This window comes from Elephas maximus, chromosome 19 (assembly GCF_024166365.1).
Source record: "Elephas maximus indicus isolate mEleMax1 chromosome 19, mEleMax1 primary haplotype, whole genome shotgun sequence".
NCBI classification, from domain to species: Eukaryota; Metazoa; Chordata; class Mammalia; order Proboscidea; family Elephantidae; genus Elephas; species Elephas maximus.
Window position 1 is genome coordinate 2,749,298 of NC_064837.1, and position 71,722 is coordinate 2,821,019.

A 71,722-nucleotide genomic window follows, 5' to 3' on the forward strand; every position below is an offset into this window, starting at 1 on the left:
TATTGACTGGTATTTTCATTTTAAAAATCATGTCACACTACTTCTTGCTTTTCCTTGAGTAGTATTACTGTTTTTCTTCTCTTCTTTATCTCAGCAATGCCTATTCAATATTAAAAAATAAATTCAGGTGCCAGTTCCTCCAGGAAGGAGGATTTCTGCTCTTTGGGTGACCTGGGTATCCCCCTACCATATCATCAGCCCACATTTCCATCACAGCAAGTGGCACACAGAGCAAGTTGCACTGAGCTATGCTTACGGTGGACTGGGGCAAGGAAATGGTTTGATCTGTGGTTCTTAAAGTGTGGTCCCCAGGCCAGCGACACCAGCTTCACCCAGGAGCATGTTGGAAATACGAAATCTTGGGCCCCATCCCAGACCTGCTGAATCAGAAACTCTGGCATTGGGGCCCAGAAATCTGCATTTTAATAAGCTTACTAGGTGATTCTGTCACTTAAGGGCATAGATGTCTATCTAGTCTAACCCATCTCTGTGACTCTGGCAGGCCTGGTCCAGAATAACTGTTGAAATGAACTCATGTCATCTGCCACAGGAATTGTGTCATGGATTGAATTGATTGCCCCCAAAATATCTGTCCACTTGGCTAGGCCGTGATTCCCAGTATTGTGTGATTGTCCACCATTTTGTCATCTGATGTGATTTTCCTATGTCTTGTAAACTCTACCTCTATGATGTTAATGAGTTGGGATTAGCAGCTGTTATGTTAATGAGGCAGGACTCAATCTACAAGATTAGATTTTGTCTCAAACCAATCTGTTTTGAGACATAAAAGAGAGAAGGGAGCAGAGAGACAGGGGGACCTCACATCATCAAGAAAGAAGCACCAGGAATATAGTGCATCCTTTGGACCCAGGGTCCCTGTGCTGAGAAGCTCCTTGACCTGGGGCAGATTAATGACAAGGACCTTCACCCAGAGCCAACAGAGAAAACCTTCCCCTGAAGATGGCACCCTGAATTCAGACTTCTAGCCTCCTGCAGTGTGAAAAAATAAATTTTCTCTTTGTTAAAGCCATCCACTTGTGGTATGTCTGTTATAGCAGCACTAAGTAACTAAGACAGAGTACTCTTGACTTTCCTGCACTGGGTTAGAGATCTCTTCTCTATGTCCTTATGACACCCTGTGGCTGCTTTTGTCGTAGGACCCCTTACACCATAGCAGAACTGCAGACTGTGACATCTTTAAGGGCAGGGATTCTGCTGTGTTCACCTTTCTATCCCTGTGCGTGGTACAGACCAGGTGCTCAATGAGCTTTTACACAGTTGTTGTTGTTAGCTGCCATTCAGTTGACCCCGTGCACAAAGGAATGAAACAGTGCTTGGTGCTATGCCATCTCCATGATCAGGTGCATATAGAACCATTCTGATCTATAGGATTTTAATTGGCTGATTTTTGGAAGTAGATTACCAGGCCTTTATTCCTAGTCTGTCTTAGTCTGGAAGCTCCACTGAAGCCTGTTCAGCATCATAGCAACATGTAAGCCTCCACTGACAGACAGGTGCACTGGCTGGGAATTAAACCCAGGTCTCTCACATGGGTGGTGGGAATCTACCACCGAAACACCATTGCCTCACGTACACATTTCAGGCTCTGTGATACAGAGTGAGGAAAAGACAGACAGTACCCTGGCTTTCATGGAATTTAAGTTCTAAGAGGCCAGACAGAAGATAAATTGTAAATAAAAATAAGGTAGTGACAATTATAACATTTCTGACAAGCTCCCAGGTGAAGCTGGTGTTCCTGGCCTGGGAGTCACACTTTGAGAACCACCGCATGCAGCCATTTCCTTACCCCAGTCCATTGTGAGTGTAGCTCAGTGCAAAACTGTGTGCCACTTGCTCTGATAGGAATACGGGCTGATGATATGAGTGGGGGACACTCAGGCCACCTAAGGAGCAGAAATCCTCCTTCTTGAGGGGACTGTAATGACAAAGTGATAGAATAAAGACAGAGTGACTGGTTTAGAATGAGTAGTTAGGAAAAGCCTTTCTGAGAAGGTGGCATTGAGCTGAGATATAATGACCAAAAGCCAGCTATGCAGAAATCTGTGGGAAGACTGTTCCAGGCAGAAGGAATAGCTGGTGTAACAGCCTGGAGGCAGGAATAAGCTTGTGAGCTGGAAGACAGAGAGAAGGGCAGTGTGGCTGGAGAGGAGAGGAGAGGACAGGAGACCTGTGAGGTGCAGGGGCAGCCATGGTGGGAGTTCGGACTGGATTCCAAGAGCTATGGGGAAGCCACTGGGGAGGGATATTTAGGCTGGGGGAGGGCATTGGTGGTCTACTAGCAGAATTCTCAACTTCCATGTGGGAATCCGAGATTCAATTCCTGGCTGATACGTCTCATGCTCGGCCACCACCCATCAGTGGATGCTAGCATGTTGCTATGATCCTGAACAGGTTTCAGCGTGGCTTCCAGACTAAGACAGACTAGGAACAAAGGCCTGGAGATCTACTTCCAAAACTCAGCCAATGAATACACTATAGAGCACAATAGTCCCATCCACAATCCATCACGGGGATGGGTCGGGACTGGACAGTGTTTTGTTCTGTTGTGTATGGGGTCACCATGAGTCAGGGGCTGTCCTGACAGCAGCTAACAACGACATTTAGGTTAGGGAGCAATGTGAGAACTGATGTCTATTTTAAAATGGTCACTCTGGCTGCTGTGCAAGGAATAAATTGCATGGGAACAAGAGTGGAAGCAGGGAGGCCAGTTTAGAGGCTGTGGGAGTGTTGGGAGGGCCCTGGTGGATAGGGAGACAGCCCGGGGATTTAAGTCCATAAGCCCTGGCTCTTCCTCACACAAATGTGCAGGTTTGTGGAAGTTACTGAATCTTTCTGCAGCTCAGTGTTACCATCAGTGAGTTAATTCATGGGCACACATTTTGTGGGTTATTACTATTAGTTGTAGCAATAGTAGAACGGAGAGAAAATGATGGATTCAGGATAGTTCTAGAGGCTGAGTTGACATGACTTCCTGATAAATTGAATCTAGAGGATGAGGGAAAGGAAAAACAACGATGTGTGTGTATGTATATATATTGTCTTTGGAGCCCTGGTGGCTCCAGTGGTTAAGCGTTTGGTTGCTAACCAAAAGGTCGACAGTTCAAATCCCCCAGCTACTCCTTGGACACCCTATGGAGCGATTCTACTCTGTCCCACAGAGTTGCTATGAGTCAGAGTCAACTCAATGGCAACGGGTTTTTTTTTTTTTTTTTTTTTTAGTATTTTGTTTAATACTTACTAACCAGTTGCCATTGAGTCAATTCCAAATCATGGTGACCCCATGTGTTGCAGAGTAGAACTGTGCTCCATAGGGTTTTCAAGGCTGTGATCCTTGGCATTTCTTCCAAGGTGCCTCTGGGTGGGTTCGAACCACCAACCTTTTGGCTAGTACTCAAGAGCTTAACCCTTCGTGTCACCAAGAACTCTTTAATACTTACTAGAGTATATGGGAAACCCTGGTGGTGTAGTGGTTAAGTACTACTAGCTGCTAACCAAAAGGGTCGGCAGTTCAAATCCACCAGGCACTCCTTGGAAACTCTATGGGGCAGTTCTACTCTGTCCTATAGGGTCACTATGAGTAGGAATCGACTCGAAGGCAACGAGTTTTTTTTTTTTTTTTAGAGTATACTATTTACTTTTTTTTTTATTGTGGTCATTATGTATGTAACACATTTGTCATTTTAACATTTCTTATATGTACAGTTTAGTGTCGTTAAATACATTCATCATGTTGTTCAACCATCATCAGGGCTTCTAATTTTTGGCAACAGTTTTTAATGGTTCTGTTTAATAAAATAGGGAAGACTAGGGGAAGAGCAGGTTTTGGTGTGTGTGGGAGGTGGGTCAGGAGCTGAGTTTTGGACAGGGTACGTCTCAGGTGACTATAAACCCCCTGAGAAGCGCCATCAGGCAGGGAGCTAGATCTACGAGCTTGGAGCTGAGGGGGAGATAGCAGTGGAGACGCATACGTGGAATCCTGGCACAGCAACAGGCTCACCTGGGGAAGGGGCAGATGCAGAGGGGAGCACGCCCAGGACAGAGCCCCAGGCTCTCTCACTTTAAAGGTGGAATGGAGGGGCAGGAGCCAGGAAGGGAGGCCAGAACTGCAGCCAGTGAGGTGTGAAACCCCCAGGGAGAGTGGAATGAGGGAAGCAGGAGAAGAAGGTAACCCAGGAATGGTCAGCAGTGCCACGGCTGCCCAGGGATCAAACAATACAAGTGCTTGCATTTACAAAGTTGATGACTGAGTTTGGTAACATGGAAGTCCCTTGTTGAATGAATGAATAGCATTTTACTTCATAGGCTGGTATTTCTGGTTAAAAATGGTACCATTTGAAAAAGGCTGCTTGTGGATTCTCCTCGGGGCCCAGTGAAAATTAGATGATGGGGAGCCACAGTGGGTTGCTTCTCAGAGGTGCCTTCCAACAGAACTGCAACAGATGCAGTTAGGGTGGTGGCTACAAATTTTAAAAAATTGACCTGTTTTATCACTCATTAGTGGAGGGAAAGTTCCTGCCCCTTCTTCAAAATAAAGTTTTAGGAATTACCACTAAGGAAGACCAAACTGAGTTGGAAAAAGTGTTCCTGAAACTGGAATCAAAAGTTTCCAATGACACCACAGTCTGGCACAGCTGTTCTGAGCCTTGGAGCACATTAACACTCATACCACTTTCATGACCTCAGAGCAAGCCCTCTGCCACATTCCCAGTGCTGTCTCCATGTTCACTCGGATCCTCCCACAGCCCCTGAAGTGCCCTTGCTGCTCCCACCCTTGTCCCTATACAATTTATTCTTTGTACATTAAACTTTCTGCTTACTCTATTGTCAAGTGAGGCTGCAGCAGACTAGTTCGGTGGTTCTCAGACTTGAGTGTGCATCAGAATAACCTGGTGGGCACGTTCAAGCACGGAGTGCTGGGCCCCATCCCAGAGTTTCTGATTCAGTAGGTAATCTGCCAGGTAGTTTGCATTTTCAACAAGTTCCCAGGTGGTGCTGATGCTGCTGGTCCAGGGACCACACTTTGGCAACCCTTGGACTACGTAGAAGGAGCCCTGGGTGGCACGGTGATTAAAGCTAAATGAATGGTCAAAACTACCAGCAGCTCCTCAGAAGAAAGATGTGGCCGTCTGCTACCGTAGAGATTTACAGCCTTGGAAACCCTATCAGGTCTCTATGAGCTGGAATTGGCTTGAAGGCAGAGAGTTGGTTTTGGGTGGGCTACACTCCCTGAAGGTAGCTCTACACCCTCTTGTTCTCCTGGCTCGGTGGAGGCACTCAATGAATATTTACTGAGTGGATGGATGACTGGATGGGGGAACTTTATCACATCATATGTGACCTCATCCCAGCCTTCGTGGACCCTTGGGGCTGAGGAATGCGGAGAGCACGAGGGTCTGTTAAGTCAGGAGGTGAGCAGTGAGGGTCAGGAAGAGAAAGTCTGTCATGCTGAATGTTTAGTACTTTCTTTGGCCACTGCCTTGGGACTCAGTGTGCTACTCTCCCCCTAAACTTCCCCACGGCCCCTCCGTGATGACCAGCTGTGGTTTCTTATGGATAAACAGCCTTCTGGAATTTTTCTGCATTCTCCCCTTTGAACATTTCCTAACTCACAGGTTTCCTCCTAAACCAAAAATTAACCAGTTGCTGTCCGATCCCAAGAGTGCGCAGTAGAACTGCACTCCACAGCATTTTCATGGCTATTACATTTGGAAGTGGATCGCCAAGCCTGTCTTCTCAGGTGCCTCTGGGTGGGTTTCCACCGCCATCCTTTGGGTTAGTAGTCCAGCACTCAATGGTTTGTGCCACCATAAACTCTGTCAAAACCTCTTACGCCAGTTCTGCTCGGGCCTGCCCTTCCTCACCAGCTCTCTTGCTCCAAAAGACTCTCTGTAGACTTTCCTGCCTCCCGGTCGCTGGACAGACTGTCTGTTTTCATCTCCTGGCTGAGAGTGACGTCATCTTGCTAGTCAAGGTGTCAATATGGCTAATAACCTTGCATGGATCCTGGATCTTCATGCATGGGATTCTAGGCAGGGTGACAAAGTGACACCAGTGATTTAATAGTTTGGGGCAGGACATCTTTCTGGGACCCATAATCTAACCCCTGGGTAAAGTGGGCCCTTTCTCTCCACTCTCCAGAGCTGGTGGATAAGGGGTGGGACGCTGGCACATTGCTCTTAAAAGATGGAACTAGTGTGGTCTCAGGCAGAGAATAATGAGTTTTGGCCACCAGCTCCCATCCAGCACACACACCTATTGGTCTAATCATTGCACTCTCGCCAAGCACACACAGCTTGCTTCTTCAAGGAAAAGCGACCGTTTGACAGCCTGCTGGAGGCAGAGGAGCGGAAAGTATCACAGCAGCCTAAGCCCCACTCTGCTTCCCTCGGACAAGTTTGGGGCCAGCGTGGGCCTTTGCGCCAGGCCAGGTCCTGTGGGAAGACACCTAGGTTCTCCACCAGAGGCTACTGCCAGCACTGCCCACGTTTCTGAGGAGGAGGAGGCCCTGTGTGCTGACCTCCTGGCCATGTCCGTGTCTTAACCAGACACAGTGTGGGGAGCCCCTGCCCCCCACCCCATCTGCAGCCCTGAAACAGAAGGCTTAGCACGGGCTTTTCTGAGAAGCTGCTGAGCTCAGACCCTGCTGGCTTTGAATTCCTGGATGATGAGCTAGGGATTCCAGTGTTTACTTTGAACAATGTTTTCCTGTGTCTGAATAGGCTGGATGTTAAATTCTTCCAGATTTCTGGCTCCACGCTGTAACTCCAACAGGACAGAAACAGGTTTATGGCAGTTGGCAACTGAGTGGGAGCAGGGTGGGTCTGGGTACCTTCTGTGTCTCCAGTTTCCACTTGGCCAATGGAAGGACTGTCTGCGCAGGCTCCGCTCAGGACCCAGGAGGGGCTTGCTGCGGTCTAACTCACAGAGCTGTGTGCTGTGCCCTTCACACACCCTACTACGGAGAGCAAAAGTTAGCTTTTCTCTCTGGAAATGTGTCAGGAGATGAGAACAAGCTGCGTTTTGAAGGTCAGGGCTTGCAATGTTTTCTCTGTTAGGATAAACCCAGAAGTTGGGCTCATAAGGAATTTATTTGGTGGAATATTGGGAAACTTGAGTGCATTCCAGGCCTGGGAGCTTTTAGAGATGTGGGAGGTCAGAGTTGGAAGGGAGACCAGAGAGCGTCAGACCCAAACCCTTATTTTCACAGAGGAGGAAAACTGAGGTGCAGAGAACAGTGAGGTGAGGGCTAGACTGAACACAGCTGGGAGGAGCTGTCCCCAGCAGCTGGCTAGAGCTCTCAGAACTGTGTGGCTGGGTGATTGGGGTAAGCTGTGAAGAGATTATCTTCATCAAGATGACCTTACCAGGCCATGGAAGATCTTCTCTGTGAAGGTGGATAAGTCAATGGGCTTACAGAGATGGAGAACTTCAGAAAGTCAATCAGACCAATTCAGATATACTGAGCTCTTCACCTCTGTCAGGCACAATGAACTTTATTTATTCTTGGGTTCTGGGATGAGGAGCGATTCGCGAACTGTCTCAGGTGACACCACGATGACGTGCTCTCTGCAGAGTCTTTGGTGATGGACGGTCCAGCTTCCAGCAGGCGCCTGCTGTCAGCCCCTTGAATCAGAACAGCCCCGATCCAGGTAGGGCACGGGGCAGGCAGTGCCCTTCACTCACACCATGCTAGACCTGTGCTCTCGGCCCTGGAAGTCTGCTCCTGAGCCCTTGTATGATGTGTGTGTGTGTGTGCACGTGTGTGTGTGGGTGGGGGGCACATGTGGGTCAGTGCATGAGCAGGGGCGGGAGAGTGGTGAGTCCTCCTGGCTTCAGGGACGAGGTAGTATCCAAACAGTATTTATGTAGTAGGGTTGGATAAAATGGTTCCATGATAGGACCTGATGTTTTGGCCTGGCTGCTTTCATGAAGCCATTTTGACTCCAAAACCCCAAAATCAAAACCATTGCCATGGAGTCAATTCCGACTCGTAGTGACACTGTAGAACGGAGTAGAACTGCCCCATAGGATTTCCAAGGAGTGTCTGGTGGATTCTAACTGCTGGTCTTTTGGTTAGCAGCCATGCTCGTAACTACTGCACCACCAGGGCTCCATTTTGACTCCAAGGAGTCTTTAAAAAAAAAATTTTTTTTTTTTTTCTTCCTAAGACTTTAAAGGTTTGTCCTTAAAAAGAAAAGAAAAAAGGTTTGGTCTTAAAAAGAGACCACTAGAATTTTAGCTTTCTATCCCTCTCAAATAATGTACGAGACAAAAACTTCAATTCCATCTCTGAGACTCTCTGAGGCCTTGCCCCATCCCTCACTCCAACTCTGATCCCTCTGGCCACTTTAGTGTATCCCCTATGTCAAAACAACCTTGTCAAAATTGCCTTTGTTCGAAAGATTGCTTCATTTCTGTGGTTTATAGGCATAAGTTCCTTACTTACATCATTTCTCTTCTTTTGGCAGAAATTGTACTGCCCCCTAGAGATGGAAGTGGAGTGGGAGGAGGAATTATACAGGGAAATTGCTCCCATTGCTGACAGGGTAGGAAGCTCTTCCCTTAGTCTCATGGGTGAGATTTTCCCTTGAAAGGTCTGGTAAGGGCCTTGTATTGGTTATCTCTTGCTGTGTAACAAACTATCCCCAAATTTAGTGGCTTAAAACTGCAATCACATATTATCTCACAGTTTCTGTGGCTGGGAATTGGAGTGTGACTTAGCTCTGTGCCTCTGTCGCGAGGTCCCTCCGTGAGCTGCAGTCAGGGTGTCCTTATCAGTGCTGCTGTAACACAAATACCACAGTGGGGGGCTTTCAAGAATAGAAATTTATTTTCTCACAGTTCTGGAAGCTGAAAGTCCAAATCAGGGTCTTGGCCCTGTTGAATACGTTGGTGTTCCTAGGCATTCTTTGGCTTGTAGACAATCCCCACATGGTGTCTTTATCCCCTGTGTATGTGCCTCTGTGCCCATTCTGTTCTTCTTATAACTCAGAAGTGATTAGATTTAGAAACCACCCTACTCAGGTATGGCCTAATTAACATAACAAAGAAAAGCCTATTTCCAAACAGGATCATATTTACAAGTAACTGTAAAAAACTATGATTTCAATACATATTTTGGGGGTGGTGGTGGAGCAGAATTCAATCCATAGCACTGTTGGTCAGAGCTGTGGTATCATCTGAAGTCTCAGCTGGGGGGAGAATCCACTTTCAAGCTCACTCACGTGATTGTTGGCAAGACTAAATTCCTCACAGGCTCTTGAACTGAGGGCCTCAGTTCTTTGCTGGTTATTGGCTGGAAATCTCCCTCAGGTCCTGGCCCTATGCCCTTCTGCATAGGGAGGCTCATGGTATGACAGCTGTCTCCCTCAAAATGGAGAGAGCAAGATGAAAGTCAAAGCTTTTAGTAACCTAATCTCAGAAGTGATTTTTACCATTTTACTGTCACTTTCACTATCTCCTATTTGTTTGAAGCCACTCAAAAGGAGGGGATCCCACAGGGGTCTGAATACCAGGAGGAGGGATCATGGGAAGACATCTTGGAGACTGTCCGCCACAGGTCTTATAGGTCCGATTGCTCTTGAGTCTTTGTTCAGCCTGTGTGAGCTCAGGTAAGCCAGTGGCTGTCAGGGGCAGAGAGAAGTGAGTTCCATGTGCACCTTTACTCCTCCTGGGTGGCGAACACCTCTGTCAGAATGGCATTCCTAGGACCGCTCAGGGGCAAATATTCTGAGTTTCTAAACTACTAATTTCACCTCTGCTTCAAGGAAAGGCCACCCCCTTCCCTCTGCTCTTTGTCACTCTCTGAATAAAGCTTCATGCCACAGCTGCTCCTTTTAACTGCTGTATGTATATGTAAATCTCTAGATTATTCACAGTTGGAATCTGGCAAGACTTCTTGGCCCAGTTTTGCCCATTTAGTCATTCTGGACCAGGGCTGCAGTGGCCTGAAATGAGAAAGAGAACTCAGTTGAAATGAAAGATGTCAAAGCTAGAGGGGCACGACAGATGTGGCTGGTGACTTTGGAGAGATACACAGGTGTGTGTGTGTTTGTGTGTGTGTGCACACGTGCTAGCTTTGGAGAGTTACACAGGTGTGTATATGTGTGTGCTGGCTTTAGAGTTACACAGATTGTGTGTGTGTATATGTGTGTGTGCTGGCTTTGGAGAGTTACACAGGAGTGTGTGTGTGTGTGCTGGCTTTAGAGTTACACAGATTGTGTGTGTGTGTGTGTGTGTGTGCTGGCTTTGGAGGTATACAGATTGTGTGTGTGTTGTCTTTGGAGAGTTACACAGGGGTGTGTGCGTGTGTGTGCTGGCTTTGGGGAGTTACACAGGGGTGTGTGTGTGCTAGCTTTGGAGAAGTAGACAGGGGTGTATCTGTGCTGTCTTTGCAGAGTTACACGGGGGTGTGCCTGTGCTGTCTTTGGAGAGTTACACAGGGGTGTGTGCGTGTGTGTGTGTGCTGGCTTTGGGGAGTTACACGGGTGTGTATGTGTTGTCTTCGGAGAGTTACACGGGTGTGTGTGTGTGTGCTGGCTTTGGAGAGTTACACAGGAGTGTGTGTGTGTTGTCTTTGGAGAGTTACATGGGGTGTGTGTGTGCTGCCTTTGGAGAGTTACACAGGGGTGTGTGTGTGTGTTGTCTTTGGAGAGTTACACAGGGGTGTGTGTGTGTACTGGCTTTGGAGAGCTACACAGGGGTGTGTGTGTGTGCTGTCTTTGGAGAGTTACACAGGGGTGTGTGTGTGTTGTCTTTGAAGAGTTTACACAGGGGTGTGTGTGTGTGTTGTCTTTGGAGAGTTACACAGGGGTGTGTGCATGTGCTGGCTTTGGAGAGTTACACAGAGGTGTGTGTGTGTGTGTTGTCTTTGGAGAGTTACACAGGGGTATGTATGTGTGTGCTGGCTTTGGAGAGTTACACAGTGTGTGTTGTCTTTGGAGAGTTACACTGGGGTGTATGTATGTGTGTGTTGTCTTTGGAGAGTTACACAGAGGTGTGTGTGTGTTGTCTTTGGAGAGTTACACAGGGGTGTGTGTGTTGTCTTTGGAGAGTTACACAGGGGTGTGTGTGTTGTCTTTGGAGAGTTACACAGGGGTGTGTGTGTTGTCTTTGGAGAGTTACACAGGGGTGTGTATGTGTGTGCTGGCTTTGGAGAGTTACACAGAGGTGTATGTGTGTGTGTTGTCTTTGGAGAGTTACACAAAGGTGTGTGTGTGTGCATACACATGTGCACGCATTTGCGCATGCATGTGTGTGGGGTTCATATACTCTTTCTCATCCTAGGAACTATATAAATATTCCACTCAGGGCTGTGTGTGTATAGCATATATACACATATGTGGATGACTAATCCCTAACTGATAGTGAGGATGGTGTAGGACTGGGCAGCATTTCATTCCGCTGTGCATGGGGTTGCCATGAGTCATGGGTCAACTCGATGACAGCTAACAACAACACATAGGTGGATATACTTGGACGTAGATTCCTCAGACCTGCCTGGACTCAGGAATAGTCTCCAGAGGGTGTTAGTATGTCCTTTTGGTGAACAGAAGGCATAACCAGGGCTTAAGAGTGGGGAGTGGGACAGGTGTGGTGGACTTCAGATCTGGGCACAGCAGCATGGCCAGCGTATTGTCTGACCTCCTACTCTTCCAGCCTGTTCCCTGATCCTCAACTTGTTGATTTCACCTTTGGTGGGACTCATTTTGTTACTAATTTCTCCAGCCTGACACATGGACCACAGGTTTTGGCATTATGGAAGACATCAGAGCCTTGCATATTACAATGATGGTAACAGTCCAACAAAAGATCTCTGACCATGTGTCTAGGCCCTGTGCTCAGTGTGTTATATGAATCCTCTCATTAAGTCCTCATGGCAATCCAAGTATAACTCTAGTTATTGTCCCTATTTTACGGATAAGAACACTGAAGAAGCAGCTGGTCCACACTCTTACTGCAAATGATTATTGGTTATGCAGCATTATCTTATTAGGAACTTTTGCTGATTCTCACATCAGTTACTCTCTTGGTAGACTGAAGTACAAACGTAATTATTGCAGACACAATGGAACAGCAAGTGGGGAGCTGGTTTTTCTGCAATGCTGTGTGAGGGTGGATATGAAAGGCCAGGGCTTCTTTGGAAGAGGACCTTCATACCACACACTCCATGATGGGCCTGATCCCAGATTTTAAAAGTATTCGATGCATCGCTCCATCATGCCAGGGAAACATGTTAAAGTCCTCATTGTTTAACTGGAGTTCTGACTCAACAAAAACGCCTTTTGTCAGAACTTTGAAGTTTCCTGCCGTGTTACTCACATATTTTCTATGCAGATGGCAGTTGAGCTTCTTTGCGTACTATTTGTATATGTTTGTGCCTAGAAAGATTTATTTGAAAACTAATAACTAAAGATTTCTCCCCAATTTCAAAAGACCTTTTTCTTGACCTCTGCTATTTTCTCTTTTAACTTTAGCCAACAGTTTTCTATATAGTCAACTGTCCATTCTCCCCAAACCATCCATATTAGTCATATTATATTTTAGTGTGTACTTCTGCCTATTTACCTTCCTCTTTTTATGTTTCTTAGAAACCTAGTAAAATGAACCATACCAGGGACTTAAGGAAGTTTCCACGTGAAAGAAGTGAGGAAGACGGGAGAACAGAAAGAGGTAAGCATACCTGGCCGAGGGTTTGATCATAGCAAGCCTCAAAGTGGACAACATGTGGGCCCAGAGTTGACTGGAATTTAAAGATCTTACTTCGGAGCCTTTCAAAACTCACAGTTTAGGGAAAGAGACAGACATATACCACAAATTAACTTGCAGTGGGATGAGTGCTCTGATGGATGAGGTGTGCATAAGAGACTTGGAAGCACAGAGGTAGGATGTGTAATTCTACCTAGACAGCCAGCACAGGCCTCCCAGAAGAAGTATCCTTGGAGCAGTCCTGGAAGCAGACATAAGGAGAATTGCGATCAGGGCCACCTGTCTCAATTTATAGTTATGGTGAGAAAACAAAACACACGCTTGTGGAAAAGGCATTTCTCCCCACAAACAGCACTTGGCAGTGATGAGACTTGGCCATATTTGGTGGGAGGCAAAGGTGCAAGGTAGCAATGGAAATGGAGGCTCGGAGGAAAAGTGGAATAGGATCAAAGTTGGAATTCAGTGCCTTCGGGCCCCGTGGACCTTCCAAGTAAGACAAGGTTTCACTGCACCTTCCAATGAAGCCTGAGTCTGGCACTGCTATGGCTGTTCCTGGGCACCTGCAATGTGCTTGGCACTCCACATGCAGTGTGTCATTCAATCTTTGCAGTAATCCTACAAGAGAGGTATATCATCCCCATTTTACAGGTAGGGAAAACCTAGCATTCAGAAAGATAGGTTAAGGGATTTTCCCACTTAAAAGCAATAAGCGACAGTGTCCAAATTTGAACACAGGCCTTTCCATAAACCACGTTGTCATATTTGTTAGGGTAATGTCCCACTTCTTGTCATTTGGCCATGATTGTGAGGATGACACAGGACTGGGCAATGTTTTGTTCTGTTGCACATACAGTCTCCATGAGTTGGAGTTGACTTAATGACATCTATCTACCCGTCTGTCTGTCCGCCTATTTGTCTGTCCATCCATCTGTCTGTCTGTCTAATAGTAGCTGGTGCTGAGTTAGCTAGTGCATGGTTTCCACTGTGCCACATACAAGTGTGTAGCTATAGATGTTTGGATTTCCCATGATCCTTGAAAATGCTTGTGGCAATTGTACAAACATCTCGTCATCTACTGATTGTTGATCCAAGTGCATAGAGACAGAGGAGTGAACGGTATGGATGCCCTTATGGAGATTACTTTCTATACGGAAGAGAAAACCAAACAAATAAGTAAACGACAAAAGTATCAGTCAGGTCGAAGGCCAGCGTAGCAGAGGCAGGGGTCTGGGGACCGTGGTTTCAGGGGACATCTAAGTCAATTGGCATAATAAAATCTATTAAGAAAACATTCTGCATCCCACTTTGAAGAGTGGCATCTGGGGTCTTAAATGCTACCAAGCAGCCATCTAAGATGCATCAATTGGTCTCAAACTACCTGGATCAAAGGAGAATGAAGAACACCAAGGACATAAGGTAATTACGAGCCCAAGAGGCAGAAAGGGCCACATGAACCACAGACTACATCATCCTGAGACCAGAAGAACTAGATGGTGCCCGGCTACAACCGATGACTGCCCTGACAGGGAACACAACACAGAACCCCTGAGGGAGCAGGAGAGCAGTGGGATGCAGACCCCAAATTCTCATAAGACCAGACTTAATGGTCTGACTGAGACTAGAAAGACCCCGGTGGTCACGGCCCCCAGACCTTCTGTTGGCCCAGGACAGGAACCATTCCCGAAGCCAACTCTTCAGACATGAATTGGACTGGATGATGGGTTGGAGAGGGATGCTGGTGAGGAGTGAGCTTCTTGGATCAGGTGGACACTTGAGGCTACGTTGGCATCTCCTGCCTGGAGGGGAGATGAGAGGGTGGAGGGCATTAGAAGCTGGTGAAATGGACACAAAAAGAGAGAGTGGAGGGAGAGAGCAGGCTGTCTCATTAGGGGGAGAGTAATTGGGAGTGTGTAGCAAGGTGTATATGGGTTTTTGTATGAGAGAATGACTTGGTTTGTAAACTTTCACTTAAAGCACAATAAAAATTATTTTAAAAAAGTCAGGCAGGGATAGAGCTCTGTAGAAAATTAAAACAGGAGATGTGATAGTGAGTGGGTGACTAGATAGCCAGGGAAGGCCTCACTGAGGAGGTATCATTTAGTCTGGGTCCTGACTTATGAGAAGAAATAAAATACAAAGATCAGAGAACTTTCTCCCTTTCTCTGCCATCAAGACAAGTGTGGTTACCATTCATCCTTGCCATGTCTTCTCATAAGACTGTTAGGATCAAAAGATCCTGAAACAAAAGCAGAATTGCCCCATTCTCCAATGGATTTGAATGAAAACCAGTAATAAAATCAGGTACACCTCCAAGAGGAGACATTGGAGAAGAATCAAGCTGGGTCTATGAAGGAGTTGCGCATGTGATGGCACACAGATGTCCCTCTATCAGGTGCACTAGCTTTCTACCATATCAAGTTGAAAATTTCACCACAATCTGTACAATTGAACATGCATTGGGAAAACTCTGGTTTCTTCCTTTGTTTTTATGCTTCTGCCTTAAGAGATTGATTCCACTAATAAATATGTGAGACCTTTTGTTTGAAAATAAAAAAGATCAGGGAAAATTCATTCCAGGCAAAGGGAGCAGCTGGGGAAGGACCCTAATGTGGGAACAAGCTTCCTGTGTTTTAAGAACAAGAGGAATACCAGTATGGCTGGGAGGAAGTGAAGGCTGGGAAGAATGGTACCAGCGAAGGCTGGAGAAATAGGCAGGGGCTAGATCAAGGGGGAAATCCCTAGGTAGTGAAATGGTTAATGTGCTCAATCACTAACCCAAAAATTGGAGGTTCAAGTTCACCTAAAGGCACCTCAGAAGAACAGACTGGCTATCTACTTCTGAAATATCAGCCATTGAATACCCTATGCAGTGCAGTGCTACTCTGACATGCATGTAGTTGTCATGAGTTCGAATTGACTCGATGGCAACTGGTTAGATGAGGGAGAGCTCTGTAGGCCAACGTAAGGAGTTTGCGTTGCATCCTAAATGGAATGGGAAGCCACTGGAATGTTAGGTGGGGGAATAAATTAATAAGATTTATTTTTAAAAACATATTGCTCTGGGTCCTCTATGGAGAAGGAATTGTAGGGGAATAAGAGTGGAAGTAGAGAGATCATTTGGCAGATATTGAATAGTCCAATTTAGAGGTGATGGTGACTTGGACTAGGATGAAGAAGTAGAAAAGTAAAACAATGGCAGAGGGTAGAGAGGGCACTGGTAATGTACTGAATGTACTGTGTGAAGAAACAAGAGCAATCAAAGATAACCTCTAGATTTTTGCCTTGGGCAATTTGGTGAATAATGGCTGTAGTCCCTGAGATGGAAAAGATTGGAGAAAAGATGGAAAACATTTTAGGGAGTTAAGAGCTCTATTTGAGCCATGAAAAGTTTGAGATCCTGGTAGATATACAAATGAAGATGTAAAAAGGGCAATTGAATTAGTCTAGAGATCAATGTTCAACAAATAGATGATGTATAAAGCCACAGAACTGATTAATGTCCTCTTGGGAAAATGTGGAGATGAAAAAGAGAAGAGAGCCCAGAAGTCATCAAAGGAGACCAAGAAGGAGGGCCAGTGACTTGGGAGAAAAACAGAAGAGTGTAGTGTCATGGAAGCCAAATACGATAGTGTTTGAAGAAAGTGAGAGTGCTCAAGTATACCCATGGCCATTGCATTTTGGAAGGTAAGAGGGGAGAGGCCCAGAGTGCAAGTGGAGAGGAGTCCTTTGATAGCAATAAGGACATTTTACCCATTGTAACCAGAGCAAGGCAGAGTGCACAGATGGCAGTCAGTTAGCAGGGATGGTGGGGAGATGAGGGAGTTCCCGGTAGACTCCAGGATTTTTCTCAAATGAGGGTGAGGCAAGGATCTCAGCTGAGAGTGAGAGGGAGAAGCAGGTGGAGAGAAGGTTTGAAATAGTTGTTTGGGGAGTGGGAAAGTAAAAAGTTCAGGGAAGGGGAGATAAAAGGATGAGCTGGTTATGTTGAATAACTTTGAGATAGAAGTGCAAGAGCGTGGAATATTAATCAAAAGGATTCTGGAGTGAGACTGCCTGAGTACATATCCTGGTCTTGTCACTTGGACAAGTTACTTAACTTCCCTCTACTCTAGTTTCCTTCCCTGTAAAATTGGATGGTTTTTTTTATAGCACCTAATCCATAACATTGTTGTGAGGATTAATGTGCCCAGTACATAATAAATGGCATAGAGGTGATAGCTATTATTATTTTGTGTGAGACTAGTCAGCACAATTGTGTTTTTCTCTCAGCTTGTTTAGTTGCTGAGGTAAAGGCACCCAAAAGAGCCAAAGGCACCCAAAAGAGCCAAAAGCTTGGGTTAGTACTGGGGTTTTGTCATGCAGATACGGCAGAGGTGGAGAGAAGCAAGGGAGTTGAGGTTATTTGCCAGGGATTATAATGAGGGATCAAGGAATTTAAACAGGATAAAGTAAGAGGTGAGGACATGAGAAGGTGACTGAGAGACAGAGGTAGAATGAGTAGATTGAAAGAGAGGACTTGCTTGATTGGGAAGACCTGCTTGAGAGGATAAGCTGGAAGGATAGAGGAGGTCAAGTCAGAGAGTAAGACGCTTGCCGTTGAAATTTTGGATGTAGTGCAATTATTGGTGATGATGAGAACCATGGACTAACTAACCACAGGGGCAGGTAGCTGAGACTGAGAAGAGGAGGAGATCGTTGGAGTTAGGTGGTCAACAAAGGTTGGGGTCTTGCATCAAACATTTATGAGATGATGAAGAAACCACTGATGATAGGTACAACGGTGCAAGGGAAGCCAGTGTGCCAGGAGCTAACATTGTCAGTCCAGAGGCCAGGGGTTAGAAGCTAGTAACCACTACGTGGGTGAAGGGGTGGTATAGTCTGATGACTGGGTTCCAAAGGGGGAAGGAAGGAAAATGGTTTGAGAATAGCCTTGCGGGGGAAGGAGGTTAAGTACCCCCTTCCATGCCCAGAAACCTTTGGGCTATGAGGGAAAAATCAGTCCTTACTTGAGAGGACTGCAGGGAGTTGTGTTATGAGGGCAGGGAGATGATCTGAAAAAGTGCTCTTGGGAGAAAATCCCAGGGGTGAATCAGCTTCTCATCCTCAGGTTTGCAGGTATTGAACACAATTTTGTCAGTTTACTCAAGGCCCCAGATAAATCCCCCACCTTTTGAATTCTGACTATTTTCTGAACATATTGTGTAAGCACTATTTGTAATAGAGTCGTTTTTACCTTCCCTAAACCTGGAGGACATTGACGGTTCAGTGGTAGAATTCGCGCCTTCCATGCAGGAAACCCTGGTTTGATTCCCAGCCAATTCGCTTAATGCGCAGCCACCACTTATCTGTCAGTGAAGGCTGCCCATTGTTATGGTGCTGAACAGGTTTCAGTGGAGCTTCCAGACTAAGACATAATAGGAAGAAAGACCTGGTGATCTATTTCTGAAAATCAGCCAATGAAAATGTATAGATCACGTGGTCCGACCCACAGCCGATCATGGGGATGGCATAGGACCAGACAGCGTTTCATTCCGTTGTGCATGGGCTTGGCAGGAGTCGAGGGTCGCCATGAGTCAGGGTCTGACTCAACAACAACTAGTAACAACACCAACCCTAACCCTAAAACAAGTTTTCTTTCTGGGAGGGTTAGGAAAAGTTTCCCTGAGTGGCTGAGATATACTCTGGGTCTTGGAGGAGGAGGAGTTTCTTAGGAAGAATGGAGAGTGAGAGGAGAATTCAGGGTAAAGACAACATCAAAAGAGTAAAGGTACGAGAGCATGGCAAGGTGGGGAACAGATGATGAGGCATTTAAAGAGAACGGAGTGTAGCGTGTGCATGTGTGTGCATATATGCATGCATGTGTGTATGTGTGAATGCATGTGTGTATGTGTGAATGCATGCATGTATGTGTGCATGCATGTATGTGTGTATGCATGTGTTTTTTGCATGTGTGTATGTGTGAATGCATGTGTATATGTGCCAATACCTGTGTGTATGTGTGCATGCATGTGTGAATGCATGTGTGTATGTGTGAATGCATGTGCTTATGTGTTATTGCATGCATGTATGTGTGAACGCATGCATGTATTGTGAACACATGTGCATGTGTGCATGTATGCATGTATGTGTGTATGTGTGTGTATATGCATAAATGCATGTGTGTTTGTGTGAATTCATGTGTGTATGTGTGAATGTGTGTGTGTATGCGTGATTGCAGGTGTGTAGGGGGAGAGTTGTGTGATAGGAGACGAGCTGGAAAGGTCTGTTGGGGTGGATTGCGAAGAATGTTCTGTACCGAGAAGGAGTCCCTGAGTGGTACAAATGGTTATCGTGCATGAATGCTAACCAAAAGGCTGGATGTTCAAGTCCACCAAGAGGTGCTTTAGAAGAAGGGCCGTTGAAAACCTTATGGAGCACAGTTCTGTCCTGACACACGTGGGGTCGCCGTGAGTGGGCGTTGACTCTGCAGCAGCTGGTTTTGTACACTGTGCTAAGGGGTTTGCGTCGATCTTGTAGGCAATAGAGAGTAAATTCAGTTTTTGAACAGAAGTACGACATGATTAGATCCTGCTTATTTGGCTTTCTCTGTTTAGAATGTCATGCCTTTCCTTCAACTGGTGTAGTGCTTAGAATACAATAGGCATTGTATCAAGAAATATTTGCTGAATGAATAAATGAATATATTTATAAATGATAATTCTTGTAGTAGCCATATGGGGATGAGCCAGAGGGAAAGAAAATAGAGGTATGAAGAAATATCTGGGGAGAGAGTTGAATTTGAGGAACAAGATGAAAAGAGAAATTGGTTTCTACTCGAAGGTCAGAAAGTATGGCAATGCCATCAACAGAAATAGGGCATGAAGATAGGGGAGGTGTTTGTAGAAGAATGGGGCGATAACAAGTACTGACCTTGATTTTAAAGAGGTTCAAATTTGATGAAAAGGCGAAACACCTAAAGGATATTGTCTAATAAATAGTTGGAAATAAGAATTTAGTCTCAGAAGAGAGATGTGCCCGAGGAACATGTTTTGGTAGCTATCAATGTCCCAGTGGTACTAAAGGTATGGAATGATAAGGCTTTGGGGAAGTAATTAATTCTGACCAAACTCAAAGGAAAATGATTAGTAATTCAGGATGCTGATATAATTACATATAATGGAACATATACCTATGAGTTATTTGATATATCCATTTTCAGAGGATTGTTTAATGACCACAACTTCGTAGCACAAAAGGGACTACTTTCATTGACTTGTACAGCACATGAGACACCTTTTTTACTCAATTGTTTCTCAGGGATCAAACATTTATGTTCACAAGTCCATAAGGAGTCTTCTTCTGTACACGGTGCTGTAAAAACCTTGCAAATCATTGAAGTATTCTTTTCACATTTCTTTGCTTTCTCAATAGAAAATATGGGACACTATTTGACAATTTCTTTTTTTTTTATTTTCATTTTTTTTATTATTGTACTTCAGATAAAGATTTACAGAACAAACTAGCTTCTCATTAAACAATTAGTACATGTATTTTTTTTGTGACATTGGTTATCAACCCCACGACATGTCAACACTCTCCCTTCTCAACTTTCGGTTTCCTATTGCCAGCTTCTTGTACCCTCCTGCCTTCTAGTTCTTGCCCCTGGGCTGGTGTGCCCATTTAGTCTCATCCTGTTTTATGGGTCTGTCTAATCTTCGGCTGAAGGGTGAACCTTGGGAGCGACTTCATTATTGAGCTAAAAGGGTGTCCGGGGGCCATATTCTCGGGGTTTCTCCAGTATCTTGTCAGATCAATAAGTCTGGTCCTTTTTGTGAGTTAGAATTTTGTTCTACATTTTTCTCCAGCTCTGTCCATGACCCTCTATTGTGATCCCTGTCAGAGCAGTCAGTAGTGGTAGCCGGGCACCGTCTAGTTGTGCTAGACTAAGTCTGGTGGAGGCTGTGGTAGTTGTGATCCATTAGTCCTTTGGACTAATCTTTCCCTTGTGTCTTTAGTTTCCTTCATTCTCCCTTGCTCCAGATGGGGTGAGACCAGTTGAGTATCTTAGATGGCCACTCACAACCTTTTAAGACTCCAGATGCTACTCACCAAGGTAGAATGTAGACTATTTTCTTTATAAACTATGTTATGCCAGTTGAGCTAGATGTTCTCTGAGACCATGGTCCCCACAGCCCTCCGTCCAGTGATTCAGTCCCTCAAGGAGTTTGGATGTGTCTATGGAGCTTCCATGACCTTGCCTTGTACAAGCTGTGCTGGCTTCCCCAGTATTGTGTACTGTCTTACCCTTCACCAACGTTACCACTTATCTATTGTCTATTTGTGTTTTTCCATCCTCACCCCGCCCCTCCCTTGTAACCATCAAAGATTGTTTCTTTTTGTGTGTAAACCTTTTCACGAGTTTTTATGGTAGTGGTCTCATACAATATTTGTCCTTTTGTGATTGACTGATTTTGCTCAGCGTAATGCCCTCCAGATCCACCTGTGTTGTGAGATGCTTCCCAGATTCATCGTTATTCTTTATCGTTGCATAGTACTAGTACTCCATTGTGTGTATGTACCACAGTTTTTTTTATCCATTCATCTGTTTGAGAGGCATCTAGGTTGTTTCCATGTTGTTGCTATTGTGAACAATGCTGCAATGAATGTGGGTGTGCATATGTATTTGACAGTTTCTTGGTGGCTCAGGAACTTAATCAAGAACACCTATGAGTTATATTTGATATGATAATTCCAGAATAGCCTCCATTACTGTTGGGGGGCATGAAGCTGGGGGTCTCTTCCCTAAAGGGCTCATGTTCACTGTGCCTTTATAGTGAGTGTGTTCCCTTGTTCTTAGGGCCCCTCAGCAATCACCCAGTATCTTATTCAGTCAAACTTCAGTTGGCTGAGGCATTTTGTACCTAGTTGCTTGGACAGGGTTGAAGGGTGGCATTCACTTCCCTCCTACATTTTTAGCTGTAGACATCTCACCTTGAAAATTTAGAGATTAATTTTTATTGATTCCATTGCTGTTCCCTTATTGGCACATGGTGAGGCACCCAACCTTACAACTGAGTCTTACCAAAGTGTCTCAATGTGTGGGATGTACTTGAGGGCAATTTCCCTGTCCAAGGAGAGCTGATTCTTTTAACTTTCCCAACCAATATGGAGGAATATTGACACAGTTCTCCTGCCTAAAGTTTGCCTCACTGTGGGGCTGGGCACCCGCTAGCTCTCAGACTTCATTTTAGTTTCTGATCTCATCTCTAGTGGGCTGTGCTTCTGTGACTAGTAGACCTTGGACCTGGTCGGAACCTTAGAGATTATGGCTGCAGATATCTTCCCTGCTGTTGTCCGGGAAGATAGGGCAGCAGGGGGGACACTGCTCACCTCACAGTACTGAAGGAGTAGCTTTGGCAGTGCAGAGATCTCTGGGAGACTAGACAACTTCAGCCACCGTCATTTTCTGAGCACCATGCCGTGCAGAAAATGAGCTCTTCATTTTAAAAGCTACTGCTCATGACTTAGGAGTCCCTGGGAGGTGCTAACTGAAAGCTTGGCAGTTTGAGTCCACCAAGAAGTGCCTTCGGAAGAAAGGCCTGACTTTTTAATTCTGAAAAATCGGCCATTGAAAACCCTATAGAGTGCAGTTCTACTCTGACATACATGAAGTCACCAAGAACTGGAGTTAACTTGACAGCATCTGGTTTTTGTTCATGACTTACAGAGGCTAAAATTGGAAACAACTTAAAATCCTCAGACAGGGACATGATTAATAATGGTTCACTGGGTTGGTGGGTTATTGAGTAGTTTCTAAAATAATTATCATGAAGAATCTTTAACAACACGAGAAAAGAATCAAAATATAATGGAAGAGAAAAAAAAAATGACGGGTTTGAAAGAATATGTGTATTTTATGACCGTAACCATGTAAAAATCTAGGTTGAGAGCATGCAGATAATAGTTGTGTGATGGTAATGGGATTATGTGATTTTAAAAAATGTTCTTCTCCAAACTTCCTAAAGTGTTGACATATAACTTCTGTTATAAGAACACATTCAAATAAAATACAGCAAAATGCTACTGGCCACCATCAACATGACACATACCCTGAATTGTTTTTCTAGAAATGGGGTTGATTTGTTCTAGTTTCTTCTTACAATCTTCTCTTAAAAAATATAGTTGGCCAAATGTGGAAAGGAGTATGGACTCTGCTTACTGGATGGAGTTTGTCTCTGCAGGACATTGAAATGTAGCCTCTTTCACTCCGTCTTCTAACTTGAACAGTGCTGAGCATCCACCCACAACCTTACCTTCCTTTGTTTTATCCCTAACTTCTGTTTCTTTCTTCTGTTTAATTTCCATTTTGTAAGCTGCTTTGGACTAAATTTATTTATTTATTTGGAATGTGGTTTAACTGTGGACAATCATTGGGACAATTACTGGAAGTTTTTATTTAATCATAATTTGGGGTTACTCATGACCCAAGAGTTATGTGCAATGTGTGGCACATGTATTTTCTCACATTTTGGCATGGACTGGAGTAATTGCAATACTGAAGACATGCTGTCAAATGGCCGATGGAATAATTGAGTGCTACAGAAGTCAACTACTTTAGTTATTTGCTTCCAGGCAAACTGTCAAATGCAAGGCACCTTCTTCAAAATAAACACTGCCCTGGTTTTCTAGTGTCTTGAGCATTTTAGAAAGGGGTAGCCTGACCCATTGTTGAGACCGGTCCTGGGAAATGTCTGGCTGTTTCCCCCATGTGTTCACTAGGTTCACAATGCCTCCATTGTCTGAATGGAGCAGGACTTCCTTTTACTGATTGATTGGACATTGTAAGGCTACATGTGTTCATGGTCCCATTACTTGTAAGCCACCAGGCAGGCAGAGAGAGTCTCTGAGCACGAATTGCTTAAAGCCTTTCATGCTTTGTTTCCTGAATACGAGGTTGTAGGGCTACCTGTTCCTCCGTATCTTTCCTATTTGCCTAGCCTATCGATGTGCAAGTCTGTCCCAAAATATTCATGGAAGGAAAAGGTTGAAAAGTTCTCCTCTGATTATGCCCATTTGCCTTTTTCTAGACATTTCATTTTTAAATTCAGAGCTTGACTTCTAGCTAATAAAGGACATATGTGCTTTTTGCCTAAGGGGTCTTCACAGCATATCTTAAAAAGGGAGTTTTAGCATTCATGATTGAATGTTCCTTGGATAAATATAAAATCTGGATTTGTAGTTATACCTGATAGGTATACAATGCCCAATACTTCTTGTAGTGAATTTGTGAAGTGTTTATTTAGCTGACTCAATGTTTAGTTCATACATAGAAACACACCGTTTGGAAAGAGCCTGTATTACCAGTGTACTGGAAGTAGAACATGGAGCCTGAGCAGAGAAGCACATCACTCAGCATCTGAAAACAGCCAGTGAGCATTTTAGACCATGCCCATTGCTCACCGTTTCTCTTGTCCTTCAAGATTCAGCTCATCCAATCTCACTTGAACCTGTTTATGGAAGCCCACTACCCACCCAGGCTGTTATTCTGTCTTCCTCACAGTGCCGTGAGCTCCTTGAACCAGGCTCCTTCCTCATTCTTCTGTGCTTTCCCAGCACCCAGCGTAGCACCTGACACACACTTCTGTGTACAATGGCTGATGGGACTTGTTTTGGTCTATGCACAGGATGTTTCTGATGGTGTGATTGACGTTTGCCATTCTTGTTTGATTTGTTATTGACATGGGAAAAACCTGCCTTTATGTACACTTGACATAGAGAAGGTGTCTTGGTTTTCTAGTGCTGCTGTGACACAAATACCACGAGTGGTTGGCTTTAAAGACAAAAATGTATTTTCTCACAGTTCTGGAGGCTAAAAGTTAAAATCAGAGTCTTGGTTGTGTCTATGCCTTGGTTCCTTGGTTTGTAGATGATCCTTACCTGGTGTCTCTCTTCCCCTGTGTATATATCTCTCTGTCAAATCTACTCTTTTCATACCTCAGAAGTGATTAGATTTATACCCCTATTTGGGTATGATCTAATTAACATAACAGAATTATATCCACAGGTATAGGGCTTAGAATTCCAACACATATTTTTGGGGAGGCACAATTTTATCCATATCAGAATGGTAGACCCCCAGAATAGAAGCAAGTGTGGAGAATCTATGAGGGGTTTTGGGGGAACACTTCTTAGAAGAGTACTGTTTGGCGCTCTGTATGTATTTGTTTAATGCATTAATGAATGAATGACTGAATAGATTAATGATGCATTAACTAATGATCTATTAATATATTTCTACTGTTGGAAAATAGACCACCCTCAAGGTACATGGATAGTCATTAGAGAAAATATGTAGAAGCATGTCATGAAGCAGTGCGTTCTCCTCCCACCCACCATCTGTGGTGAATCAGTAATGCCAGGTTTGGGTTAGAGATGGGCGTTCTGATTAGACTCCCATCTCCCCATCCGAGATGTGTTAGAGACGCTTGCTCCTCCAGAAAGAGGCATGTTCTATATTAGAACATACTGAGAACTACCAAAGCTGTATCCTTTGTATCCAGTAATGGGCTTGTTTGTCCTCTTCTTTGAGTGTGTTTAGGGAGGGGCAGTGGTGACGAAGAGACAGTGGCCAGCACACTGTTGTATAGGGACGGGGGAGAGAGTTTCTTTTCTTTCCCAAGGACCAAATTGCTCCTCACCACCCACACTCTCCTCTGTGTTAACAGCTCCAGGAGCTCCCTGGCATCAGTGTTGCTAAAGGAGCATCCAGTGATGATCTTGCGTGCAGTATCTACAGCCTGTTAGATAGAGATATGGCTGTGGCAAGAGTCCACTCTAGTGTCCATAGGATAGGGGCAGGGTAAAGAGGAGGAGAGAGCCATGACAAGGTAGGGCTAATGGGAAGTCTGATAGGTGTGAACTTGGTGCTTCACTCAGGTCTGAAATGCTGAAAGGCAGTGTGTGCACTTGACCTGCAAGATGGGCGCTGTCTGGGTCTCAGCTAGGCCATGGGGGAAGGAGATGGGCACATAAGCCACACACGTCACTTAAGTTGATTTGTGCCCAGAAATATCTGTAAAGACTGCTATTCCTCCAGACTCGGAGATAAGCCTCCCAGGTCACTTCTGGCTTTAGCAGCAGCTTCCTCTTCAGCCAAAAATAAATGAGGAGTAGCCAGAGGGCAGAAAAGGAAACAGAGGGAAGGGGAGGAAATTGAGGGTTGAGGAAGATAAGATGCAGAGGCAAAAGGAAGCTCTGTATCAGGTTCCTCTTTGGGGAAAATGGGATTCTCCTCCTGGCCCTAGAAGGCTTAAGGAGAAACGTGAGATAAGAGACACAAGCAAGTCAAAATGCTTGTAGACTGGAGCACGGAGAGGAGAGGACAGAGGCTGAACGGAGGGAAGTGGGTCTAATTTGCCATGGAGCACTAGGCCCTCGTGTTGGCTTGTTCTTCTGGGTATGAGTGCTTCCGTGAGATTCCAGACCTTCAGAGGCTGAGTCCATAGAAGACTATCTCTGCCTCAAGCAAGTTCATTCTCCCTTCCTCCACTGATGCCACAACACATGCTTTGGTGCTCACAGGTCCAGAATATTGGCTGAGAAGGACAGTGTCTCAGAATCTGCACAAATGGATCAAGGACAGCCTTTCCCAAAGCATGTTGCTCCGGTTCCTAATTCTATGAGATGTCCTACCTTATAAAGAAATAAATAAAAAAATCCCCTGGTCAAAGGAGATTAGGAAGTGTTGTATATTCAGTCTATCTTTTGGAGAGTCACAGAGCAAGTCAACATATTATAGATTCTGAGAAGTCCTGAGTAAAGGAATTTGTTTAACAGGACATCTTCCAAGCTTACATGACTGAGGACAGGCCTACAATATTACACCACATTATAGACTATGTGAATGGTGCCCCATGGATTAAACAATCTATATTACTATATGTGATGACTCTTGCCATGGACCTTTCTGCCCCCCTATAAGTTATACCTATTAACTGACATCTTGGGGGGTAATAGTGGTTTAGTTGCAGAATTCTTGCCTTCCATGTGGGAGACCTGGGTTCAATTCCCATGCCTCATGTGAAGTCACTACCTGTCTGTCAGGCTTTTTGTGCTGAAAAGGTCAGCAGAACTGCCAGACTAAGATGGACTAGGAAGAAAGGCCTGGCAATCTACTTTCAAAAATCAGCCAATGAAAACCCTATGAATCACAATGGCAGATTGTACATAGGGTGACCATGAGTTGAGGGCTGACTCCACCTCAGCTAACAAAAATGTGAACGTTTTGAGAAATTCTGTGGGATACAGCTTGGGAAACAGATTATAATTACATCTTCCCCACCATGTATATGCAAACAGCACTATTTCACAGCATTAGTGGGGCAAAAAGTCTGAGTGGTGTTGACTTGTGCCAGTACACTAATCCGTCAATCCTGCCTGGAACCCACAAAATCCTTTTGCAAGAATGGTTACCTAAGCTAAGGATGCAGCTTGTTGGCACAGACAGAGGGTGAGGTCATTATCTTTGTATGAGAAGCTGATCCAATGCCTATTCCTTAGCTCTTACTTGAACCCCAGGCTCTCCTCCTTCACTGATTAAATTCGGTTTCAGTATCGGCAGGTAGTGGTGGAAATGGTCCATGCACTCTCAAAGGCCATAGAGACGGCAATACTGAGTGTGTGAAATAGTGAATTGTTGGATAAACCTTATGTCTCAAAACTGGAAAGAAACGGAAAAGGCCTCCTGGACCCATTTCCTATCTCTAAACCAAAAAACAAACCCACTGCCATTCAGCTGATTCCGACTCATAGTGACCCTACGAGACAGAGTGGAACTGCCACAGAGGGTTTCTAAGGCTGTGAGTTTTCACGGAAGCAGACTACTGCATCTTCCTCCCGCAGAGCTGCTGGTGGGTTCGAGCCACCAACCTTTCAGTTGGCAGCTGAATGCTTAACTGTCTGAGCCACCAGGGCTCCTTTTTCCTGTCTCTAGATAGTTAATAATAATCCCTTATAAATCTTCAGTGTTTCTTTGGCTTAGATTTTAGAACAGTGGCTCCTAAACTTTGCTGCCCAATAGAATAACCTGAGAAGGTTTCATAAATTCCAAAGCCTGGGTTATATCCAATATCGACTCAATCCGAATGTTGGGGGAGGGAGCCAGGTGTCAGTAGTTTTTTAAAGATCCCCAGGAATTCCAATGTGCAGCAAAGCTTGGGGACCACTGGTTTAGAAGCACTTTAATTTCTAGACATTTTATTACTGCAACTATGACTCTGAGCGAAGAAGGCCAGGAATTTGTCTTCATCATCCTTTTATAAGTGCAGTGACCGAGGTCCTAAGAAGTCCAGGAACATGATCAAGATACAAAGTCGTGTCAGGTTCCAAACAAATGTCACCCCTTTGAATTTATCTAGGGCAGACTCATTGTATCAGAATAGACTCTGGAAGTGGTGAGACGAGGGGTTGAGTAGTGAGAGCACTTGGCTTGGGAGCCCAGTGGATTGGACACGGGCCTTTGTAGAAGAAACAAGAAAGCCACTTAAATATAAGTCTCCTGCCCCTCATGTCAACACTGTTTCTGTCTGTGGACTGCTGGTTTGCATTTCATTTACAGGGAGAAAAAATGGGACTTTTGTGTTGGAACCGAAGGAATTATAAAAGCCCACAGTTTGTCTTCAGACTTAATGTCAACTATTTGTCTCCTTTTTCTTTCAAACAAGGGCTCACCGTGAGCCTTGAGGCAGTCTTAAATATTTTCTCCCTTGGTTTTATAGTTTTTTTCTAGTGCCTGCATCAGCAGGTATGGGAAAAATCTACCATTCTATAGGATTGTTCTGCCAGCCACACAGGGGTCCAAGGAGATATGGTGAGAGGACTTGAGCAAGATGATGCTGAGACAAATGATTCACTAACAACTTGGCTTCTCTGAGGCTTTGGGGAACACTGACTACAAATTCAGATGCAAGGATGAAAGAAATTATCCTTAACTCCCAAAATAACACCAACTCAAACTGTTTTTTCCCCATCTGGCATGATTGATTAACCCTGTTATAGATATGGAGATGGCAGTACTGAACACATAAAAAAACAAGTTCTTAGATAAAAACATGTGTTTCAGAGCTGGAAAGGAACTGAAAAGATCTGGAGCCATTTCTTATCTCTATGTAATTAATAATGTTATTGTTTGTTGCCACTGAGTTGTCCCCAACTCTCGGTGACCCCGTATACAACAGAATGAAACGTTGCCCAGTCTTGCACCATCTTCACAATTATTGGTACGCTTCAGTTCATTTCTGTGGCCACTGTGTATTTTGAGTTCTTCCAATCTATGGGTCTCATCTTCCAGTGCAGTGTTGTTGTTGTTAGGTGCCATTGAATCCTGACTTAAAGTGACCTTGTGTACAACAGAACAAGACACTGCCTGGTCCTCACAATTGTTGGTATGTTTGAGCCCATTGTTGCAGCCACTGTGTTGATCCGTCTCGTCGAGGGTCTTCCTCTTTTTGCTGACCCTCTACCTTACCAAGCATGGCGAGACAAAATCTCGCCATCCTCGCTTCCAACGAGCACTCTGGCTGTACGTCTTCCAGTGGAAGTTCTTCTGGCAGTCCTTGGTGTATTCAATAATCTCCACCAACACCTTAATTCAAATGCATCAGTTCTTCTTCTGTCTTCCTTATTCATTGTCCAGCTTTCACATGCCTATGATCCACTGAAAATATCATGGCTTGGGTCAGGTGCACCTTAGTCCTTAAAGTGACGTATTTGCTTTTTCAACACTTTAAAGAGGTCTTTTGCAGCAGATTTGCCCACTGCAATGCGTCATTTGATTTCTTGATGGCTGCTTCCATGGGTGTTGACTGTGTAGAATGAAATCCTTGAGAACTTCAATATTTTTTCTGTTTATCATGATGTTGCTTTTGGTTCAGTTGTGAGGATTATTGTTTTCTTTATGTTGAAGTGTAATCCACAGTTAAGGCTGTAGTCTTTGATCTTCATCAGTAAGTGCTTCAAGTCCTCTTCAGTTTCAGCAAGCAAGGTTGTGTCACCTGCATATCACAGGTTGTTAATGAATCTTTCTCCAATCCTGGTGCTGCATTCTTCTTCGTATAGTCCACCTTCTCAGATTATTTGCTTAGTGTACAGACTGAATAAATATGGTGAAAGCATAGAACCCTGATGCACACCCTTCTTGATTTTAAACTATGCGGTAGACCCTGTTCTGTTCAAACAACTGCCTCTTGGTCTATGTACAGATTCTCCATGAGTGCAATTAAGCATTTTGGAATTCCCATTCTTTGCAATGTTATCCATAATTTGTTATGATCCACATAGTCAAAAGCCTTTGCGTAATCAATAAAACACAGGTAAATATCTTTCTAGTATTCTCTGCTTTCAGTCAAGACACATCTGGCATTAGCAATGATATCCCTCATTCCATGTCCTCTTCTGAATCTGGCTTGATTTTTTCGCAGTTCCCTGTTGATGTACTACTGCAACTGTTTTTGAATTATCTTCAGCAAAATTTTACTTGTGTGTGATATTAATTATATTGTTCAGTAATTTCTGCATCCTGTTGGAAACCTGTCCACCATGGGTGACCCTGCTGGTATTTGAAATAATGATGGCATAGCTTCCAGCATCACAGGAACACGCAAACCACCACAGTACGACAAACTGACAGACGAGTTGTGGTCCAGCAGTATACAGGAAAATATTGTGTTGTGATCCATCAAGTTTTCATTGGCTAATTTTCAGAAGTAGATCACTAGGCCTTTTTCCCTAGCCTGACTTACTCCATGAGCTCTGCTGAACCCTGTCTGCCATGGGCGACCCTGCTGGTATTTGAAATACCGGTGGCGTAGCCTCCAGCATTACAGCAACACACAAGCTACCACAGTACAACAATCTGACAGATGGGTGATGGAGTTAATAATGTTGTTGTTGTTAGGTACCATTGAGTCAGTTTTGACTCATAATGACCCTATGTACAGCAGAATGAAAGACAGCCCTGTCCTGCGCCATCCTCACAATCATTGCTATGTTTGAGCCCATTGTTGCAGCAACTGTGTCAATCCATCTCATTAAGGTTCTTTCTCTTTTTTGCTGGCCCTCTAATTAATAAGAGTTACCTTACAAATCTTCAGTGCTCTTTGGTTTAGAACACTGGTTGCTGAATCAGCAATTCTAGAGATGGGACCCAGCCATCTGTTTTTTAACAAGTTCTCCTGATGATTGCACACTCAGGTTTGAGAACCTCTAGACTGTAATTCCCATCAAATTGCCCACCAGCATGGCCAGATAAAGCATGAAGTCATCCCTCCTCCAGCCTCTGCCTGGGGCCCATACTTTCTTTTCTAAGCTTGCATACATCCAACTCCTGGCAGCTCCCTCCTTGGCCCCGTTCCAGACACAGCAGTGCAGGCTGGAGAGTGGGAACTTGACTGTAATGAAAGGGCTTAGAACTTGACTTCTCGTAGAGAAGATGGCATAGTGTTGAAGTTGGGACATATTTTCTCCACCTATCTTTATGGTCCAACCTCCATACAGCTGCCAGGCCTGCGCCAGCACTTGCTTCTTTACAGCTAGGAGACCAGAAAGCAGGACACCTGAAGGTTGTCGTGACCTTCTCTTTTGGGCTCCCCCAGCCTCTCTTCAGCTTCACAGAAGGCATCATCGCCTCCTCTGATGGTGGAGTCATCTTGGCCTCATGCAGACCTTTAGGCTCAGGATCACTGGGGGAGTACTAATTACTTTCTTCTCAGGTCAGTTTAGGGGAGGCCCCAGCTAACAAGTGTGTTTTCCCAAAGGCATTTGGACCATTGGCATGGACAGCGCTATAAACATGAAAGAGAGGAGTGATGCAAGAAAGATGAAGACAGACGAAGGTAGGGTTGTGGACCATTAAAAATGGAATCTACTGGGGTGGGGCTGACCAAGGTTGGAGGGTTTGGAGTGGGAAAACATAGAATTAGGGTTCAGTGTGTGGCCTGTCTTGTTACATTGGTAGAGAATGTCACATTCATTATCTAAGAGAATTCTTCCAGGAGGATGCAAAGTGGTTGCTGCTCACTTTATGCCACACAGTTTTAGTTTTTCCCTTGGCATATTCATGCAAATACTCTACCTTGCAAGATTTGCATTTAGCATTTGCTTAAAGGAGAAAGGGGTAAACAGTCAAGTCTGTGTTTGGAAGTGTTGATGCATGTTTTCTAGTGTCGCACATCTTACCTTCCTTAGAAAGAGTCATACACGGCTTATAAAGGGAGGTGGAAACCTTCCACAGCACATTCTTCACTAACAGACCCACCCTGGACCGTCCAGCTCCTGAATCCTAGCAGGAACTCCTCTTGCCAGCATTATCCCCATTTACAGGGTTTTTCATTGACTTCAGTTTGGAGATGGCAAGAAGAATCATTTAACCCTCTTCCTTCCCAAACTCCCATTGAAATGGCCGAAGAAATATAAAAGTAGGGCAGGTATGCACCACTTTGGAAAATGGGAAAATAACAGCTACAGGAAAGAAATTTTGAGGCCTTTCTTCCAGCTGTAGTGAAGTTGCAAACGGAAGGAGGGAGGGACTGGTGGCCCATGTTTTGGTATCTGCAGGGGAGTAGGCTGTTTGCTAAGCTAACGGGTAGAATTTCTAACATAGCTCCTCTGCCCTAAGCACCCATAACTTCTGGCCAGTAGTGGTCATGAAGCGCTTGTGAGTTTTTGAGCTGGTAAGACTTGAGTTCAAATCTACCACTCGCTAGTTGAGCTACCTAGTCACCCTTGGTTTGATCCTTTGTTAATTGGGAGTATGACCCAGCTCATATGGCTAATAAAGATTGAATAAAATACTGTAGGCAGAGACATAGCCAAAATGTTAATAGTTACCTTTTGCTAATTGCTACATGCCAGGTACTATGCTAAAAGCTTTACATAAATGACCTCCTTTAATCCTTAGGAGTTCCTGGGTGGTACAAATAGTTAATGTGCTCAGCTGCTAACTGAAAGGTTGAAGATTCAAGTCCACCTAGAGTCACCTCAGAGAAAGGCCTGGTGATCTACTTCTGAAAAACCAGCCACTGAAGGCTCTATGAAGAGTGTTACAGCTCTTTTATAGTTTGTCTAGCATGCTTTCCGGTTCTTTCCTGAAGACCCCAGCCCCACCCCAGCCCCCGCCCCGAGAAAAAGAAAACCTTACGAAGCACAGTTTTACTCTGTAACAATGGGGTTGCCATGAGTCAGAATCAACTTGATGGCAACTGATTTGATTTTTGGTTTTAATCCTCAAGGATTAAAACTATGAAGCTTGTTTTATTTGAATCACTAGTTTACAGATGAGGCAACCGAGGTTTAGAAAGACTCAGAAGCTTGTCTAAGGCCCACAGTTAGCGAGGGTGGAGTAGGAATTTGAACACCGGGTCTGACTTCAGAGCCAATGCTTTCAAACTCTAGACTACATTGTTCTAAGCCCTTTAAATATATTATTTCACTTAATCCCCACAATAGCCTTATTGGTGAAGAAGCAGAAGTTCAGAGGTTAAATAACAAATACAAAGATTTGAAAGCAATACTGCTAGACCCCAAGGTCCCCGGTCTTCACCATTATTCTGTTTTCTAATTGCTACACTCTTCAGAATGTCATTCTGTCCCCCCAGCTTTGGACTAGATTTCATTCCTACTGAATACAAGGGGTGGAAGTGTTATTGTGTGTGATGTGGAGGATTTCAAAGAATCTGATACACTCCGATGCTCTAAGGAGTTGAATAATTGTACGTGAGTACCTTTAAGTTTCTTCTGTTTTTCTTTGCTGGTAGAACACACCGAAAACATTGGCCTTCCCCTGAATCTGCTTGAAAAGCATGACCCTTGGCCAGCCTATGTCACATACACCTCCCCTGTGGTGAAAAGACTCATTGAGAAAAACAGAGCTCGAGAGCTGGAATGCATGCAGACCATCGAGGAAGGCCGGCGGGGGTCAAGGCACACCAAGTCTTCCAGCGTCATTCAACTGAAACGGCGGAAGCCCCACAAATCCTCCAGCGAGGTTGTGTTGAAGGACGCGCTGTCAGAGACCACGTTATCGGTTTGGGGCACTTGCTCTGTAATGGCCGTGGCCCCCACTGCTCTCCCAGAACCCACACGCTTTGTTACAGATTCCAGAGACTGTCCCACCACCAACTATAACAAGATCATCTTCTCCCGAAAGCCCATGATGAGGATGGTCCCCTACAGCTCACTACTGGCCAGCAAAGAGAGACATCCCAGTGTTTAGCAAAGCATTTCTGCAGCCGTCCCATAAGGTTGTACGGCAATTAAGCTTGATTTGCCACAAATTTCAGTACGTCCTTTAAATTTGAACTTGCCTCTGATCATGCAGAGGTTGGCTGAGGTAAACCAGATTAGAATGAGTCTCTTGAACGGGTGGGTGGGTCATTCCCTCCACCAACTGCAGTCCGGTGGGGCTGGACTGTCCCAGGCTCCGGTTGCCTCCAGAGATGCTTGGGACCAAACTGTCGATGTATTAGCCAGGGCCCAGGCAGGAGACAGAAACCACACCAGCATTTTAACAGAGAGAATTTAATATAAAGAATTATTAATCGGGTAACTGAAAGGGCAGAAGGAGAAAGCTTAAGTTCTCATGGAGTTAGCAACTGCAGAATGCAGTTATCACCCTAAGGCCAGGGGAACAAGGGAAGACACTGGGTTTATTAAAAGATAGGCACTTGGAGAAGCGGCCTATGAGCTGGATCTTGGACTTCTGAGGTTAGGCAAGGCACTGCTCGCTGGTGTCTCTGAGCCGGAGATGCTGTTTGGGTGGTGCTTGTATCTCCGAGGGGACACCAGGAAGTTGCTTTTGTGAGTGTTAGAGAAACTGCAAACTGGATTCAAGTACTTCTGGAAGAAATTGCTACTGCTGGGGTGAAGAAGAAGCGCTGCTGGGGACGGCTGACAGGAAGAAGATGTCCATAAAAAGTGAACAGGAAGCAGAGCAGAGAACAAACAGGAGAGGGTAGTCCCTCTAGCACCCCTACAGGCAGAGCCTGTGAGGGAGTAAAGCAAGAATGTGGATGCAGAGTCCCAGCTCTGTATCTGAGGACAGTGTGAAAGGGAGGATTGGAAGCCAAGAGGAAATTAGCTTAATAACCAGCCCAGCAGGTTCAGTGGTGACCACTGCTCCGCTTGGCACCTGAGCCTGGTAGTGAGATGCTTTTTCCTTGGAGGGCTTACCGGGTGTCAGTGGGAGTAAAGGTGTCTCCCCTGTATTTTGTTAAGGGTTGCCTTGGGGAGCAGAGTTGGCTGGGGAGCAGTTCCTGGCTGGACCCTAGCTTTTATTTGTCAGAAAACAGTGAGAATGGATCCAACTCTGAGGTGGCCCCAGCTGGCTCCAAATCAAGTGATGCTAAACAGTCTTCAGTCTCCAACCAGACAGGCATTGTTTTTAGAAGCAAGATGGGTCCAGTTATGCTGGGCAGAGCCAGTTGACCTCATGTTTGGGGTTTATCTATTGACCATAATTCCCTTGGTGGCTTTGCTTTTCTTTGATTCCGTAAGCACTCCGCCATACTCTATTCTATTCCTTGGTCTCTCAATCTGTCCTGAAGTTGGGACTGGTGTGAGAGAGCTGGACGTACCATAGATTTTTCCTATGACCTTGGAAGCCCCGGCCTTACCTGGGTTTCAGTGTTTATATATGAAAAGCAGTTAATACTCACCCTGGCTTTCTCACAGACGCAGAGGATGCTATGTGCTAACAGATGTCAGTGCCATTAGAAAAATTCAGATTTGTTCTACAAATGTATTCTCTTACACATCCAAGAGCGACGCATTCCTCCAACATGGCAGTTCATGGCCAAGGTGTATTGGGGAAGGTAGGGATTATGGAGCCTCATTGAGTGTTAGAGTTTACAGGGACTCAGGACTACCTCTTCCAATCCCTTTGAGAGTAGAGATGTGTGGTGATTTACCAAAGGTTATGCTTTTTTTTGCTGGGGGGGGGGTGTTTCATAGTTTTTAGAAAAGTATATACTCTTTAAATTAAAGTGATTGCTTTATAGATAGAATGGCTTAGATTAATTTTATTCTCACCTATTGTAGCAACACAAGCATTAGTCAAGGACCTCAGTAACACCTTGTATTGTCAAAAATTGCTTTTCTGTGACTACCGTCCACAAGTATCACCTCCTAAGGCAATATGAATAAAGACAAAGTCTAATTCCTTTTGAAATGAGAGACTCTTTTTGAGCCCATGCCAGGACTCAGAGGTCTGGCCAACATAGCAACTTGACCAACCATGACTATATTTACATGAGAAGTAATTCTCCCAGGAAAGAAGCAGTTGGGCAAGGCCACCTGGACCCGAAGACAAAGTCTTGGCCGTAGGGAAGCTAGGGGTGATCCCGAGTAACCTGTGGTCTCTGTTGTTTAGATTTGTCTCCTGGTCCAGAAGGAGGCTTGAGTGTTGCTATGATGTTAAACAGGTTTCACCAGAGCTTCCAGACTAAGACAAGCTAGAAAGAAAGGCCTGGCAGTCTACTTCCAAAAAATCAGCCAGTGAAAACTCTGTGGATCATGGTGGTCTGATCCCTTGTGCATGGCACCTAACAACAGCAACCAGCCCTCCCTGAGCATTAGGAAGGTGGGGAGTGGTGAGTCAAACTCTTATGGGCACCTTCTCTGAGTTCTGGAAGGCCCTGGGGTACAAATGACTGGGGGGAGCATCTTCTTGACTTCACAAAGCACCAGCCCACAGGCTCACACTGCCTTGGAGGGGACAAGAAGCAGCCAGGTCTGTGGATGCTTGGTGGGACGAGCTTTGTTCACGAGAACCTGGCATACATTTCTGATGCTCCCAGAAATACGCATGGAGACCTTCCTGGCTCAGCAGGTGGGGCATGGAGTGACATGTGGCTTATTCCGTCCAATGTAACCTCACTCCGTGTCCAAGCTGGAAAGGCCTGGGGTATCTCAGATTACTCTGAATGTGCTTAACTTCCATCTCGAAAAGGGCATCGGCTTTCCACAGCACATTCTTATTTATCTCCTCTGCTTGTGGAATTTTCTGCTTGGCAGGAAAGCTGTTTCGATTAGTCTCCCTGCTGTAGTAGGTTTATGAAAATCAGAATGTATATTTGGCTGGTCTGTCTCTGTTGCTCTGTAACTAAGGCCCCGTTCTGACACACACTGAGCAGCTGTTTTTGAACAAATTCTTTGGCTGCTGCAGACAATATGGTATTTATCCATTTGCAGATTCCACGGTCGGTGTTTAAGCAGTTGATGTTTAACTGTGCCAACATGTCGGGGCTGGTCATTTTCAGTTTGGCGGACACTCTAAGACATCAAACATTTTGCAGCCTCCCTGGCTGTGGTCTGGGACCACACCCGGGACCGCCTCTTCATGGAGATTAGGCCTCTTGACAGATAAGAGGCTGCAGGAGAGTCTTCACAGAGGTTAACTGTGTAAACAAAGGCCCTGGAGCAGGTGTGGGCAAGCCAGACGTTTGGAGGCAGCCTGGGAACCCTGTGACTGCAGTGGCTGGGGCCTAAGCAGAGAGGCCTGAGGAGCTTCGGACTTTATTAACTGCTTTGGAAAGAATCCAGTACAGCACGACCAGCAAATGCTGTTCTCTCTTCTCTAGCCCCAAGTTCCTGATGTCAAGGCATAAAGCCCTTGCAGTCCCCTCAGGCTTTTTGTCAGGATAACCGGCAAACCAACTAACACAGTTGTGGTCCAGCTCGTGGTGACCCCATGTGTGTCAGAACAGAACTGTGCTCACAGGGCTTTCAATGGCTGATTTTCAGGAGTAGATGGCCAGAGTTTTCTTCTGAGGCACCTCTGGGTGGACTCAAACTTCCGACCTTTTGGTTAGCAGTTGAGCATTTAACCATTGGCATCAACCAGGGAGTCTTCGTCAGGATAAGAAAAGCATATGGGGTTTTGATCCTTGAGTCTTGAATGGCTGGGGCGGGGGGGGGGGGTGGGGGGAGAGGGTCCTTGGAGATGAAGCCACAGGAAGCAGGGACAGCACAGGACCTCCCTGTGTTAGAATCTCAGCCAGGTGTCAGTCTGTGTCTGCAGAAACACAAAAACAGGCACGAGGCTCTCAACCTTGCCAGCCCTGCACTGCGTGTCCATTGAGATTGTAAAAGTGCGTTGTGAATGCGGCTGGGCAAATACACATATCTGTAGGAAGTGCCGTTTCAGCCTTGGCTGAGTCACTCTGCCCTTCTAGACTGGCTTAGGGGCCCTCCCTTTATCAGGGCCAGATAAGACTAGGCAGAAGAAGAAACTGGGGGAGCGAGAGGTGGAGAGGAGAAGGAACAGGGACTTGAGAGCTATTGTGATCCAGTGTCGTCAGAGGGAGACTGAGCTCAGGCCTGGGTTTGCTTACCAAGGAATCAGAAATGCTCCCCCTTCCTCCTTGACTACCTCTCTCCCACCCCATCTCTTCTCAGGAAACCCCTGCTTCAGCCAGCTACGTGTTGTTGTTAGCCATCGTCTAGTTGGCCCTGGACTCATTGTGACCCCATGCACAACAGAACAAAATGTTGCCCAGTCCTGCGCCATCCCCTCAATTTGTTGCAAATTGAATTGTTGTGATCCACAGGTTTTTTTTTTTTTTTGGCTGATTTTCAGAAGTAGATCACCAGACCTTTCTTCCTAGCCGGTCTTAGTCTGGAAGTTCTGCTGAAATCTGCTCAGCATCATAACACACGGAGGCCTCCACTGACAGACGGTGGTGGTGGTGCATGAGGTACATTGGCTTGGAATCGAACCCCGGCCTGCAGCACGGAGGGTGAGAATTCTACCCCTGAACCACCGCTGCCCTTGCGTGGCCTTCCTAGGAAGCTTCTATCTCAAGGTTCCCAGCAAGGCTCATGGGATCCATTCACTTCCCCTCTAGATCCAATTGCTCAGACACCCAGAGTAGTCCACTGTTTTCGGTAGACAAGGAGGGTGAGGAGCCGCAACATTTTAGACAAGTTAGAAACCTAGCTCCCTGGGATTGTTTCTGGAGCTCTGCCCTACACTCACACTTGAAGGAGCCCTGGTGGCTCTGTGGTTAAAGTGATCAACTGCTAACTGAAAGGTCGGCAGTTGAAAACTACAAGCGGCTCATTGGGAGAAAGATGTGGCAGTCTGCTTCCACAGTGATTTACAGCCTTGGAAACCCTGTGAGGTCACTATGAGTTGGAATGGACTTAATGGCATTTTTTCTGGTTTTTGTTTTGGGTTTTTGTGGAGAGTGAGATTATACCAGAGAAAACTGCCACTGGAAGGAAGCTTGCGCCAAGTGTGCAGGCCCTATGCACATACTCTGGCGTGTTGGGGTTTATTTGCGCCAATTATACCGCCCGTAGACTTATGCCTACACTCCCAGTTGACCATCTAGTCATTGAAGAAATAAAATCACTTTAGAATCAGAACCCAGGCCTCAACTCCAAGTTCAGAGCTGCCTCCCTCTTCCCTGACCTCCTCCTCATTTTCATTGATGACAGTCATGTTGGTGTGTCCTCAAGTAGAGCAGATGTGTGCAGCCTGTGCCTGCTGAACCACGATGACTCTTCTGCAACACGCTTTATTGTGAAAGAGCTTTGTTAGAAACCCCTCTTTATGTGGCGAATATACTGAAGCCAATTCACGGCAAGTGCCTGAACCAGCAGACCTGTGGGGTGAGGGAGGCGGCTGGATTGAAAGTGTCCTGAGACCTGGGGCAAGGTCTGCAGTGTTCACCGTCATATTTCCAGAGCCTGATCTGCCGCGTGACATTTTGTTGTTGTTGGTAGGTACCCTCAAGTCAGTTCTGACTCACGGTGACCCTATGGACAATAGAACGAAATACTGCCTGATCCTGCACCATCCTCACAATCGTTGCTATGCTTGAGCCCATTGTTGCAGCCACTATGTTGATCCATCTTGTTGAGGGTCTTTCCTCTTTTTCACGGACCCCCTACTTTACCAAACATGATATCCTTCTCCAGGGACTGATCCCTTCTGATAACATGTCCAAAGTATGTGAGAAGTAGTCTCGCCACTCTTGCTTCCAAGGAGCGTTCTGGTTGTACTTCTTCCAGGACAGACTTATTCCTTCTTTTCACAGTCCATGGTATATTTAATATTCTTCGCCAACACCACAATTCAAAGGCATCAATTCTTAGGTCTTTCTTATTCATTGTCAAGCTTTCACGTACATATGAGGTAATTGAAAACACCATGGCTTCCATAAGGTGCACCTTAGTCCATAAAGTGACGTCTTTGCTTTTCAACACTTTAAAGCTATTTTGCAGCAGATTTGCCCAATGCAGTGCATCATTTGATTTCTTCACTGCCGCTTCCATGGCTGCTGATTGTGGATCCTAGTAAAATGAAATCCTTGACAACTTCAGTCTTTTCTCCATTTATCGTGATGTTGCTTATTGGTCCAGTTGTGAGGATTTTTGTTTTCTTTTTGTTGAGGTGTAGCCCCTACTTATGGCTGTGGTCTTTGATCTTCATCAGTAAGTGCTTCAAGTCCACTTCACTTTCAGCAAGGAAGGTTGTGTCATCTGGATAATGCAGGCTGTTAATGAGTCTTCCTCCCATCCCGATGCCCCATTCTTCTTCATATAGTCCAGCATCTCAGGTTATTTGCTCAGCATACAGATTGATTAAGTATGGTGAAATGATACAACCCTGATGCACACCTTTCCTGACTTTAAACTACTCAGTATCTCCTTGTTCTGTTCGAACAGCTGCCTCTTGATCTATGTACAGGTTCCTCGTGAGCACAATTAAGTTTTCTGGAATTCCCATTCTTCACCATTTTATCCATAATTTGTTATGATCCACACAGTTGAATGCCTTTGCACAGTCAGTAAAACCAGGTAAGCATCTTCCTGGTATTCTCTGCTCTCACCCAGGATCGGTCTCACATCAGCAATGATATCCATGGTTCCACATCCTCTTCCGAATCTGGCTTGAATTTCTAGCCTGACACATAGGTCCTGGATATTTATTAAGCAAATTATTTATGAGAGGAAACCCTAAGACCCAAAATAAAGTGGTCTGGAAAGATGTGGCTGCTTTCATAATGTCCGGAGGCTACAGGAACTGCTTGGCCAAGCTTTTTAGAAAGTTTGAAGCATTGAGTGGGTGGCTTTGCTATAAGGCATCTTTGAGTCCTGGTCAAACCAATACAAACCGGTTGTTTTTGAATTGGTTCTGACTCATGGCAACCCATGTGTGCAGCCTGGAACTGCTCAGAGTATTTTCAGGGCTGTGACTTTTTAGAAGCAGATCACTGGCCTTTCTCCCAAGGCACCCTGGGTGGGTTCAACCCACTAAGCTTTCAGTTAGTAGTCAAGCACTTAAGTGTTTATGCCAACCAGGGACTTCTCCAGTCCTGATAGTATGAGTCAAATGAAGTATTCAGTACATTTTGTGTGCCTTTCCTTATAGAATATCCTATAATATTGGAGGGATAGAAGGAATAGGAGGCACAGTCTCTTAAAATACTTGTTTTAGCTGCTGTCAAGTTGGCCCCTGACTCATGGTGAACCTGTGCACAAGGCAAGGAAACACTGCCCAGTTCTGTGCCATTCCCGTGATCGACTGTGAATTGGACTGTTGTGATCCACAGGGTTTTCACTGGCTGACTTTTTGGAAGTAGATCACCAGTTCTTTCTCTCTGGTCCATCTTAGTCTGGAAGCTCCACTGAAACCTGTTCAGCATCATAGCAACAGATAAGCCTCCACTGACAGAAGGATGGAGGCTGCGCTCAAGGTGCATTGGCTGGGAATCCGACCAGGGTCTCCATCAGGAAGGCAAGAATTCCACTACTGAACCGCCAATGCCTCCTCTTAAAACATAATGTCTAGTTATTCTGTTATTTTAAGTAACCAACCCATACCCTTCTGATGGAAATTCTAAGTTGATTATTTTTTTCTCTAGCCTTTATCAGAAGGGACGTAGTTTTACAGACCTGGCTTGTTTCCTTGCTCCCATGTTCATCCTGTGCAGTTGGACATCCAACAAATACACACCTACTGCTTTCTTGTGTCAGACCAGGAGCTAGGGACCAGGCAGGGAACTGCTAGACACACTCAAGCTCAAATTCTAGCGGTGGAGACAGTAGATCCGTGATTTCATCACAGTTATGATGCATGTTACAAAGAAACACAGGGTTCTGTGTGAGTGTATTTCCTTTGACTACTGGCATGTTCTCTCAGGCTCACGAAAAAAAGATTGTGGAAGGAGGCAGAATTATTATCAGGACAGCTGCTCATAAAAAGGAGTGGCCAAGACAAATTTTAGTGGCCTGGTGCGTTCTTTAAATTTTGCAAAACTGCATTCATTTTATACATAGGCCTAACTTAATTTCTGTTTCTGCAGCACCACAGAAGCTACTACCCAGTTGAGGCACACTTTAGGTTGTACCTTGTGCAACAGCACAGAGAAAGTGTCAAACATTTGCACAGCTTACTCCAGCACACTCATTTCCTGCCTGCCTTTCTATCCTGTAGGACTGGGCTGGGCATCTTCAAAGGAGACCTCCAGGCCCCTTGACTGTCCTTCCCCAATCTGGGGCAGGTGCCAAGCCTTCAGCATCTGGCTCCTGGCCTCCTGAGCCCTGCCTCAACTTCTCCAGCTCCCCAGTGCCAAAGGACTAGCTCTGCATTCTATTTCTTCTTATGACAGCCCTGCTGCCTACCACTTCTCCAGTGTTCTGCAGGCCTCTGTAGGCTACGGCGTGGGGTGCATTTCAACCCAGGGAGAAAACACTGCTCCATTTCAGTTTCCCTTGCTTGACTTTTTCATTACTCCATCTCCTTCCTCCCTCTTTGGTGCTAGCCATAGAGTTCCCTCCTCCCTCCCTCCATCCTGTTTTTCTTCCTCCTTTCCCTTTCCTTCGTTTTGGTCTTCATTGCTGATTTTTTTCTTTTTTTTGTAATTGCAAAGTTAAATGATGCTTATTGTTAAAACTCAGGCTTCCCTGAAGTATAAGTGACCAAGATAACCTTGACCACTCTAAACTTTCAGAGAAGGATGTCTCAGAAGCCAGTAATCCAAGCCTCCATTCTGAGGACAATGAGAAGTTCCCGAGCACTTTCTGGAATGCTCTGAGGAATATTTACGTGTAACACAAAGCCATCTTATCCCAGAAGCAGCTGCTTCAGGGTCCCAGGTCACTGCTGTCTTGCCTCACCTGACCTAGCCCTGAAGTCACCCAAAGCACGGCTCTGCCCAGGCTGTAACAGACAGCAAGCCATTGGGCTTGGGAATGACAGAAGCACACAGAGTATATTATGACTACTACTATAAGTGGATACTCTGGAGGACCCCCAAGTCCAGATCCGATTTCCCTTCTTTTTCTACCTTCTGACAGGCTGCCCCTGGTGAGGGCCAGCTCCACCTCCAACATCAATCTTGGTGCATCTCCATTAACTCAGAAGCTAGGCCTGATTCCTCCAGCATGTTCGAGTCCATTGGTGTGGCCATTGTGTCAATCCATCTCACCAAGGGTCCCCTTCCCCTCACTGGCCCTCTGCTTCAGCAAACACAGTGTCCTCCTCTAGGAACTGATTCCCTCTTGATGTGTCCAAAGCAAGTGAGTTAGACAGTGTTCTGTTGTGATCCATAAGGTTCTCACTGGCTAATTTTCAAAAGTAGATAGCCAGGCCATTCTTAGTCTGTCTTAGTCTGGAAGCTCCACTGAAGCCTGTCCACCGTGGGTGATCCTGCTGGTATTTTAAATATTGGTGGCATAGCTTCCAGCATCACAGCAACATGAAAGCCACCATGATACAACAAACTGACAGATGGGTGATGTGGCCTTATAGATAAAAAAAAAAAAAAAAAGTAGTCATGGCTAAATAAATATTTCCTTTTTACCATTGTTTTTATAAACACGGGAACTTACAGAATATATTTCTTTTGTTTTTCTCACTTAACACCATGTCATGGCTAGTCCTTGAAGTCCTTAGCTATAAATCTAACTTTTTTAAATAGCTGGTTAATGTTCAACAGTTAATGCTTCATGATTTGATTTGATTATTTGATTTAGATGTAGTTCAAGTCTTTGAGTTCTAGTTTTCCTTTCTCCCTGACCTGCCATCAGGCTTGGCTTGAGGCAAGAATGCCTTATATTTGTCTGGAATATGTACATTTTCAATGTGTTATTGACCTTACTTGATTCCCAACCACTCTCAGGTGAGGGAACTGAGGCCCAGTTAAAAGAATGTCCTAACTCTCATAATAGAGAAAGTGCATCTGACACCCAGGCTCAGCTGCTGACACCAGACAGCGAGGCTTCTCCACACAGGTGTCCGTCACTGCCCATTCCACAATCCTGCTCTGGACCATCCCCAGTGGTGTGGCAGCTCCCCGCACCTCCAACAGAGAGCACAATGCAGCTGCCCGCCTTGGGACATGTGTACCCAGCAAACAGTCACCGAACCCTGCTCTGATGAGAACCAGACCTCACACTTGTCACTGTTGCTCTCCTCCTGGAGTTTAGCCAGCATGCTTGGCTTGGGCTGAAGGCCTGGTGTGAGATGAGTGTGGTGGAGGCTCTGCTGTGGGTCTAGGGGCTGGCAGTGTGTCATGCAAGGTAGCTGTGGGGGAACACTTCCTTGCCGTTGGACAGGTATCTGAGAACACAGTGCCTCTTCTGTTCTCAGTCACCTGCTGAACACAGTGTTGATAAGTGAACCTACAGTGACCACTGGCGAATGGCACTACCTGGAGTTGTGCAATTGTACAACCAGTGCAATCCTCTAGGGCAGCTCTGGAGGGAAGTGGTGTTTGATCAGAAACCTGAGGGGTAAGGAGGATGTAGCTTGACAAGAAAGAAAGAGTGTGTGTGTAAGGGGTGGGGATGGGGAGACCCTACACTTAGAAAAAGACAGCATCGGTGAAGGTGCTCAGGCAACACATTTATGTCTACAAATTGTTTGATGTTCCTCCTTTCTAGAGTTCCAGCTTAATTCCCTTCCCCTTGAGTATGGGGCTGGACTTGAGTTTGTGACTCACTTCTAATGAATAGAATATGGTTGGAGTGATAATATAGCTGACTGGGTTATTAAAAGACTGGCTGTAGACTTGGGTGCCCACTTGCTCTGTCTTGGGAGAAGCCAGCTGCCATGTCACATGAGAAGCCCTATGAAGAGGCCCATGCCATGAGGAAGTGAGACTTCCAGCGAAGAGCCATGTGAGCGAGCTTGGAAGAGATCCTCCGGCCCCTTCAGATGCCTGCAGCCCTGGCCCTTGACTGCAACCTCCTGAGAGACCCTGAGCCAGAACTACCCAGATAAGCTGCTCCTGAGTTCTTATCCATCAGAAACACTGTGAGATGATAAACAATTGTTGTTTTAGGGTCATTTGTTATACAACAATAGATAACTAATTCAGGACGGAAGGCGTTCAGCTCATTCAAGACATTAAAAGGTCAGAGTGGCCTCGCAGAGGCAGTGGTCTTCAGATTTCAGAGTTCATAAAAATTGTCTCGTGTGCCAAAAATCCAGACTCCTGGGACCCACTTTCAGAAAATCTGATTCACTTGGTCTGGTTTGGGCCCAGAGATCTGCATTTTAGCCATACATCCTAGGAAATTCTCATGCAGGTGGTCCAAGAACACACTTAGTGCAGCACTAGCATGGAAGGGTTGGTGGCTGAGTGACCCAGATGAGCTGGAGGGGTATACAGCCATCTAACACAGGTCACATTAAAAAACAAAAACCAAGCCTTTATCCTAAGAACAACGGAAGCCACTGCAGGGCTTCAAGCAGGACAGTAGCTAAAGCTAAGCATAGGCTAACACCTATTCGGTTTTTCTCTCTCACCAATCTGTCAGCGTGAGTACTGGTTTATCAACCCAGTGTGGATCCTTACATACGGGGAGATGAAGAAGAGCAGGATTTGATCCTGCTTTTGAGGAGCTCTCAAGTAATGTAAAAAAAAAATATATATATATATATACAGAAACCTGAGTACCCATGTGAGAGCTGTTCCTTTAACGTTATCAAAGTGAAAGGCTGTGCCCTCTTTCCAACTAAGCAGGGGCTGCTCAGAGCCTTTTGACCTCCATTTTGGTAACCATTTTCTGAGGCAGTTCATGAGATATATGAAAAACTAGATGCTTTAGAGTTTCAGAATGGTAGAGTGGAAGGGTCATTTTACAGACATCCACTAATTTCACCCAATCATTTTGAATATAAAATAGAGGGCCGGAGAGGCCCAGTCATCTGGTAGAGTATTTGACGAGGGAAGGGCCTGGTTGCCTGTGTGCTGAGCATCTCCTGATAGACTGGATGGGGGCAGATGGGATTCCTTTGAAGAAGGAGTATGACGTGAGTAGGTGTGAAGAAGAGGACGGGGGATCCTAGATATAGTCCAAAGTGTACAGCTATCTACAATTGCTTTGTCTTAAAAAAAAAATCAGGGGACATCAGTGTTCCACTGATTTTCCCAAAGGGATGTTTTCCAAGCTTTTACCCACTAGGCAGCTGGTATTAGCATCCACACCCTTTTTCCAGGGCACTCCTGTTTCTTTGTGGGCTACAGGAGAGAGAGAATATACTTGACGTTTTGTGCAATTCTCTAGGCTCAGCTCTTTTCTATTTATTCCCTCTTCACATGAAATGAATTAAAGAGAAGGGTCTATTTTGAAAAGTAGAATGAAAAGAATTGAAGGGGACACTTTACTTTTTTTTTTTTTTTTTAAAGCAAAACAGTCTGTAGCAGCTAGTCCACGTCCCTCCCATTTCAGCACAGGCCAATGGCATCCAGCTTCAGGCACCTCAACCAAGGTTTCTCTTGACTTGCTGGAGGGGCCAGGGAGTTAATGTCCCAGGAAACCCCTTCCCAATGGCAGATGAGAGTTGGAGGATGCATGGCCAACTTGCTCGTTCTTAAATTGAGCAGAATAACTCTGAAGCATGTGTCCTGTGGTGTCTCCAGAATTGCAGCAGGGCTGGGCTCAGCTGCTGAAGCACTACTCTGCCCAAGACTAAACCTTGCTCTGGCCTCCTTCCCTTCCCTGTCTGCTTCCTCACTCCTCTACCAGTGTTTCCTGGGATCAACTCCCACATAGGCGCCTGGGTCCCGAATCCTTATGTAAGAATCTGCTTTTGGGGAACCCAGCCTAAGCCATCATCTAATCATTCCCTAAATTTTAAAGTGACTCAGAAATAAAGGGGCACCTTTCTGGGGAAAGTTATCTGTTCTGCATTTAACACAGGGTAAAAAGACTTTTAAAATTGTAAAAGCAATACCTGCCTGGTAGAACAGAGAAACAACAACAACCAGAAGCCCATGCAGTATAATACAAAGTAATTCTGTCCACACACCTCTCAGCCTGCTTTCCTTTATTCCTCTCCCTAGAGCAACCACCATTAACAGGTTGGAAATTCCTCTGTATAGTCTTAAAACGTTAAATCAGATCATGTCACTTCTCTGCTCAAAACCCTCTCCACAATTCCTCATCCCATTCGGGGTAACAGCCAGAAGCCTACCAGCGCCTCTTCACGTGCCCCCAGGAGAGGACCTGTTCTCCTCCGCACTCACCCTGCTCTGGCCTCCCTGGCCGCCGCTCGACGTGCAGGTGCGCTCCGGCTTTGCTGTTCCTGCTGCCTGGAGCGCATCTGTCTGCCCGGTCCTCTCCCTCACTTCCTGCAAGCGTCAGATACCCCCTCTCAGTAAAGCTCTTTTCTGAGGACCTTTTTTAAAGTTGCATCCCTTCCCCCTATTCTCATTCCGTCCTCTGCTTAATTTTTTCCCTATCGCTTATGAGCATAGGGTTGCCATGAGTCAGAATCGATTCGATGGCAACGGGCTTTTCATCACTATGTGACATACCACACATTTTACTTACTGCTTATTGCCTTTCTCCCCCTCTTAGAATAAAGCTCCCTGAGGCAGGGATTTTGTCTGGTTTGTTAACTGTCTCACCAGTGGGAAACCCTGGTAGCGTAGTGGTTAAGAGCTACAGTTGCTAACCAAAAGGTGGGTAGTTAGAGTCCACCAGGCACTGCTTGGAAACCCCATGGGGCAGTTCTACTCTGTCCTGTACGGTCACTATGAGTCAGAATCAGCAGGACAGCAATGGGTTTGTTTTTTTTGGTTTTTGTGTCACCAGTGATCAGAACAGCTCCTGGCGCATGGTAGATGCTCAATAAAGTTTTGTTGATTGAACGCACAGGTGTGTCCACACACACACATACACACACATCCATGCAGATACACACATACACACACCTGCCCATATTATACACATTTTGTTCTGCCCTTTGCTTTTTCCACTTACCCGTCTTGCAGATCATCTCTCTTAGAACATAGGGAACCATCTCATTCTTGTAAACAGTGTAGAGGGTGCTATTGTGTGAGTGTACATAACGTACTTAACCAGCATCTTCTCGATGGGCATTTAGATAGACTTCAGCCATCACGTCGATGGCACTGGGTTTTTGGGTTAGCCGTTGCAAAAATGCTGCAATGCATCCTGTATCTTTGCTCATGTTGTTGTTAGGTGCTGTGGCGTTGGTTCTGACTCATGATGACCTTATGTGTGACAGAGCGAAACACTGCCCTGTCCTGAACCATCCTCACAATCGTTGTTATACTTGAGCCCATTGTTGTAGCCACTGTGTCAATTCATCTTGTTGAAGGTCTTCCTCTTTTTTGATGACCCCTCTACTTTACCAAGCATGATGTCCTTCTCCAGGGACTGGTCCCTCCTGATACCATGTCTGAAATACGTGAGACAAAGTCTTGCCATCCTTGCTTCTAAGGAGCATTCTGGCTGTACTTCCTCCAAGACAGATGTGTTCGTTCTGTTGGCAGTCAATGAATGGTATATTCAATATTCTTTGCCAACACCATAATTTGAAGGTATCATCAGTTCTTCTTCGGTCTTCCTTATTCATTGTCCAGCTTTTGCTGGCTTGGGTCAGGCTCATATTAGTGACTATTATCTGCAAGATGAATCCCTGAAAGTGAAATTGTTAGATATGCACATTATTATTTTGATGGATATTAACAAATTGCCCTCCCCGAAGATCACACCCATTTACCCTTTTCCCTGCAGTTTATGGGTGTTTTTTTCTCACAGCTGGATCAATGCTGTGCATTATCAAACTTCTTGATCTTTGGTAATCAACTAATTTTAAAACAAAACTCATCATTTTAATTTGCATTTTCTTAATGGTGAGGTAGGGTGCTTTGCACTTGTTTATAAGCCATGTCTCCGGCTTTTTGGTTTTTGAGAACTCCCTGTTTATGTGTTTTGCTCATTAAAAAAAAAAATGAGTTGTTGGCCTTTTACTTGTAGTTCGCAAGCCCCATTTTTATACTAAATTCTTTACGTATTAGTCCTTTGTCCTTCATCTGTCTTTCAAATATTTTCCCCTCTGCTTCATTTGGTTTTTGATGCTGTTTTTAGTTTTCTTGGTATGCACAAAATTCTAAATATCTACGCTGTCAAATTCATCAATATTTTTATACATGGCTTCTGAATTTTGTCTTAATTAGAAAGGGTTTCGATTATATGAAAAGATTATCTCATGTTTCTTTTTGTTCTTTTACAGCTTTTTTCTCTCTTAAACATATATTCTTGACCCACTTGGAATTTATTTTAGCAAAAAGGCGGGAAGGAGGATTCAACTTGACTTTTATCCACATGGTTAGCCAGTTTTTACAATGTGTGTTGAATAATAGGTCTTTTCCTCAATGATTTGGAATTTGCCTTTCTTATGTATTAAATTATTCTATGTTTTCCCATCTCTTTCCACTCTGTTTTGGTTCATAGATCTATTTATGTGCCAGAATCAAATTGTTTTCATTAATGTAGCTTTAAAAATCTTTTGATACCTGATAAGACTGAGCCCAGAGGGCCTTTTTGAAGTTTGTTCTGATTGCCACGTAGCCCTTGTACAAGAGTGAGAGTTATTTTTAGGTGGTAAAACCGCTCTCTCCTCTCTTAGGTGACCAGAATGGGGAGTGGAATGTAGGCTCCCTGATCCTGTTAACTGACAAACCCCATTTTCCTGCTGAGAGGTCAAACTCCCTAATAAGGTGATGATAGGCTAAAAGCTATTTCATTTCATCAACTCCCTGGAAGGTATTACCCCACCTGCTGCCTAACATGTTGAAGTCCTGCAGTGGCTTGGGTTACTTCCAGTGGGTGTCATAGAAAACTTGAATTTACCAGTTAATACAGCAGTATGAGACCTCCCTTTAAAAACAATTAAATACTGGCAAAACAGAAGGAAAATGCAAATCAGGAAAAAATCCCACCCTTGACATGCTTGGCATGTGACTGCTACAAATGACTCCACCAGATATTTAAGGAAAATCGAAAGTACACGGAGTACTGGGTCAGGCTGTGGAGCTGCTAAGGGACCAGAGCTGCTGTAGGGACGGCTTTCCTCTGCTCCTTTCTGGAGGATCTGGCAGCCGGCCCGAGCCCCTGGACCCTGGATCTGTGGGAGCTGGTATGAAGCTAATGTTCTGAGTGGGTGAGACGTAGGAAGCAGAAACAGATATTTAGACATTTTTTCCTTCTCTGCTTCTGTCTCATAGAATATTTCTGGCTTGTGCAGGAACAGGCACCCATTGTAAACCCCTGCCCTGGGCAGTTTGGCAAGGGTTTAGACTACAGCCTCCTGAGAGGCCATCTCTCAGAATGTCATAGAAGCCCAGGGAGCAGAGTTTAGTCCCTCAGAGAAACACTACAACAGAGCCCAGGCTTAGCCCGACCATGACCTGGCTGAGTGGGCACTAGTCCTTGCTGGATGGCTTCGGGTCCCCTCACTCAAGCATCTACTGCTGCAGAATCACTCAGACCTAGTGAACAGAAAATAAGGGTGATCAGAGCTTGATGTGCAAAAGCCAAGGTGAGCCTCAGTCTCACACATTCTAGGAAACACCATTTATAGGTAGGCATCTATCTCCCATCTCTTCCTTGCCTCAGAGTCCAAGGTGATATGTGTTCGAAATGGAGAAGGGCAGGCAAGGAGAATGGGGCCTTCTGATTTGAGTCAATAAGCTGTGAGTACTGTTCAGATGAGAAGGTGGTCACCTGCCTTGAGCCCAGCACACACTTCCTCTCTCCCTGCAAGTTCAGCGTTAAGCAAAACTGGCAGGTGTTTTATAGGACCTCACCCAGGGGTGGGGTAAGAGGGGCTGACACACCTGCAGGTGGCTTGGCCTGGGGGATGCCCTCATGGGTGCTGGTGTGAAGCTGCCCCAGGGCTCTACCTCCGGCCATTTGAGGTCACTCCTGCCTCATTTTCTTGCTCAGTCTGTTTTGCTCCTTTCAGTTAAATGCTCCTCTCTGTCACAAAAGGTCCTCATATGTGTCCCTTTTCTCTTCTCAGAGTTCTGCACTTCTTCATCCTCAGGGAGGAGTGGTAAACTGGGGGCTAGGGGACAAAACATGAATGTGTGACATCCCCTTGCCCAGTAGACCAGTAGACAGTTCACAAGGTTCTTAGCTCCTGTCAGCTGTCAGGATGCACATTGGTATTGAGAAGATTTAATAAGATGTGTAGTCTTGTCATGTTGGGGTGGCTTGTGTGTGGCATATGATGCTGGAAGTTATGCCACTGGTATCTCAAATAGCAACAGGGTCATCCATGGTGGATAGATTTCAGTGGAGTTTCCAGACTAAGACAGACTAGGAAGAAAGACCTGGCGATCTACTACCAAAAATTAGCTAGTGAAAACCCTATGGATCACAACAGAACGTTGTCTAACATAGTGTTGGAAGATAAACCTCCTAGACTGGAGCAAAATACACAGTGGCCACAGCAATGGACTTGAGCATGCCAACGATTGTGAGGATGGTGCAGGGTCAGGTGATATTTTATTCTGTGGATCAACAGCAGACTGAGCCTACTTGATAGTGACTAAAAACAACAACAACAACAATGATATATGAGGTAGTAATACTGTTGAGTGCTGACTATGAGGTAGGTGCTGTTATTGTTCCTGTTTTTATAGATAAGTCACAGGAAGGTGGTGGGCTGTAGTGAGCCTAAAACAGTGTTCAGTGTATAACAAAGCCCGATACATGTGGTGACTGCAGCAGCTGTAGGTGGCTTGGCCTGGAGGATGCCCCCTTGGGTGTTGGTGTGAGCTCTTATGAGTCAAACTGGCTTGTAAGAGTCAATTGTTGCTTTTCTTCCCAACACCATGTATGATGACACCCCCTTGGTGGCTTGAAATTGGTCATGATGGGAGCACTTACACCTTGGAAATTGGCAAATGCTACAAGTCAGCTTTTTGTTTTCTTTTTCCTGGAGCTTTGGACTATACCACTGTGATTGCTAATGTTATACTCCTACTGGCATAGAAACAATGAGAGTTGTTCCCAACTAAAATCAATACGCCGAGAGAGGGGAACCTTCCAAATTTCCTCAATGGAAGAAACATCTTTCTCTGTAGCCTTAGGTCAATATGTTGTTGTTACTATTGTTAGCTGCCCTTGAGTCGGCACTCAACTCGTGGTGACCCCATCCGCAACGGAATGAAACGCTGTCTGGTCCTGTGCCGTCCCCATGATTGGTTGCAGATTGGACTGCTGTGATCCACAGGATTTTCAGCAGCTAGTTTTTGGAAGTAGATTGCCAGGGTTTTCTTCCTAGTTCATCATAGTCTGGAAGCTCCACTGAGACCTGGTCAGCATGATAGCAACATACAAGCAACCACTGACAGATGGGTGGTGGCTGCTCATGAGGTATGTCGGCCAGGAACTGAACCTAGGTCCCCCACATGGACCCACTGGACCACCAACTCCTCCTTAGGTCACCTTACTAATAGTGAAATCCAGTTGGGGAAGAGTTTTGCTACAAGGGCTCTCAACTGTGGGAACAGAAGTAGACCTCAGAGGGCCTATGATCAATGGTAGATGGCTTGGCAAACCCCGAGGCGTGGCTTCAAGAGCTGCATATAATTTTCCTCACTGGCTAAGTTGAACCTCAATGTGCACTGCCACAGTGGGTTTCTGAGGACATTTCTAAAAGCAAAGATGCTGTCTAGTAGGCAGATCAACTGTGGGCAGCTGAAAAATAAAAAAAAAAAAAGAAACGTTCATTCTAGGAGAGGTGGGAAAGGGGCAGTGGCCGGGCAGAGCGTACTGAGTACCGGATCTTATGTAGATTCTTGGACCCTGGTTCCAGAGCCACGCTGACCTCTCTGTGGGAACTTGGGAAAGTCTCTTTGAATTTTCGTTCTTTTCCATAAAGCAAGAGTATTGATCTAGAAAGAGCCCTAGAAGCCACCTAGACCATCGTTGACATACACGATGTTTTGTTCACAGAGTGTGGTGAAGACTGTAAAACGTTGCACAAATGTATTACTATGGTTTTCATGTAATATTTCTCCTTATTTTAGCAAAACACAAAGATACATGTTTGTAGGGAAAGGCTTAATGTTTGGGTTTAATGGATCACGAGCAGAGACTGAGGCAGCTGATCTCATTCCTATGTGACCAAACAATCAGGTATTTGCTGAGGACCTGTGTTTGTTGACTCTGACTTCTGTGCCTCCACCCTACCTTGCACATACTCCTCCCACTCACCTGCAATCATTTGCTGTCATTCCCTCTCCCCCTTTAGACTATGAGATTTGGGTGGGACAGCCTTCAAATCGTGTTCATTTCCTATCTAGTCATGGTGAGGTTCCTAGAACATAAACCAATTTATTTCTTCATTCAGCAAACATTCACTGAACCCTAACATGTGCTTCAGAAGGTATCAGAGGTGGACATAAGCAAATTCTTCTGTTAGGGGCTTGCTGGGAGGAAGAAGACAGAGAGGAAACCAACGGAAAATTGCACAAGGCAAGGTGTGATCAAGTGTTCACCAGTAAGTTGTAGAGTGAAAGTGTTAGACCAGTAGGGGGCAGGCCAGTTGAAAGATGTCCTCTTGGAAGGCATGATCACGGTGACGTGTACAGCATGATTTTGTAGGAGAAAGTAAGGTTCCTGGGTGGAGCAAATGGTTTGAGCTTGTCAGCTAACAGAAAGGTTGGTGGTTCAAACCCACCCAGTGACACTGCAGAAGGACCGTTGATCTGCTGTAAGAGCACAGCCACTGAAACTCACATGGAGTCACAATGAGTTGGAATCGACTTGATAGCAATGGGGACAGAGAGAAGCCCAATACAGGCACAGTCTTGCTGCTCACATAAACTCTAACTTTTGCTGGGCCTGAATTTGTGGAAGGGGACCCTGGCCAGGGGAGAAATAAAAAGATATGAGAGAGGTTGGAACTCTCCGGAACAAGGTGAGCACTGTGTCTAAATGAAGCACAGGCAGCCTACTGCAAATGAGGCAGCTCAGAGCCCTGTCAGGGCTTAGGTGACTAAGGCTCCACGGCCGAGGAGTGGGACAAGCTGTCAAGAGGGAGAGGGGCCGGCTGTCAAAAGCACCAAGAACTTTGTCCCGACCCTCAGGGATGGGCTGCTGGCTTGGAGGCACACGTGGTGCCCTGAGGAGCTGCATGCGTCAGAGGGACTGTGGCAGCTGGCTGCTCAGGTCCACCGCTCGAGATGCAATCTGAGGCCCTGGAGTCCCCATGCCCGGGGCCTTGGGCGTGCTAAACCTGCCACATGGAAAATATCACGTCTCAGCTGATTCCTCAGCTTAACACGCCCCAAAACCAGGCGCCTCTCAATGGATGCTCAGGTAGTCCGAGGGCCTCCCCAGGAGTGCTCTGTCCTGAGGGATGATCAGAAAAGGCTAGGTGACCATCAGTGGGTGTGTTTAGGAGGGTCTTCCAACACCAGGTCAGTGCGTGAGCTTAATGGATATTAAGGTTGCTTCTAATGGTGAAATTTTATCCTTCTGTGAAAGTATGCTTGTGATGGCTGGAGGTATTTATAGACCAGGAATCCACACAGAAAGATGCCAGGGGCTCAAAGCCGTGCAATGAAGTGGATGTGGGTTTGCCAGGTCCTCTAGGAAGGCTCTCCCATCCCTCTGCTGCCTCACCTTGGGCCTCCCTTGGCACTACAGCAGTACCTTTATGGTAGTGTTCTCACAAGACATTACAATCATCCGCCCAAAGAGTCTCTCCCACAACTATACTGGGAGCACCTGTAAGGCAAGGGCCATTTCCCCCTCAGCTTTGTGCTCCAGCACTTACCACAGTGCTTTGTTCGTAGAGAGCTCCACTAATAATTGGGAAACGGAATTAGCTAGAGCCCAGAGAGGTTGCCTGAAGTCTCTCTCCAGCACATCTGCTCCTTGCACTCTGCCTAATGGAAAAGCTTTCAGTCCCCCGGGAGTGAAATGTCAGAAAATGGTACCCATAATCTGCCTGCTGGGCGAAGCAGGAAAATGCAGGTCGTGGGAAGACACTCAGCCCTGGGATCTTGGACCTCTCCTTCCTGGAAGATGGTCTTAACCGGAGGTGGCCTCATGGGGAAGAAGAGCTTGTTCCCTTAGTTGGCTTAATTCTGAAACATCCATTTGGTCCGCGTAGGACCCTGCCAGAGTATTCGAGCTGAAGGTTCAGCTGCCTCAGGATATGTCTTGTATCTGATGGCTGAAGGGTCTTCCCTGGACATGACTTCCTTCTCAAATTAAAGTTTATTTCCCATTGTGTCAAAGACCACATTTCTCGTTAGGAATGGATTATAGGCATATCCTACTCAATGAAGCAGATACAAAACTGAATGTTTATATCCTGAATGATTTTGTATGCATGGGGAACTCTTAGCTACGGCCATGACATTTATTTATTTATTTAATCACTTACTTTTTGGAATCTTGGAGACCCTTTTTCAAATAAAATCATATGTGGAAGTCTGACACATATCAAAAACAAAACAAAACAAAAACCCATTGCCAACGAGTTGATTCTGACTCATGGAGATTCCACATGTTTCAGAGTAGAACTGTGCTCATAGGATTTTCAATGGCTGCAATCTTACAAAAGTGGGTTGCCAGGCCTTTCTTCTGAGGTGCCTCTGGGTGGACTCGAACCTCCAACCTTTTAGTTGGCAGCTTAGTGTGTTAACCATTTGCACCCTGCAAGGACTCTATATGTGGAAGTCTGGTAGGTAAAGCAGGTAAAAGCCGAGTGGCTCTGCTTGGAGCCAGGGTGGGGACGGTGAGGGGGAGGGAGGGGCTCTGCAGGTGGTTCCACCTTCCTCCCCCCTTCCCTGGAGGAGCCTGTGCACTAGACCTTGGGCACCCCGGGACCTCAGTAGGAAAACCACCAGTTTTAAGACGCCCTGCAATTATGGATCCTTTCAAACATGATTTAGAGTGTTCTTCCAACGTAAATTGCTATGCTCATGACCCACATTCCACCTCAGGATTCCATTTCAGTAATTTGGGTTTTAATGCAAAACCTTTTTTGCACCTAGACAACCACAAGAGTTGGCAGCGCCTTTGTCTCTCCCTAAGCAGCCTGGCCTTCCCATGGCCCTCCTCTCAGCATTCCCCAGGAGAACCTCCCTCTCTGTGCTCCCTGCCTGGTTGTTTACCTTCCCCCTCCCCACCTCTATCCACGTGACATGGTACCTGGAAGGTGCGCTGCACCCTCCCCCCAGGTCTTGGGCTGTAGAAGCTCTCCACCATCTGCAAGGGCAGAGCCAGGCTCCAGGAGGGAGCTCAGCCACCGAGGGCGAGGAGCTTGCCTGCAAGGGCTCGCCCTGCAGGAGATGAATCCAATGTCCATGTCTGTCTAAGGGTCATGGGCCAGGTGGGAGCACAGGGGTCTTGAGGGAAGCTGTCCACCAGCCCACTGCAGGCTCAGGGAAGAAGCTGCCACCAACGGGAGTCAAAACGTGGAGGGGGCTTGAGCCCACCTGTGAGGCCCTCCCCCTCCTCAGACCCCAATGAATTTACCAGAGAAAGAGGAACATGGGAAAACTGTACCCAGGCTGGGAAACAGGGAAGGATGGGGTCACCATGCCAGAGCTCTGAGGAATTTCTGCAGGGTCCGGTGAGGACAGGAAGGGCTGGGCAGCTTGGGCATAGGTGGAGGGGATTCCTTACTGGTGAGTCTTCCTGTGGGGACTATAAGGACAGGGGAGAGCAGAGACTTGCACCCAGGAGCCAACAAAGTGGAGCTGCTGGTGCTGTGGGCTCAGGAGGGCAGTGGGACCACTGGAGCCTGGGGCTGGGCCAGAGGCTCCACCTTATCTGCTCAGCTCATCAGGTTCCCAATCTAGTAAAAATAGTTTCTAATCTGACTAAAACTTCTTGCTTAAGTTCTAAGTCTCATCTCAACTTGTACATCCCACGGAGATACAAACTTGAGCCCAAGACCTTGGAGAGTAATGTAAATGTAAATTTTAAAAAGCCTTCACTGAAGGGTTTTTTTTTGAGGGGAAGTGATGCGAGTAATATATTGCACGATCTCCTTTAATTAATGCCGCCTGTCCCCCTTTCCCCACCACCTGGTTGTCAGTTTGTGGTACTGGGGTGGTTTTGGTGTTGGGATGATGCTGGGAGCTAGGCCACCAGTATTTCAACTACCAGCAGGATCACCCACGGCAGACAGGTTTTAGCAGAGCTTTCAGACCAAAACAGACTAGGAAGAGAGGCCTGGTGATCTAATTCCAAAAGTTAGCCAATGAAGACCTTATGGTTCGCAAGAAAACATTGTCTGATATACTGCTGGAAGATGAGCCCCCTAGGTTGGAAGGCACTCAAAATGCAGTGGCTGCAACGATGGACTCGACCCCCCCAACAATCATGAAGCCCGGTGCAGGACTGGGCAACGTTTTGTTCTGTTGTATGTGGGCTAGTCATAAGTCAGAGACAACTTGACAGCAGCCAGCATCCACAACCAGCCTCTCCACTTCCCTTCTCTCTTCGAAGCCCCATACCACTCATGGAGCAGCGGCTCAGGTCTCTGCTTCCTCTCATTTTTCCCAGCGTCACAGCTGCCTGGTTCTTCCCTGCTGCCCCTCCCCTTCTCTGGTTCAGCTCCCTTAACTTCCTTCCCCATTTCGTGTGTTTTCCTCTTTTGGGGTAGCTTTTATTCTTCTTCCTTATGTAGATCAATTTTGCTTCTCTTAGCTTTTCCTGTTCTCCCCCCCAGCCCTTGCCCCAATCAGACCTCAATCAGAGCACCGAAGGGTTCAGGACCGCAAAGCCTGAGGAATCCTGCCTCATCTGGGATAAGGAGGTTGCAAAGACACCATTTGACACCTTTCCTCTATCCCAGTCACAAAGGAAAATTATAAACTTTTCCTTTTCTTTTTGTCTAGGACTAAAATATTTGTGCAGAAACCAAAAAACCAAACCCACTGCTGCTGAGAAGATTCTTACATATTAAAAAAAAAACAACCCTATAAAAAAAAAAAAAAACGGCCCCATAAGGCTTTCAAGGGTGTAATCTTTACGGAAGCAGACTGTCACATCTTTCTCCTGTGGAGTGGCTGGGGGATTCCAAACACCAATCGTTCGGTTTGCAGCTGAGCGCTTAATGACTGTGCCACCAGGGCTCCTTTGTGCAGAAACGTCCGTAATCTTAGACACAAGTTCTCTGAACTCCCAAGACTACATACACACATAAGCCTCTTTAATTGTTACCAAGTCTGCTGCCATTTCCCCTCAAGGCTCATGTTTCATTTAAAACATATTTTTAAAAATGTTACATATAGTCCATGTTTACCCTAGAAAAAAATATACAGAGAGACTGAGAGAAAAGCAAATTCCACCACCTGGAAGTGCAATGTCAACACTATTCACATTTTGGTGTATATCCTTTCAGACTTTGTTTTATTGAAATGCACATGTGAATATGTATATGCACATGTGTGTCAAATGATGTATTGCATTGGGCAAACCTGCTGCAAAAGACCTTTTTAAAGTGTTAAAAAGCAAGAATGTCACTTTGAGGACTAAGTTGTGCCTGACTCAAGCCATGGTATTTGCAGTTGCCTCATATGCAGATGAGAGCTGGATAATGAATTATTAAGAAGAATTGAAGCCTTTGAACTATGGTGATGATGAAGAATATGCCATGGACTGCCAGAAGAATGAACAAATCTGTCTTGGAAGAAGTACAGCCAGAATGCTCTTTGGAAGTGAAGATGGCAAGACTTTGGCTCATGCACTTTGGACATGTTATCAGAAGAGACCAGTCCTTGGAGAAGGACATCATGCTTGGCAAAGTAGAGAGTCAGAGAAAATGAGGAAGACTCTCAATGAGATGGACGGATACAGTGGCTGCAACAAGGTGGAGCAGTATTTTGTTCTGTTAAACAGAGGGTAGCTATGAGTTGGAACCGAGTCAGTGGCATCTACTACTAATAATAAAATAATAATATACACACCCGCATATATGTATACATACGTATGTGTATGTATACATATTTACAAAAGTGGGATTAAACACATACTATTTATTTATGTATTTTTGTGAGGCACTGATGGTTCAGTGGCAGAATTTTTGCTCTCCATGCAGGAGACACGGGTTTGATTCCCGGCCAATGCAGGTCGTGCACAGCCACCACTTGTCAGCGAAGGCTTGTCTTTTGCTATGATACTGAGCAGGTTTCAGCAGAGATTCCAGACTAAGATGGACGAGGAGGAAAGGCCTGTGATCCGCTTCCAAAAACCAGCTAATGAAAACTCTGTGAATCACCACGGAACATTGTCCTATCCGCAATTGATCATAGGGCTGGTGCAGGCCAAGGAAGAGCTTCGTTCCGTCGTGCACGGGGTCGCCATGAGTTTGGGGCTGACCAGATGGCGGCTAAGAGCAATGACGTTTATGTATTTACAAAAATGGGATTAAATGCATACAATTTTGTAAGCACTTCTTTCTAAATCAGTAGATTTATTTACACCATTATTTTCAATGGCTGCTTAGATCCCTGTGGAAAAACCACAGGCAAGGAGGTTTCCTGATGAACAGGAGGAAGGGAGAGAAGAGAAGGACTCGGAGTTAGTGGCATTGCCACACTCACATACACAGGTGCTTATGAAATACTTGTTGACAGGTTGAGTAAAACACTAGAAAAAGATTCCTCAAAGAGAATCGCTAGTTTAATTGGGACTAATTATAGTTCCGTTATTGGGGATTTTGGATTGTGGGAGAGTTGGCCTTAACTGAGTGGAAGGATTTTGGATTGTGGGAGAGTTGGCCTTAACTGAGTGGAAGCATAATATCCCCCAGCAGCTCTGCTAACTCAGGCTTATAGACTCACGTTAATTTTGAGGTTAGAAACCCTGCAAATAGCAGTCAGCTGCCAGAACTGGATAATGAGGGCATCCAGGAACCCACAGGGCCTCCCCAGGGGCACAGAGTTTGGGTGAAACTTACAGGCTTGTTTTATAGACACTGAATATTCAGTAAATACAGGCAAACTTGAGGAACTTTTTTAACCAAACTTTCTGGGATTTATGTATCACTACACAAAAATTTCCCATGACTTAGAGGACCAAGAAGGAAAACAATGCAGTTTTTCATAAACAGTTGAATTTCTTGGCTCAGAGAGCAATGATCGAGGAGACCTAATACTGAGCAGAGACATACAGACGTGCACATGGTCCTGGTGGAGGTCGCACTCAGCACCATGATCCTGTGTCTGGCCCGGAGTCTGTGATGGCCGTGGGGAAGGCTAATTGAAGGGTGGTGGAGGCCCTGGTGGCCTAATCAATGTCCTGGTGGCTGAATATGGCTGAGATCTCTGGCATTCTTAATAAGCATTCCAGGCAGTCCAGGGGCTTCTGGCCAGCCTATGTGAACTTGAGGGGAAAGAAATGAGTATCTTCTGGAATGTTGCCATCACCAAATATGGACACTTGTTATCTTGTGCTCTCTGATGATTGGATAAGGGAGAAACTCCCAGCCCAGGGGCACACTCCTCCACCCTGCCCCTTGTCTCAGAATTACTCATTGGAGGCACATTGAAGTTATCTCTTTCAGGTGGCCATTTTTTCGGATGCAGATATGCCCCTTCACCCTGCTCTGCCCCACTCAGTGGGTTCTTCCCCACTCCCCATGTCAGTTAGGAAACTCAGGACTCTGCCAACTGTTCCATTGGTATTAGGGTGGTATATAAAATTCCCTTAGTTTGTACAGGAAAAATTTTGTATCTTTAGTGATATGTTGAGAGCATATGCCTCCAAATACCAATCCCACCTCACATGTTGACGTAGATACAGTTTGCAGCCACACAGATCAGTGCCTCCTTCTCCAGCCCCTTTCCGCGCTGGGTATTGATACCTTCATCTAGAGTTCCAGCTCCCTTGCCCCCCAATTTTTATTTACTATTTTAGATCAAGGCTAACTCTATAGTAAGAAGTTTAGTTCCACCTTTGGGTGGCATACGAGCTCCATCTTGGTATGCGATATGTTTGAGGTGAGGCATGGGCACTGGTGTGCCAACCTGGCTCACACCTTCTTAAAACACCCAGCCTGTGGGCCAGGAGCACGCCCAGCCTCTCTTCCCTTACAGGTTATTTATCTGGAAGCTGGAAGGCTGGTTCCTACTAACATGCTCAGTAGCTTGTTAGTTCTATCCCCTTGAACAGGGTGAACTATAAAAGAGGGCCACTGATCTTTATTTAGGTCACAAGGCTCTGATTAGATTAAATTAAACATTTTATTTTGAGATAATTATAGATTTGTATACAGCTGTAAGAAATAATACAGAGAGACCATACCTTCCAGTTTTTCTCAGTAAGAACGTCTTGCAAGACTACGTATAATACAATGTCGTAACCAGGATGTTGACATTGATGCGATTTGCCCGTATTGTTCAGAATTCCCCGGCTTTACTCGTACTCATTTGTGTGTGCCTGTGTCTTTGCCAGTACTAGTTGCTGTCGAGTTGATTTCGACTCGTGGTTGCCCCATGTGTATCAGAGTAGTACTGTGCTCGCGAGTTATCAATGGCTAATTTTGGGGAAGTAGATTGCCAGGCCTTTCTTTTGAGGCACCTCTGGGTGGATTCAAACTGCCACTCTTTCGGTTAGCAGCAGAGCACATTAACCATTCGCATCACCCAGGGAATCCAATTTTATCATTTGTGAAAGTCCCTGGGAAGCACAAATGGTTTGTATTCATCTACTAGCCTAAAAGTTGGCAGTTTGAATCCACCCAGTGGTGCCGTGGAAGAAAGACCTGGCAATCTGCTTCCATAAAGATTAAAGCCAAGAAAACTCTGTGGAGCTCAGTTCTATTCTGTACGACATGGGGTCGCCGTGAGTTGGAATCGACTTGACAGAAACGGGTTTGTAGAACAGTTCTATCACCACAAAGAGCCCTCGTGTTGACAAGGCCCAGATTTTCAGTCCTAGGTTTCATGTTCCATCTCTAAAGGGTGGGAAGCAATCAAATAACTCAGCACTCATTTGGAGATGTCCTGCTCCAGGTTTGCTACTGACACCATAGCGGCAGCAACTGAGAGACTTGGGTGTAGGGGGTGGCTTCTCAGCCCAAAGTTTAAGCCACAGCTTCCAGGGTGGTGACTGGGTGAGGTGGTGCCCAATAAAACCTTCAGCCAGTGCTCCCATTTTATACCCTTTGTTCTCGTCATTGTTGTTGTTGTTGTTAGATGCTGTCGAGTCGGTTCTGACTCATATGTACAACAGAACAAAACACTGCCCCATCCTGTGCCATCCTCACAATCATTGCTATACTTGAGCCCATCGTTGCAGCCACTGTGTCAACCCATTTCATTGAGGTTCTGGTCATTAACTGTGTGTTCATACCATTACCCACATTGGTAGTCAAATCTCAACCAACGTCATTGGAATTAAATCCCAAGGGGTGGACTCTCGAAATGCTTCCACAAGAACAGTGCTGTCCAATAGTAATGTAATGTTAGCCACACATATAATTAAAAATTTTAAAGTAGCCATGTTAAAAAGTAAAAAGGAACGGTTAAATTAATTTTAATTATATGTTTTTAGCCCAGTATGTGCAAAATGGAGTCCTGACAGCTCAGTGGTTAAGAGCTCAGCTGCTAAACAAAAGTTCGACAGTTTGAATCCACCAGCTGCTCCTTGGAAACTCTATGGTGTGGTCTACTCTGTCCTATGTGATTGCTATGAGTCAGAATCAACTAGACAGCAACGGGTTTGGTTATTCTGGTATATGCAAAATATTAACATTTTAATATATGGTGAATATAAAAATTTTAACTGAGGTATTTTACATTCTATTTCATACCAAGTTTTGGTATTTGGTATGTATTTTACACTTACCAGCTGCTATTGAATGGATTCTGACTCATTCTGATTCTGACTAAAATAAAAAAAATAAAGCACCTCTAAATTCAGACTCCCTGTATTTCAAGGGCTCAACAGCTACAAGGGATCAACACAGCTCTAGAATAAATCCGTATAACCAAACTGTGACCACCTGTTTGGCCACAAGGAGTCTGTTAACTTCATTGATCTGAGTGTCTGTCTTGATCAGTGCTCAGGTGAGCCAAACCATGAGCCAGCTGGTGGGGAGAATATACCAACCTTGCTCTTAGGGTTTTGCTACCTGGGAACCTATTGTTTGTCAGCAGCCCCAGTTGATCTGTCTGCTTGGTAGACCCACCAGGGAAACTTGTCTGGAGGACCATAGAAGAAGAACTTGGCCCAACAATGCACGTTGACACCTTCGGACAAATTGGAGGCAAAGCCAGCTGGCAGCAACTTTTCAGGGAATTCAAATGTAATTCCAGACTGTTGGATAGGAGCCAGATGGAACTCTGGAAGTCGGAGTAGTTTTCTGGACTCAAGGGACTTGGGAATTCCATATCAGTCATCTGTTCTGACCTCACATGTGCTCTAGGGGAAAGGGAAATCCTCCTATTCCCCTCAGGAATGGCCTCTGTCCCAAACATTCTACCCAGGAGTTGGCACTGCCACCCATATACAGCCATTTGGGGAGATGGATGGAATACCAGCAGCCCACAGGCGTCCTTTGTCAGCTAAAAGCACCCTGAAAATGGGTGGCTGGACAAAAAGTCCTCTATCTGTTGTAGGCTTGAATAATGTCTACCACAGCCTACACATTCATTATGGGGATATTTCTCCATATGCTTAATGCTCCTGAAAGAAGTGCAGATTTGCTGCAAAATGTGTAATTTAGTGAGCTTGTCCATTTATTGCTTTCCTTGGAGAGGCCCTTCACAGTACATACTGCTATTCAGGGTCTGACTCCTACCCTCCTCGCCCCCATCCCAGCCAAGCCCAAGCAGGCACATGGCATATTTTAAACGGGTGGATTGAAAGGTGAGTACAGAGGCATTCTGTATGATTTGTATATACTGGATTAAGTATAATATACTATTAAAGTTAATTTCACCTGTTTCTTTACTTTTTTAATTGGATACCTGAAAGTTTAAAATTACATATGTGACTCCCATTATACTTCTGTTGGGCAGCGCTGCTCTAGTGGATGCCAGATGCTACGACACACTGGGCTGGGACTCTTAATGTCTGAGTTCCAATGTCAGTGTGGCACTAACGGATCATAAGGCTGCAACCAAGTTCCTTCTCTTGGCCTCAGCTTCCTCATCAGTAAAATAGGAGACTTGAACAAGGTAATATCCAATCTACCTTCAGCCTTCAGTTTCTCTACTACCCAATTATGTGGGTAAATGAGAAAGAAATGAGGGATTGGCACAGTCAGCCTATGTTCCTGCAAAGACAGGACTCAGGCTCACATCATTCTGATAAAAGGTTAAACAGCAGAGCATTGATAATTGGACAGGGCATTGTGAGCATCCTTTTATTTATTCATTAGCTACCTCCCAGCTGAATTCTCTAAGGACTGTTCTCTCTTTGGAAACCTGAGTCCCTGGGTCTTAGCAGTACCCATACCAGGAGGTATGACGGATCGAGGGGCCCAGCCTGAGAAATCCTGCTCACAGTCAGCTAGCAAATGCAAGGCTGTACTTCTCAGAAATCAATTTCAGGACAAGAAAACAAAAACATCAAACGTCTCTTCCAGGAACACTTCTACAGAAAATCTTTTAAGAGCTGGAGAGGAGTGATTGCATCTGGTCTCTTGCGTGGTTTATGCATGCAAATACTGAAATAAATATTTAAGACAAGCAAATAGACGGGCCAAAGTTACTCACCGGCCTCTTGTTTGCAGCAACTGGTCTCTCGGGTTTAGCCGGCCTCTCTCCCAATCCCTCTTCCACTGGTTTGTCAGGATTCTCTTCCCTGCTTGCCACTTCCTTGCTTTTACAAACTTTTAATGGTTTTCCCTTTCCTTGGGAACAGAGTCTAGTGTGGCATTCCCCTTGCTCTGGCCTCATTACTCTCCAAAGCTTCTCTCTCCCCGTCTCCTTACCTCCTTGCACATCCCAGCTCTCCCAGGTAACTTCCTTTCCTTGCACCTGTCTAGCCTGGCTCACCGGGCTCCCTCTGCTGGGAAGGCCCTCCCCTCCAGATGCAGCCACTGAAATCCCATCTGTCCTTGTGTTTCAGCTTATATGATGGGGAATTCCTCCACAATAGCTAATAAAACAATTATTGTTGTTAGTTGCCGTCGACTTATGGTGACCCCATGCACAATGGAACAAAACGCTACCCAGTCCTGCACCATCCCTGAGGCTTGTTAGAGATTGGACCATTGTGAGCCATAGGGTTTTCACTGGATGATTTTCTGAAGTAGGTTACCAGGCCTTTCTTCCTAGTTTGTCTTAGTCTGGAAGCTCTGCTGAAATCTGTTCAGCCTCTGTCATGGATTGAATTATGTCTCCCCAAAAATGTGTGTATCAGTTTGGCTGGGCTGTGATTCCTGGTATTGAGCGATTTTCCTATATGCTGAAAATCCTGCTTCTATGATGTTTATGAGGGAGAGTGGGTGGCAGCTGTATTAGTGAGGCAGGACTGACAATACCAGATTGGATTGTGTCTTGAGGCAATTTCTTGAGACATAAAAGACAGAAGCAAGCAGAGAGACAGGGGGACATCACACCAACAAGAAAGAAGTACCGGGAGCAGGGCATGTCCTTTGGACTTGGGGTCCCTGTGTGGAGAAGCTCCTAGTCAGGGGGAACACTGATGAGAAGGTTGACAGAAAGAAAAAAGGCTTCCCCTGGAGCTGATGCCCTGAACTGGGACTTTTAGCCTACTTTACTGAGAGGAAATGAATTTCTCTTTGTTAAAGCCATTCACTTTTGGTATTTCTGTTATAGCAGCATGAGACGACTAATACAGCATCATAGCAACATGTAAGCTTCCCCTGGCAGACAGGTGGTGACTACGCATGAGGAGCCTTGGCTGGGAATAAAACCTGGATCTCCCACCCGGAAACTGAGAATTTTACTACTGATCCACCACTGCAGCAAGCGTAGGGGCTATGCTTGTTCTATCTTGTTTAGTCCTTATTTAGTCCTGCTCTATCTTGTTTAGTCCTACTCTATCTTGTTTAGTCCTTATTTAGTCCTTAGTTAATTCCAATAACCATATAAGGTTGGTATTGTCACCAATGGGAGTGACAAAGGTCGTCTGGGGAAGTGGTTGAATGAGGATGTTTGGGCCAGTCTGGAGCCCTTGCAGTCCACTCCTGTGCTGGTGTCCTTCCACTCAGAACTGGTCTCTCCCTTCTCTGTGCTCTCATGGCAGTGCACTGTTCATACCTCTGACAGCACTCATCTCAGGCAGCTTTGAACTGTAGGAGTTGGGGATGTGCCTGGTACCCTCCTGGCTAATCCCCCACCTGTGTGCTTCTCAGTGCTGAGTTCAGCTCAGCATTTTTAAAGAAACACTTCCACTCTTGAGAGATTATGGACATCAAGGGCCAAGATACCAAGCGGCTGTCTGTGTATGGCGGAGCTGGGTGGTTTCTCTTTGCTCACCCGAGTCCTTGTGTATTGAAACAGAGGAACACAGGAGAGTGGATCCAGGCTGACACATCAGTCACCTGCTCCACTTCCAGCTAGAAGATACTCTTAGAAGGGCTTTGAGTAAGGTTTTAAGTGTGGGGGATGATGGCCTGGGGCTGAGCTCTGGGTGGAGGAGACAGCAGGTGCAGGTCTCAGAAAGGAGAGGGCCAGGGTGGGGTTGCAAATTTGCCTGGGATAGGTCTGTGTGCAAGCCCAGAGCAGTAAGGAGGCTGGAGAGTAAAAGCTGGAGTTATCCTGTGTAGCTGGCCAGGTTTGGGATACTGCAAATGTCAGCCTAAGGAGTTGGGGTATTGTGGCTCCTCATTGTACACAAAGTCGAAGTACAGGGATAAGATGAGGAAGTAGACAGCAAGCTGGGAGTGGGAGGTACTAAGAAAGGGGCCATGAGCCCAGCGTATGCCTGGCCCCTTCCTCAGGTCCTGGAGTGCAGTTCCCAGGAAAGGCCATTTTCACACCTCACCGTTGCTTTTTGTAAGTAAGAAAGAGCAAACCTTGGTGAACTGCTCCCAGGGCTCCCTGTCTTGGTGAATGTTACCACACAGATTGCCAAGCTAGAAACGTGGCTACCATCTTGGTTCCTCTCTGAACTTCACCTCCCTTACTGCATCTATCACCTGATTCCACCTCCAGAGGACCCCATGAACCCATCTCCACTGGTACTGTTAGGGGCAGCCAGGCCTCTCTCTCTGGGACTGTTGTGAGGCCTGGGCTTCCTGCCACAGCCTAAACCCCTCTGCCCTCAGCAGTCAGAGAAGTCTTCCCACACTGTGAATCACTCCACTGCTTGGAACTTTCCAGTGGTCCTCCATCATTCTTCAGGTTAAGTTAAATTTATCGAGTGACCCCCAGCCGTATGCAAGCCTCCAGCCCCCTCTTGTCTCTGTTACTCCACCACAACCCTCCAGTCCAGGCACGTGGAACTTTTTTATCCTGCTCCCAATGAAACACACATACGTGTTCTCTCTCTCCTGGGCCTAAACCTCTTCCTTCCTCCTTTACCTGGCTTAATCCCACTTTTCATTCACATCAGCTGCCACCTCTCATGGAACTCATCCTCACCCCTCCTTTGGGTTGGGATCACATACTGCTCCATGTTATCCCAATGTAGAACTCACCATATGGAACCAGTTGACCCTGACTCATGGTGACCCCATGTGTGTCAGAATAGAATTGTGCTCCATAGGGTTTTCAGTGGATGATTTTTTGAAAGTAGATTGCCAGGCTTTTCTTCCAAGGAACCTCTGGATGGACTTGAGCCTCCAACTTCTTGGTTAACAGCTGAGCACTTAACTGTTTGCATCACTCAGGGACTCCCACCACCTGGGAAGCACCCACTGACCTGGTTGCATCTTTCATAGATTCTAAGCTCCGCCAGGATGGGGCCTTGTGTCCCCAGGGTGTCCTATAGGGTTTGCACAGAGAAGAAGCTCAATACACACTTATCAGATGAGTGACTAGGTCATTAGCAGACCTGACTTTTAGAATGTGGTCCTCTCTGTGATGGACCTAGTTAATGTTGCGGTCTGCAGTTTCAGTTATTTAAATCTATGTCCAAACTCACCACCGATATAAACAATTCCAACAATACAGGTAGAAAGGAAGGAAAGGCCCACCAACCTGGGTCAGTTCTTCCTTGTCTTTCTGGGGTGCCTGGGAGGGCAGAGAGCTGCTTAGGATAATGGTAGTGTGTGGGATGCTGGGGGCCCAGAACAGGGTTGGAATGTGGCAACTCCCCTGTTGCTCAGAAATAGCTCCAGTACCAGAGTATGAGCACTCAGGGAAGGCCCAAGAACATGAATTTCTTTTTATTGTGTGTCTGTTATCACCCAAGGTAGCTCTTGATTTCCCTGAGGTAATGAGAGAATCCAGGCTGAGGGCTATGTTTTCTTGTCATTGGCTGTGTTTCCCTTTAAATCCCAACAGGGACCTTCAGACTCAATGGAACACACATGGCAGAGTACATAGCTCAACTCACCCCATAACTTGTCCATGTGGGAGACAGTGAGGGTGCTTCAGCCAACACAGCCATCCAGAATCAGACACTGGAGGGAGTTAAGTGACCTACAGGGCACAGGGACAGCTCAGTTGTGACTAGCTCCACACCCCACAGTCAAAAAGGCTATTCAGGTGATAGGTTAAAAAACATCTGTGTCTGTCAAGAGAGCGGCATTCCTTAATGGCAGGTACAGTGAGCAGAAGGCTAGAACCCTGGTCTATAACCTAGCTGGAAGGTCAGATACACTCAGGGAGAAAGAACTCAGCAACAAAGGACAGGTGGCCACTTGGGACTTTTGCCTAAAGCAGGCAGATTGGATCCATGTCCATGAAACTTCAGCATTACAGTAGAGGGGTTGAAGGAAAAAAGGATAAAAAAGAAAATATGGATAAAGAAACTGAGAGAGGAGTCTGTTACAACGAATTTTAGAAGGTGTAAAGCATATGGACAAATAGTAACTGATTTAGCAGATGTGGAAAAGCTCCATACTAAGGATGAGTGAGGAGCCCTGGGGGCACAGTGGTAGGCAATTGGCTACTAACCAAAAGGTCGGCAGTTTGAATCCACCAGCCATTCCTTGGAAACCCTGCTGGGCAGCTCTACTCTGTCCTACAGGACTGCTATGAGTTGGAATTGACACTACCGTAACAGGTGAGGATGAGTGAGAAAAAATGGAAAGCACTCCAATTTATACCACAGAACCCTCCAAAGGCTCAGGAATGGAAGTACTACGTGCCCTAGAAGTGGGGGTCTACAGAGACGTTTCAGAAGTTAGGTTTCCTCCTGCACTCTGCACAGCTAGGTGACTAGCTGGTCCACATCCTGATTGAAAAAGCACAGGCACCTTGGACTGGAAGACACTCCAATGGCCATTTTGGAATGTGCTGGGTCCTGAAGGAGGTGGTGGCCCTGGACTGATGAAGAAAGAAGTTTATAAAGAGGTGTCTGCAGTGATTGTTGCAGAGATTGGCTGGGCTGGAGCTGATGGCTGAAGTGGGAAGGGAGCTGCCAGGAGTGGGCAGGAATGCAAAGTGAAGGCGAGACGGGCACTGGGAGCAATATCGATGGCAAACTGGGGGCTCAGGTTCAGGAAGAAAGATTTCCTCTGGGCTCTTAAGCAAGAGAAGGAAAAAATGGAAATAGGATTTTAGGAAGATTTTTTTGCCACTAAATGTCTAGATTGGGGGCTGAAGAAGTTGGTGGGAGGGAGCCCAAGAAAAAGCTCCTTACTGTAACCAAACCTACTACTAACCAGTTGCCGCTGAGTTGACTCTGACTCACGGTGACCCCATGTGTGTCACAGTAGAACTGTGCTGCATAGGGTTTTCAATGGCTGATTTTTCAGAAGTAGATTGCCGAGGTGCCTGTGGGTGGACTTGAACCCCCAACATTTTGATTAGCAGCAGAGCCCATTAACCATTTGCATCCACCAGGGATCTGACTGTAACCAAGGGGTCCAGTAATGAGGGGTTAAACCAGTGGGTGGTGTAGAAGTGAGGGGAAAAAAAATAAACCTCATTAACAAAAGCCCTTTCCATAGGTAAGGCAAATGGTTGTCTATTCCTGAAACCTACTCCTTTGCAATCCGAGTGACACCACCCTATTCATAAATGTGAACTTTTTTTGGAAGATGGGACCATTAATTTATGAACTGTTTGAAAGTATACTACCCAAAAAATGGATAGTATACAGAAAACAGAAAACACATATTCTCCGTGAGAGATGTTGTGGTCTGTTATCAGGCTCCAACCAGCCACAAGCACAGGATGTAGTTTGTTCAGGACTATCCAGAGTGGCAGTGAGGTCCTCCCACTTCTTCTCAGGTCTGTAACCTCCCAGGAGGGTTCTCTGCCCCACCCTTCTCTGTCCTCCCTTCAGGGCCCAAATCTTTCCCCCTGAAGCTGATTGATGTTGACCACCTTGGCAGGAGTGGAGGCACCAAAGGCTTACCTTGGCGCCTCTCAAGTAGTAAGTGCTTAGTGAATGCCAGTGGTTATTTTTCATAACTCTCAAGGACTGACATTTCATCTACAAGGGAAGTGGGGTTCCAAGTGCCTTTCTGGACACCACAGAGCTGGTTCTATATGCACAGCAGGTGGCAAACACTTTTATTAACCTTTTCTTTATCCTTCTTTATTCAAATTCCAAGATGAGTCTGGTCTTGTAGCAAAGATGCTTCCCTTACCTAGAGTCTGAAGAAAGAAACCAGTCTTGCCTCTGATAATGCTCCGTTTTTGATCCAGACACAGGTTTGTCACTTTTTTACTGACCTTTAAGCCCATCTTTTCACGTGCATTCTTCATGAACAGACTGCTATCCTCTCACCCACTGTTGAAGAACCCTCACTCTAGGTATAGTTTTAAAGTCAGTTACCAGATACCATTGAGCGACTCTATGTATATCAGAGTAGAACTGTGCTTCGGAGGGTTTTCAAAGGTTAATTTTTCAGAAGTAGATCACTAAGCCTGCCTTTCAGGGCATGTCTGGGTGGATTTGAACCTCCAGACTTTCGATTAGTAATCTAGCACGTCCTACCTAGGGATTCTGGTCTGCACTTAGGCCTGACTAATTTAGAAAAAAAAAAAAAGAGCTGGTTAATTGCAGGCAATAACCATCTATTCATCAAATGCTTATAACACTGTTGATTTGCATAGCAGTCATACTTTGGGTTTTATTTATATAACACTTTATGACTTTTTTTTTTTATGACTATTTATGTAACAGCTTATGGTTAAGTGACTTTTACAAGCCTAAGGTGGAATCCAAGCGTGCCTGTGTAATGGGTGAGTGAAAATACCCAACAAGTGTATTTTCACAAGAGCTGGAGAGCTTCATGGGAGAGTACTCATTCTTAGGCAAAAGAGGAAAACTTAATCACTCAATTCTATCCCCAGTCCAAACCATGGGCATATATCTGGGTTTAAGAAAAAGAGAAGAGCCGAAACTAAAAATGGAGCTATGCTCTTAAGAATGTTCCTAGACAGGGGGTCAGAATGAGAAAGCTGGGCAAGAGCCAGGGAATTGTGGAGTATTATGGGAATTGTTGCCCCATCTGCACTCACTGGTAGTGAGGACAGGAGAAATTAAAATGAACTCAACACGGATGCTGCCCTCTGGGTGACCACGGTTCTGCAAGGGGCATAATAAAAGAACAAAGGTGCCCATAGAGGGTAGGAAGCACCATGTGCTGTGAGGAAGCATCAGATAAACT

The 71,722-nt window shown here is 45.5% G+C and overlaps 1 protein-coding gene and 1 non-coding gene across 2 annotated transcripts; both read left to right on the forward strand.

Annotated features, from left to right (window-relative positions):
• Nucleotides 1-9,601: 9,601 nt before the first annotated feature.
• Nucleotides 9,602-34,032, forward strand: CDRT4 (CMT1A duplicated region transcript 4). Its single transcript, XM_049861570.1, has 4 exons — nt 9,602-9,632; nt 12,612-12,693; nt 31,521-31,598; nt 33,519-34,032. Exons 2-4 carry the CDS (start codon nt 12,624-12,626, stop codon nt 33,974-33,976), a joined length of 606 nt encoding a protein of 201 aa, XP_049717527.1. The 5' UTR covers nt 9,602-9,632; nt 12,612-12,623; the 3' UTR covers nt 33,977-34,032.
• LOC126063337 (U7 small nuclear RNA) lies at nt 32,800-32,861 on the forward strand. Its single transcript, XR_007514277.1, has one exon. It is a non-coding gene; the product is annotated as a U7 small nuclear RNA (small nuclear RNA).
• Nucleotides 34,033-71,722: the final 37,690 nt, after the last annotated feature.

Bases quoted from the DNA above. Each gene is read 5' to 3' on its own strand.
- CDRT4 (XM_049861570.1), top strand. From the start codon at position 12,624: ATGAACCATACCAGGGACTTAAGGAAGTTTCCACGTGAAAGAAGTGAG. The intron at 12,694-31,520 runs GTAAGCATACCT...GTTTTCCCAAAG, and splicing joins AGACGGGAGAACAGAAAGAG to GCATTTGGACCATTGGCATG. The intron at 31,599-33,518 runs GTAGGGTTGTGG...CTTTGCTGGTAG, and splicing joins AAAGATGAAGACAGACGAAG to AACACACCGAAAACATTGGC.